This window comes from Schistocerca gregaria, unplaced genomic scaffold (assembly GCF_023897955.1).
Source record: "Schistocerca gregaria isolate iqSchGreg1 unplaced genomic scaffold, iqSchGreg1.2 ptg000317l, whole genome shotgun sequence".
Classification (NCBI taxonomy): domain Eukaryota; kingdom Metazoa; phylum Arthropoda; class Insecta; order Orthoptera; family Acrididae; genus Schistocerca; species Schistocerca gregaria.
This window is the reverse complement of record NW_026061795.1, coordinates 13,365,858-13,437,946: the sequence shown is the minus strand read 5'-3', so window position 1 is coordinate 13,437,946 and position 72,089 is coordinate 13,365,858.

Sequence of the window (72,089 nt, the reverse complement as noted above, 5' to 3'; positions counted from 1 at the left end):
ACCGTTTCAGAGGGAAGAGCGGCCAATGTAACGATATGGCTTTAAGTCGATTCGATAATAAATAAAGAAAACGGGCGGATTTCTCAGGTTTTTACTACATATGAACACTTTTCACATTCTCCCGTTGAACGCAGCTGCTAGTCCTCCTCTGGTGCAAAATCTTAAGGTCCTAGCTCATGTCCAAGGCACTAAAGAAGGGTAAAAAGTCAATAATCGATAAATAAATCATGGATTGTACTGCTTCTAACTGGCTATTACATCAAGTTAGAAGCTTCTTCTGTGTTCTACTATGGTGCGGTTAGTTTCTCCGCATACCGCAGCACGCGACATAGCTTTTCAGACGATAAATGTAACTGTTTCAGAGAGAAGAGCGGCCAATGTAACGATATGACTTTAAGTCGATTCGATAATAAATGACGTAAACGGACGGATTTCTCAGTTTTTTACTACATATGAACACTTTTCACATTCTCCCGTTCAACGCAGCTGCTAGTCCTCCTCTGGTGCAAAATCGTAAGGTCCTAGCTCATGTCCAAGGCACTAAAGAAGGGTAAAAAGTCAATAATCGATGAATAAATCTTGGATTGTACTGCTTCTAACTGGCTATTACATCAAGTTAGAAGCTTCTTCTGTGTTCTACTATGAAGCGGTTAGTTTCTCCGCATACCGCAGCACGCGACATAGCTTTGCAGACGATAAATGTAACCGTCTCAAAGAGAAGAGCGGACAATGAAACGATATGGCTTTAAGTCGATTCGATAATAAATGAAGAAAACGGACGGATTTGTCAGTTTTTTAGTACATATGAACACTTTTCACATTCTCCCGTTCAACGCAGCTGCTAGTCCTCCTCTGGTGCAAAATCTTAAGGTCCTAGCTCACGCCCAAGGCACTAAACAAGGGTAAAAAGTCAATAATCGATAAATAAATCTTGGATTGTACTGCTTCTAACTGGCTATTACATCAAGTTAGAAGCTTCTTCTGTGTTCTACCATGGTGCGGTTAGTTTCTCCGCATACCGCAGCACGCGACATAGCTTGCAGACAATAAATGTAACCGTCTCAGAGAGAAGAGCGGCCAATGTAACGATATGGCTTTAAGTCGATTCGATAATAAATGAAGAAAACGGACGGATTTCACAGTTTTTTACTACATATGAACACTTTTCACATTCTCCCGTTCAACGCAGCTGCTAGTCCTCCTCTGGTACAACATCTTAAGGTCCTATCTCATGTCCAAAGCACTAAAGAAGGGTAAAAAGTCAATAATCGATAAATAAATCTTGGATTCTACTGCTTCTAACTGGCTATTACATCAAGTTATAAGCTTCTTCTGTGTTCTACTATGGTGCGGTTAGTTTCTCCGCATGCCGCAGCACGCGACATAGCTTTGCAGACAATAAATGTAACAGTCTCAGAGAGAAAAGCGGCCAATGTAACGATATGGCTTTAAGTCGATTCGATAATAAATGAAGAGAACGGACGGATTTCTCAGGTTTTTACTACATATGAACACTTTTCACATTCTGCCGTTCAACGCAGCTGCTAGTCCTCCTCTGGCGCAAAATCTTAAGGTCCTTGCTCATGTCCAAGGCACTAAAGAAGGGTAAAAAGTCAATAATCGATAAATAATTCATGGATTGTACTGCTTCTAACTGGCTATTACATCAAGTTAGAAGCTTCTTCTGTGTTCTACTATGGTGCGGTTAGTTTCTCCGCATACCGCAGCACACGACATAGCTTTGCAGACGATAAATGTAACCGTTTCAGAGAGAAGAGCGGCCAATGTAACGATATGGCTTTAAGTCGATTCGATAATAAATGAAGAAAACGGACGGATTTCTCAGGTTTTTACTACATATGAACACTTTTCACATTCTCCCGTTCAACGCAGCTGCTAGTCCTCCTCTGGTGCAAAATCTTAAGGTCCTTGCTCATGTCCAAGGCACTGAAGAAGGGTAAAAAGTCAATAATCGATAACTAAATCTTGGATTGTACTGCTTCTAACTGGCTATTACATCAAGTTAGAAGCTTCTTCTGTGTTCTACTATGGTGCGGTTAGTTTCTCCGCATACCGCAGCACGCGACATAGCTTTTCAGACGATAAATGTAACTGTTTCAGAGAGAAGAGCGGCCAATTTAACGATATGGCTTTAAGTCGATTCGATAATAAATGAAGTAAACGGACGTTTTTCTCAGTTTTTTACTACATATGAACACTTTTCACATTCTCCCGTTCAACGCAGCTGCTAGTCCTCCTCTGGTGCAAAATCTGAAGGTCCTACCTCATGTCCAAGGCACTAAAGAGGGGTAAAAAGTCAATAATCGATAAATAAATCTTGGATTGTACTGCTTCTAACTGGCTATTACATCAAGTTGGAAGCTTCTTCTGTGTTCTACTATGGTGCGGTTAGTTTCTCCGCATACCGCAGCACGCGACATAGCTTTGCAGACGATAAATGTAACCGTCTCAGAGAGAAGAGCCATATCGTTACATTGGCCGCTCTTCTCGGCCAATGTAACGATATGGCTTTAAGTCGATTCGATAATAAATGAAGAAAACGGACGGATTTCTCAGGTTTTTACTACATATGAACACTTTTCACATTCTCCCGTTCAACGCAGCTGCTAGTCCTCCTGTGGTGCAAAATCTTAAGGTCCTAGCTCATGTCCAAGGCACTAAAGAAGGGTATAAAGTCAATAATCGATAAATAAATCTTGGATTGTACTGCTTCTAACTGGCTATAACATCAACTTAGAAGCATCTTCTGTGTTCTACTATTTTGCTTTTAGTGTCTCTGCATACCGCAGCACGCGACATAGCTTTGCAGACGATAAATGTAACCGTTTCAGAGAGAAGAGCGGCCAATGTAACGATATGGCTTTAAGTCGATTCGATAATAAATGAAGAAAACGGACGGATTTCTCAGGTTTTTACTACATATGAACACTTTTCACATTCTCCCGTTCAACGCAGCTGCTAGTCCTCCTCTGGTGCAAAATCTTAAGGTCCTAGCTCATGTCCAAGGCACTAAAGAAGGGTAAAAGGTCAATAATCGATAACTAAATCTTGGATTGTACTGCTTCTAACTGGCTATTACATCAAGTTAGAAGCTTCTTCTGTGTTCTACTATGGTGCGGTTAGTTTCTCCGCATACCGCAGCACGCGACATAGCTTTGCAGACGATAAATGTAACCGTCTCAGAGAGAAGAGCGGCCAATGTAACGATATGGCTTTAAGTCGATTCGATAATAAATGAAGAAAACGGACGGATTTCTCAGTTTTTTACTACATATGAACACTTTTCACATTCTCCCGTTCAACGCAGCTGCTAGTCCTCCTCTGGTGCAAAATCTTAAGGTCCTAGCTCATGCCCAAGGCACTAAAGAAGGGTAAAAAGTCAATAATCGATAACTAAATCTTGGATTGTACTGCTTCTAACTGGCTATTACATCAAGTTAGAAGCTTCTTCTGTGTTCTACTATGGTGCGGTTAGTTTCTCCGCATACCGCAGCACGCGACATAGCTTTGCAGACGATAAATGTAACCGTTTCAGAGAGAAGAGCGGCCAATGTAACGATCTGGCTTTAAGTCGATTCGATAATAAATGAAGAAAACGGACGGATTTCTCAGTTTTTTACTACATATGAACACTTTTCACATTCTCCCGTTCAACGCAGCTGCTAGTCCTCCTCTGGTGCAAAATCTTAAGGTCCTAGCTCATGCCCAAGGAACTAAAGAAGGGTTAAAAGTCATTAATCGATAATTAAATCTTGGATTGTACTGCTTCTAACTGGCTATTACATCAAGTTAGAAGCTTCTTCTGTGTTCTACTATGGTGCGGTTAGTTTCTCCGCATACCGCAGCACGCGACATAGCTTTTCAGACGATAAATGTAACTGTTTCAGAGAGAAGAGCGGCCAATGTAACGATATGGCTTTAAGTCGATTCGATAACAAATGAAGAAAACGGACGGATTTCTCAGTTTTTTACTACATATGAACACTTTTGACATTCTCCCGTTCAACGCAGCTGCTAGTCCTCCTCTGGTGCAAAATCTTAAGGTCCTAGCTCATGTCCAAGGCACTAAACAAGGGTAAAAAGTCAATAATCGATAAATAAATCTTGGATTGTACTGCTTCTAACTGGCTATTACATCAAGTTAGAAGCTTCTTCTGTGTTCTACTATGGTGCGGTTAGTTTCTCCGCATACCGCAGCACGCGACATAGCTTTGCAGACGATAAATGTAACCGTTTCAGAGAGAAGAGCGGCCAATGTAACGATATGGCTTTAAGTCGATTCGATAATAAATGAAGAAAACGGACGGATTTCTCAGTTTCTTACTACATATGAACACTTTTCACATTCTCCCGTTCAACGCAGCTGCTAGTCCTCCTCTGGTGCAAAATCGTATTGTCCTAGCTCATGTCCAAGGCACTAAAGAAGGGTAAAAAGTCAATAATCGATAACTAAATCTTGGATTCTACTGCTTCTAACTGGCTATTACATCAAGTTAGAAGCTTCTTCTGTGTTCTACTATGGTGCGGTTAGTTTCTCCGCATACCGCAGCACGCGACATAGCTTTGCAGACGATAAATATAACCGTTTCAGAGAGAAGAGCGGCCAATGTAACGATATGGCTTTAAGTCGATTCGATAATAAATGAAGAAAACGGACGGATTTCTCAGTTTTTTACTACATATGAACACTTTTCACATTCTCCTGTTCAACGCAGCTGCTAGTCCTCCTCAGGTGCAAAATCTTAAGGTCCTAGCTCATGTCCAAGGCACTAAAGAAGTGTAAAAAGTCAATAATCGATAAATAAATCTTGGATTGTACTGCTTCTAACTGGCTATAACATCAACTTAGAAGCATCTTCTGTGTTCTACTATTTTGCTTTTAGTGTGTCTGCATACCGTAGCACGCGACGTAGCTTTGCAGACGATAAATGTAACCGTTTCAGAGAGAAGAGCGGCCAATGTAACGATATGGCTTTAAGTTGATTCGATAATAAATGAAGAAAACGGACGGATTTCTCAGTTTTTTACTACATATGAACACTTTTCACATTCTCCCGTTCAACGGAGCTGCTAGTCCTCCTCTGGTGCAAAATCGTAAGGTCCTAGCTCATGTCCAAGGCACTAAAGAAGGGTAAAAAGTCAATAATCGATAAATAAATCTTGGATTGTACTGCTTCTAACTGGCTATTACATCAAGTTAGAAGCTTCTTCTGTGTTCTACTATGGTGCGGTTAGTTTCTCCACATACCGCAGCACGCGACATAGCTTTGCAGACGATAAATGTAACCGTTTCAGAGAGAAGAGCTGCAAAGTAACGATATGGCTTTAAGTCGATTCGATAATAAATGAGGAAAACGGACGGATTTCTCAGGTTTTTACTACATATGAACACTTTTCACATTCTCCCGTTCAACGCAGCTGCTAGTCCTCCTCTGGTGCAAAATCTTAAGGTCCTAGCTCATGCCCAAGGCACTAAAGAAGGGTAAAAAGTCAATAATCGATAACTAAATCTTGGATTGTACTGCTTCTAACTGGCTATTTCATCAAGTTAGAAGCTTCTTCTGTGTTCTACTATGGTGCGGTTAGTTTCTCCGCATACCGCAGCACGCGAGATAGCTTTGCAGACAATAAATGTAACCGTATCAGAGAGAAGAGCGGCCAATGTAACGATATGGCTTTAAGTCGATTCGATAATAAATGAAGAAAACGGACGGATTTCTCAGTTTTTTACTACATATGAACACTTTTCACATTCTCCCGTTCAACGCAGCTGCTAGTCCTCCTCTGGTGCAAAATCTTAACGTCCTAGCTCATGCCCAAGGAACTAAAGAAGGGTTAAAAGTCAATAATCGATAACTAAATCTTGGATTGTACTGCTTCTAACTGGCTATTACATCAAGTTAGAAGCTTCTTCTGTGTTCTACTATGGTGCGGTTAGTTTCTCCGCATACCGCAGCACGCGACATAGCTTTGCGACAATAAATGTAACCGTCTCAGAGAGAAGAGCGGCCAATGTAACGATCTGGCTTTAAGTCGATTCGATAATAAATGAAGAAAACTGACGGATTTCTCAGTTTTTTACTACATATGAACACTTCTCACATTCTCCCGTTCAACGCAGCTGCTAGTCCTCCTCTGGTGCAAAATCGTAAGGTCCTAGCTCATGCCCAAGGAATTAATAAAGGGTTAAAAGTCAATAATCGATAACTAAATCTTGGATTGTACTGCTTCTAACTGGCTATTACATCAAGTTAGAAGCTTCTTCTGTGTTCTACTATGGTGCGGTTAGTTTCTCCGCATACCGCAGCACGCGACATAGCTTTGCAGACGATAAATGTAACCGTCTCAGAGAGAAGAGCGGCCAATGTAACGATCTGGCTTTAAGTCGATTCGATAATAAATGAAGAAAACGGACGGATTTCTCAGGTTTTTACTACATATGAACACTTTTCTCATTCTCCCGTTCAACGCAGGGGCTAGTCCTCCTCTGGTGCAAAATCTTAAGGTCCTAGCTCATGTGAAAGGCACTAAAGAAGGGTAAAAAGTCAATAATCGATAACTAAATCTTGGATGGTACTGCTTCTAACTGGCTATTTCATCAAGTTAGAAGCTTCTTCTGTGTTCTACTATGGTGCGGTTAGTTTCTCCGCATACCGCAGCAGGTGACATAGCTTTGCAGACGATAAATGTAACCGTTTCAGAGAGAAGAGCGGCCAATGTAACGATATGCCTTTATGTCGACTCGATAATAAATGAAGAAAACGGACGGATTTCTCAGTTTTTACTACATATGAACACTTTTCACATTCTCCAGTTCAACGCAGCTGCTAGTCCTCCTCTGGTGCAAAATCTTAAGGTCCTAGCTCATGCCCAAGGCACTAATGAAGGGTAAAAAGTCAATAATCGATAACTAAATCTTGGATTGTACTGCTTCTAACTGGCTATTACATCAAGTTAGAAGCTTCTTCTGTGTTCTACTATGGTGCGGTTAGTTTCTCCGCATACCGCAGCACGCGACATAGCTTTGCAGACGATAAATGTAACCGTTTCAGAGAGAAGAGCGGCCAATGTAACGATATGGCTTTAAGTCGATTCGATAATAAATGAAGAAAACGGACGGATTTCTCAGTTTTTTACTACATATGAACACTTTTCACATTCTCCCGTTCAACGGAGCTGCTAGTCCTCCTCTGGTGCAAAATCGTAAGGTCCTAGCTCATGTGAAAGGCACGAAAGAAGGGTAAAAAGTCAATAATCGATAACTAAATCTTGGATTGTACTGCTTCTAACTGGCTATTTCATCAAGTTAGAAGCTTCTTCTGTGTTCTACTATGGTGCGGTTAGTTTCTTCGCATACCGCAGCACGCGAGATAGCTTTGCAGACAATAAATGTAACCGTCTATGAGAGAAGAGCGGCCAATGTAACGATATGGCTTTAAGTCGATTCGATAATAAATGAAGAAAACGGACGGATTTCTCAGTTTTTTACTACATATGAACACTTTTCACATTCTCCCGTTCAACGCAGCTGCTAGTCCTCCTCTGGTGCAAAATCTTAACGTCCTAGCTCATGCCCAAGGAACTAAAGAAGGGTTAAAAGTCAATAATCGATAACTAAATCTTGGATTGTACTGCTTCTAACTGGCTATTACATCAAGTTAGAAGCTTCTTCTGTGTTCTACTATGGTGCGGTTAGTTTCTCCGCATACCGCAGCACGCGACATAGCTTTGCAGACAATAAATGTAACCGTCTCAGAGAGAAGAGCGGCCAATGTAACGATCTGGCTTTAAGTCGATTCGATAATAAATGAAAAAAACTGACGGATTTCTCAGTTTTTTACTACATATGAACACTTCTCACATTCTCCCGTTCAACGCAGCTGCTAGTCCTCCTCTGGTGCAAAATCGTAAGGTCCTAGCTCATGCCCAAGGAATTAATGAAGGGTTAAAAGTCAATAATCGATAACTAAATCTTGGATTGTACTGCTTCTAACTGGCTATTACATCAAGTTAGAAGCTTCTTCTGTGTTCTACTATGGTGCGGTTAGTTTCTCCGCATACCGCAGCACGCGACATAGCTTTGCAGACGATAAATGTAACCGTTTCAGAGAGAAGAGCGGCCAATGTAACGATATGCCTTTAAGTCGATTCGATAATAAATGAAGAAAACGGACGGATTTCTCAGGTTTTTACTACATATGAACACTTTTCACATTCTCCCGTTCAACGCAGCTGCTAGTCCTCCTCTGGTGCAAAATCGTAAGGTCCTAGCTCATGCCCAAGGAATTAATGAAGGGTTAAAAGTCAATAATCGATAACTAAATCTTGTATTGTACTGCTTCTAACTGGCTATTACATCAAGTTAGAAGCTTCTTCTGTGTTCTACTATGGTGCGGTTAGTTTCTCCGCATACCGCAGCACGCGACATAGCTTTGCAGACGATAAATGTAACCGTTTCAGAGAGAAGAGCGGCCAATGTAACGATATGGCTTTAAGTCGATTCGATAATAAATGAAGAAAACGGACGGATTTCTCAGGTTTTTACTACATATGAACACTTTTCTCATTCTCAAGTTCAACGCAGGGGCTAGTCCTCCTCTGGTGCAAAATCTTAAGGTCCTAGCTCATGTGAAAGGCACTAAAGAAGGGTAAAAAGTCAATAATCGATAACTAAATCTTGGATGGTACTGCTTCTAACTGGCTATTTCATCAAGTTAGAAGCTTCTTCTGTGTTCTACTATGGTGCGGTTAGTTTCTCCGTATACCGCAGCAGGCGACATAGCTTTGCAGACGATAAATGTAACCGTTTCAGAGAGAAGAGCGGCCAATGTAACGATATGCCTTTATGTCGACTCGATAATAAATGAAGAAAACGGACGGATTTCTCAGTTTTTACTACATATGAACACTTTTCACATTCTCCAGTTCAACGCAGCTGCTAGTCCTCCTCTGGTGCAAAATCTTAAGGTCCTAGCTCATGCCCAAGGCACTAATGAAGGGTAAAAAGTCAATAATCGATAACTAAATCTTGGATTGTACTGCTTCTAACTGGCTATTACATCAAGTTAGAAGCTTCTTCTGTGTTCTACTATGGTGCGGTTAGTTTCTCCGCATACCGCAGCACGCGACATAGCTTTGCAGACGATAAATGTAACCGTTTCAGAGAGAAGAGCGGCCAATGTAACGATATGGCTTTAAATCAATTCGATAATAAATGAAGAAAACGGACGGATGTCCCAGGTTTTTACTACATATGAACACTTTTCACATTCTCCCGTTCAACGCAGCTGCTAGTCCTCCTCTGGTGCAAAATCTTAAGGGCCTAGCTCATGTCCAAGGCACTAAAGAAGGGCAAAAAGTAAATAATCGATAACTTAATCTTGGATTGTACTGCTTCTATCTGGCTATTACATCAAGTTAGAAGCTTCTTCTGTGTTCTACTATGGTGCGGTTAGTTTCACCGCATACCGCAGCACGCGACATAGCTTTGCAGACGATAAATGTAACCGTCTCAGAGAGAAGAGCGGCCAATGTAACGATCTGGCTTTAAGTCGATTCGATAATAAATGAAGAAAACGGACGGATTTCTCAGGTTTTTACTACATATGAACACTTTTCACATTCTCCCGTGCAACGCAGCTGCTAGTCCTCCTCTCATGCAAAATCTTAAGGTCCTAGCCCATGCCCAAGGCACCAAAGAAGGGTAAAAAGTGAATAACCGAGAACTAAAAGTTGATTTTGTACTGCTTCTTTCTGGCTATAACATCAACTTAGAAGCATCTTCTGTGTTCTACTATTTTGCTTTTAGTGTCTCTGCATACCACAGCACGCGACATAGCATTGCAGACGATAAATGTAACCGTTTCAGAGAGAAGAGCGGCCAATGTAACGATATGGCTTTAAGTCGATTCGATAATAAATGAAGAAAACGGACGGATTTCTCAGTTTTTTACTACATATGTTCACTTTTCACATTCTCTCGTTCAACGCAGCCGCTAGTCCTCCTCTGGTCCAAATTCTTAAGGTCCTAGCTCATGCCCAAGGCACTAAAGAAGGGTAAAAAGTCAATAATCGATAACTAAATCTTGGATTGTACTGCTTCTAACTGGCTATTACAACAAGTTAGAAGCTTCTTCTGTGTTCTACTATGGTGCGGTTAGTTTCTCCGCATACCGCAGCACGAAAGATAGCTTTGCAGACGATAAATGTAACCGTTACAGAGAGAAGAGCGGCCAATGTAACGATCTGGCTTTAAGTCGATTCGATAATAAATGAAGAAAACGGACGGATTTCTCAGGTTTTTACTACATATGAACACTTTTCACATTCTCCCGTTCAACGCAGGGGCTAGTCCTCCTCTGGTGCAAAATCTTAAGGTCCTAGCTCATGTGAAAGGCACTAAAGAAGGGTAAAAAGTCAATAATCGATAACTAAATCTTGGATTGTACTGCTTCTAACTGGCTATTACATCAAGTTAGAAGCTTCTTCTGTGTTCTACTATGGTGCGGTTTGTTTCTCTGCATACCGCAGCACGCGACATAGCTCTGCAGACGATAAATGTAACCGTCTCAGAGAGAATAGCGGCCAATGAAACGATATGGCTTTAAGTCGATTCGATAATAAATGAAGAAAACGGACGGATTTCTCAGGTTGTTACTACATATGAACACTTTTCACTTTCTCCCGTTCAACGCAGCTGCTAGTCCTCCTCTGGTGCAAAATCTTAAGGTCCTAGCTCATGCCCAAGGCACTAAACAAGGGTTAAAAGTCAATAATCGATAACTAAATCTTGGATTGTACTGCTTCTAACTGGCTATTTCATCAAGTTAGAAGCTTCTTCTGTGTTCTACTATGGTGCGGTTAGTTTCTCCGCATACCGCAGCACGCGAGATAGCTTTGCAGACGATAAATGTAACGGTCTCAGAGAGAAGAGCGGCCAATGTAACGATCTGGCTTTAAGTCGATTCGATAATAAATGAAGAAAACGGACGGATTTCTCAGGTTTTTACTACATATGAACACTTTTCACATTCTCCCGTGCAACGCAGCTGCTAGTCCTCCTCTCATGCAAAATCTTGGGGTCCTAGCTCATGCCCAAGGCACCAAAGAAGGGTAAAAAGTGAATAACCGAGAACTAAAAGTTGATTTGTACTGCTTCTTACTGGCTATAACATCAACTTAGAAGCATCTTCTGTGTTCTACTATTTTGCTTTTAGTGTCTCTGCATACCACAGCACGCGACATAGCTTTGCAGACGATAAATGTAACCGTTTCAGAGAGAAGAGCGGCCAATGTAACGATATGGCTTTAAGTCGATTCGATAATAAATGAAGAAAACGGACGGATTTCTCAGTTTTTTACTACATATGAACACTTTTCACATTCTCCCGTTCAACGCAGCTGATAGTCCTCCTCTGGTGCAAAATCTTAAGTTTCTATCTCATGCCCAAGCCACTAAAGAAAGGTAAAAAGTCAATAATCGATAACTAAATCTTGGATTGTACTGCTTCTAACTGGCTATTACATCAAGTTAGAAGCTTCTTCTGTGTTCTACTATGGTGCGGTTAGTTTCTCCGCATACCGCAGCACGCGACATAGTTTTGCAGACGATAAATGTAACCGTCTCAGAGAGAAGAGCGGCCAATGTAACGATATGGCTTTAAGTCGATTCGATAATAAATGAAGAAAACGGACGGATTTCTCAGGTTTTTACTACATATGAACACTTTTCACATTCTCCCGTTCAACGCAGCTGCTAGTCCTCCTCTGGTGCAAAATCTTAAGGTCCTAGCTCATGTCCAAGGCACTAAAGAAGGGTAAAAGGTCAAATAAATAAATCTTGGATTGTACTGCTTCTAACTGGCTATTACATCAAGTTAGAAGCTTCTTCTGTGTTCTACTAAGGTGCCGTTAGTTTTTCCGCATACCGCAGCACGCGACATAGCTTTGCAGACGATAAATGTAACCGTCTCAGAGAGAAGAGCGGACAATGAAACGATATGGCTTTAAGTCGATTCGACAATAAATGAAGAAAACGGACGGATTTCTCAGTTTTTTACTACATATGAACACTTTTCACATTCTCCCGTTCAACGCAGCTGCTAGTCCTCCTCTGGTGCAAAATCGTAAGGTCCTAGCTCATGCCCAAGGAATTAAAGAAATGTTAAAAGTCAATAATCGATAACTAAATCTTGGATTGTACTGCTTCTAACTGGCTATTACATCAAGTTAGAAGCTTCTTCTGTGTTCTACTATGGTGCGGTTAGTTTCTCCGCATACCGCAGCACCCGACATAGCTTTGCAGACGATAAATGTAACCGTTTCAGAGAGAAGAGCGGCCAATATAACGATATGCCTTTAAGTCGATTCGATAATAAATGAAGAAAACGGACGGATGTCCCAGGTTTTTACTACATATGAACACTTTTCACATTCTCCCGTTCAACGCAGCTGCTAGTCCTCCTCTGGTGCAAAATCTTAAGGGCCTAGGTCATGTCCAAGGCACTAAAGAAGGGCAAAAAGTAAATAATCGATAACTTAATCTTGGATTGTACTGCTTCTATCTGGCTATTACATCAAGATAGAAGCTTCTTCTGTGTTCTACTATGGTGCGGTTAGTTTCACCGCATACCGTAGCACGCGACATAGCTTTGCAGACGATAAATGTAACCGTCTCAGAGAGAAGAGCGGCCAATGTAACGATCTGGCTTTAAGTCGATTCGATAATAAATGAAGAAAACGGACGGATTTCTCAGGTTTTTACTACATATGAACACTTTTCACATTCTCCCGTGCAACGCAGCTGCTAGTCCTCCTCTCATGCAAAATCTTAAGGTCCTAGCTCATGCCCAAGGCACCAAAGAAGGGTAAAAAGTGAATAACCGAGAACTAAAAGTTGATTTTGTACTGCTTCTTTCTGGCTATAACATCAACTTAGAAGCATCTTCTGTGTTCTACTATTTTGCTTTTAGTGTCTCTGCATACCACAGCACGCGACATAGCATTGCAGACGATAAATGTAACCGTTTCAGAGAGAAGAGCGGCCAATGTAACGATATGGCTTTAAGTCGATTCGATAATAAATGAAGAAAACGGACGGATTTCTCAGTTTTTTACTACATATGATCACTTTTCACATTCTCCCGTGCCACGCAGCCGCTAGTCCTCCTCTGGTCCAAATTCTTAAGGTCCTAGCTCATGCCCAAGGCACTAAAGAAGGGTAAAAAGTCAATAATCGATAACTAAATCTTGGATTGTACTGCTTCTAACTGGCTATTACATCAAGTTAGAAGCTTCTTCTGTGTTCTACTATGGTGCGGTTAGTTTCTACGCATACCGCAGCACGCGACATAGCTTTGCAGACGATAAATGTAAACGTTTCAGAGAGAAAAGCGGCTAAATTAACGATATGGCTTTAAGTCGATTCGATAATAAATGAAGAAAACGGACGGATTTCTCAGGTTGTTACTACATATGAACACTTTTCACATTCTCCCGTTCAACGCAGCTGCTAGTCCTCCTCTGGTAAAAAATCTTAAGGTCCTAGCTCATGTCCAAGGCACTAAAGAAGGGTAAAAGGTCAATAATCGATAACTAAATCTTGGATTGTACTGCTTCTAACTGGCTATTACATCAAGTTAGAAGCTTCTTCTGTGTTCTACTATGGTGCGGTTAGTTTCTCCGCATACCGCAGCACGCGACATAGCTTTGCAGACGATAAATGTAACCGTCTCAGAGAGAAGAGCGGACAATGAAACGATATGGCTTTAAGTCGATTCGATAATAAATGAAGAAAACGGACGGATTTCTCAGTTTTTTACTACATATGAACACTTTTCACATTCTCCCGTTCAACGCAGCTGCTAGTCCTCCTCTGGTGCAAAATCTTAAGGTCCTAGCTCATGCCCAAGGCACTAAAGAAGGGTAAAAAGTCAATAATCGATAACTAAATCTTGGATTGTACTGCTTCTAACTGGCTATTACAACAAGTTAGAAGCTTCTTCTGTGTTCTACTATGGTGCGGTTAGTTTCTCCGCATACCGCAGCACGCAAGATAGCTTTGCAGACGATAAATGTAACCGTTTCAGAGAGAAGAGCGGCCAATGTAACGATCTGGCTTTAAGTCGATTCGATAATAAATGAAGAAAACGGACGGATTTCTCAGGTTTTTACTACATATGAACACTTTTCACATTCTCCCGTTCAACGCAGGGGCTAGTCCTCCTCTGGTGCAAAATCTTAAGGTCCTAGCTCTTGTGAAAGGCACTAAAGAAGGGTAAAAAGTCAATAATCGATAACTAAATCTTGGATTGTACTGCTTCTAACTGGCTATTACATCAAGTTAGAAGCTTCTTCTGTGTTCTACTATGGTGCGGTTTGTCTCTCTGCATACCGCAGCACGCGACATAGTTTTGCAGACGATAAATGTAACCGTCTCAGAGAGAATAGCGGCCAATGAAACGATATGGCTTTAAGTCGATTCGATAATAAATGAAGAAAACGGACGGATTTCTCAGGTTGTTACTACATATGAACACTTTTCACATTCTCCCGTTCAACGCAGCTGCTAGTCCTCCTGTGGTGCAAAATCTTAAGGTCCTAGCTCATGCCCAAGGCACTAAAAAAGGGTAAAAAGTCAATAATCGATAACTAAATCTTGGATTGTACTGCTTCTAACTGGCTATTTCATCAAGTTAGAAGCTTCTTCTGTGTTCTACTATGGTGCGGTTAGTTTCTCCGCATACCGCAGCACGCGAGATAGCTTTGCAGACGATAAATGTAACCGTCTCAGAGAGAAGAGCGGCCAATGTAACGATCTGGCTTTAAGTCGATTCGATAATAAATAAAGAAAACGGACGGATTTCTCAGGTTTTTACTACATATGAACACTTTTCACATTCTCCCGTGCAACGCAGCTGCTAGTCCTCCTCTCATGCAAAATCGTAGGGTCCTAGCTCATGCCCAAGGCACCAAAGAGGGGTAAAAAGTGAATAACCGAGAACTAAAAGTTGATTTGTACTTCTTCTTACTGGCTATAACATCAACTTAGAAGCATCTTCTGTGTTCTACTATTTTGCTTTTAGTGTCTCTGCATACCACAGCACGCGACATAGCTTTGCAGACGATAAATGTAACCGTTTCAGAGAGAAGAGCGGCCAATGTAACGATATGGCTTTAAGTCGATTCGATAATAAATGAAGAAAACGGATGGATTTCTCAGTTTTTTACTACATATGAACACTTTTCACATTCTCCCGTTCAACGCAGCTGCTAGTCCTCCTCTGGTCCAAAATCTTAAGTTCCTAGCTCATGCCCAAGGCACTAAAGAAAGGTAAAAAGTCAATAATCGATAACTAAATCTTGGATTGTACTGCTTCTAACTGGCTATTTCATCAAGTTAGAAGCTTCTTCTGTGTTCTACTATGGTGCGGTTAGTTTCTCCGCATACCGCAGCACCCGACATAGTTTTGCAGACGATAAATGTAACCGTCTCAGAGAGAAGAGCGGCCAATGTAACGATATGGCTTTAAGTCGATTCGATAATAAATGAAGAAAACGGACGGATTTCTCAGGTTTTTACTACATATGAACACTTTTCACATTCTCCCGTTCAACGCAGCTGCTAGTCCTCCTCTGGTGCAAAATCTTAAGGTCCTAGCTCATGTCCAAGGCACTAAAGAAGGGTAAAAGGTCAATAATCGATAAATAAATCTTGGATTGTACTGCTTCTAACTGGCTATTACATCAAGTTAGAAGCTTCTTCTGTGTTCTACTATGGTGCCGTTAGTTTCTCCGCATACCGCAGCACGCGACATAGCTTTGCAGACGATAAATGTAACCGTCTCAGAGAGAAGAGCGGCCAATGTAACGATATGGCTTTAAATCGATTCGATAATAAATGAAGAAAACGGACGGATTTCTCACTTTTTTACTACATATGAACACTTTTCACATTCTCCCGTTCAACGCAGCTGCTAGTCCTCCTCTGGTGCAAAATCTTAAGGGCCTAGCTCATGTCCAAGGCACTAAAGAAGGGCAAAAAGTAAATAATCGATAACTTAATCTTGGTTTGTACTGCTTCTATCTGGCTATTACATCAAGTTAGAAGCTTCTTCTGTGTTCTACTATGGTGCGGTTAGTTTCACCGCATACCGCAGCACGCGAGATAGCTTTGCAGACGATAAATGTAACCGTCTCAGAGAGAAGAGCGGCCAATGTAACGATCTGGCTTTAAGTCGATTCGATAATAAATGAAGAAAACGGACGGATTTCTCAGGTTTTTACTACATATGAACACTTTTCACATTCTCCCGTGCAACGCAGCTGCTAGTCCTCCCCTCATGCAAAATCTTAAGGTCCTAGCTCATGCCCAAGGCACCAAAGAAGGGTAAAAAGTGAATAACCGAGAACTAAAAGTTGATTTTGTACTGCTTCTTTCTGGCTATAACATCAACTTAGAAGCATCTTCTGTGTTCTACTATTTTGCTTTTAGTGTCTCTGCATACCACAGCACGCGACATAGCTTTGCAGACGATAAATGTAACCGTTTCAGAGAGAAGAGCGGCCAATGTAACGATATGGCTTTAAGTCGATTCGATAATAAATGAAGAAAACGGACGGATTTCTCAGTTTTTTACTACATATGATCACTTTTCACATTCTCCCGTTCAACGCAGCCGCTAGTCCTCCTCTGGTCCAAATTCTTAAGGTCCTAGCTCATGCCCAAGGCACTAAAGAAGGGTAAAAAGTCAATAATCGATAACTAAATCTTGGATTGTACTGCTTCTAACTGGCTATTACATCAAGTTAGAAGCTTCTTCTGTGTTCTACTATGGTGCGGTTAGTTTCTCCGCATACCGCAGCACGCGACATAGCTTTGCAGACGATAAATGTAAACGTTTCAGAGAGAAAAGCGGCTAAATTAACGATATGGCTTTAAGTCGATTCGATAATAAATGAAGAAAACGGACGGATTTCTCAGGTTTTTACTACATATGAACACTTTTCACATTCTCCCGTTCAACGCAGGGGCTAGTCCTCCTCTGGTGCAAAATCTTAAGGTCCTAGCTCATGTCCAAGGCTCTAAAGAAGGGTAAAAAGTCAATAATCGATAACTAAATCTTTTATTGTACTGCTTCTAACTGGCTATTACATCAAGTTAGAAGCTTCTTCTGTGTTCTACTATGGTGCGGTTAGTTTCTCCGCATACCGCAGAACGGGACATAGCTTTGCAGACGATAAATGTAACCGTCTCAGAGAGAAAAGCGGCCAATGAAACGATCTGGCTTTAAGTCGATTCGATAATAAATGAAGAAAACGGACGGATTTCTCAGTTTTTTACTACATATGAACACTTTTCACATTCTCCCGTTCAACGCAGCTGCTAGTCCTCCTCTGGTGCAAAATCTTAAGGTCCTAGCTCATGCCCAAGGCACTAAACAAGGGTAAAAAGTCAATAATCGATAACTAAATCTTGGATTGTACTGCTTCTAACTGGCTATTACATCAAGTTAGAAGCTTCTTCTGTGTTCTGCCATGGTGCGGTTAGTTTCTCCGCATACCGCAGCACGCGACATAGCTTTGCAGACAATAAATGTAACCGTCTCAGAGAGAAGAGCGGCCAATGTAACGATCTGGCTTTAAGTCGATTCGATAATAAAAGAAGAAAACGGACGGATTTCTCAGTTTTTTACTACATATAAACACTTTTCACATTCTCCCGTTCAACGCAGCTGCTAGTCCTCCCCTGGTGCAAAATCTTAAGGTCCTAGCTCATGCCCAAGGCACTAAAGAAGGGTAAAAAGTCAATAATCGATAACTAAATCTTGGATTGTACTGCTTCTAACTGGCTATTACATCAAGTTAGAAGCTTCTTCTGTGTTCTACTATGGTGCGCTTAGTTTCTCCGAATACCGCAGCACGCGAGATAGCTTTGCAGACGATAAATGCAACCGTCTCAGAGAGAAAAGCGGCCAATGTAACGATCTATCTTTAAGTCGATTCGATAATAAATGAAGAAAACGGACGGATTTCTCAGGTTTTTACTACATATGAACACTTTCCACATTCTCCCGTTCAACGCAGCTGCTAGTCCTCCTCTGGTGCAAAATCTTAAGGTCCTAGCTCATGTCCAAGGCACTAAAGAAGGATAAAAAGTCAATAATCGATAACTAAATCTTGGATTGTACTGCTTCTAACTGGCTATTACATCAAGTTAGAAGCTTCTTCTGTGTTCTACTATGGTGCGGTTAGTTTCTCCGCATACCGCAGCACGCGACATAGCTTTGCAGACGATAAATGTAACCGTCTCAGAGAGAAGAGCGGCCAATGAAACGATATGGCTTTAAGTCGATTCGATAATAAATGAAGAAAACGGACGGATTTCTCAGTTTTTTACTACATATGAACACTTTTCACATTCTCCCGTTCAACGCAGCTTCTAGTCCTCCTTTAGTGCAAAATCTTAAGGTCCTAGCTCATGCCCAAGGCACTAAACAAGGGTAAAAAGTCAATAATCGATAACTAAATCTTGGATTGTACTGCTTCTAACTGGCTATTACATCAAGTTAGAAGCTTCTTCTGTGTTCTACCATGGTGCGGTTAGTTTCTCCGCATACCGCAGCACGCGACATAGCTTTGCAGACGATAAATGTAACCGTTTCAGAGAGAAGAGCGGCCAATGTAACGATATGGCTTTAAGTCGATTCGATAATAAATGAAGAAAACGGACGGATTTCTCAGGTTTTTACTACATATGAACACTTTTCACATTCTCCCGTTCAACGCAGCTGCTAGTCCTCCTCTGGTGCAAAATCTTAAGGTCCTAGCTCATGTCCAAGGCACTAAACAAGGGTAAAAAGTCAATAATCGATAACTAAATCTTGGATTGTACTGCTTCTAACTGGCTATTACATCAAGTTAGAAGCTTCTTCTGTGTTCTACCATGGTGCGGTTAGTTTCTCCGCATACCGCAGCACGCGACATAGCTTTGCAGACGATAAATGTAACCGTTTCAGAGAGAAGAGCGGCCAATGAAACGATATGGCTTTAAGTCGATTCGATAATAAATGAAGAAAACGGACGGATTTCTCAGTTTTTTACTACATATGAACACTTTTCACATTCTCCCGTTCAACGCAGCTGCTAGTCCTCCTCTGGTGCAAAATCTTAAGGTCCTAGCTCATGTCCAAGGCACTAAAGAAGGGTAAAAAGTCAACAATCGATAACTAAATCTTGGATTGTACTGCTTCTAACTGGCTATTACATCAAGTTAGAAGCTTCTTCTGTGTTCTACTATGGTGCGGTTAGTTTCTCCGCATACCGCAGAACGGGACATAGCTTTGCAGACGATAAATGTAACCGTCTCAGAGAGAAAAGCGGCCAATGAAACGATCTGGCTTTAAGTCGATTCGATAATAAATGAAGAAAACGGACGGATTTCTCAGTTTTTTACTACATATGAACACTTTTCACATTCTCCCGTTCAACGCAGCTGCTAGTCCTCCTCTGGTGCAAAATCTTAAGGTCCTAGCTTATGCCCAAGGCACTAAACAAGGGTAAAAAGTCAATAATCGATAACTAAATCTTGGATTGTACTGCTTCTAACTGGCTATTACATCAAGTTAGAAGCTTCTTCTGTGTTCTACCATGGTGCGGTTAGTTTCTCCGCATACCGCAGCACGCGACATAGCTTTGTAGACAATAAATGTAACCGTCTCAGAGAGAAGAGCGGCCAATGTAACGATCTGGCTTTAAGTCGATTCGATAATAAAAGAAGAAAACGGACGGATTTCTCAGTTTTTTACTACATATAAACACTTTTCACATTCTCCCGTTCAACGCAGCTGCTAGTCCTCCCCTGGTGCAAAATCTTAAGGTCCTAGCTCATGCCCAAGGCACTAAAGAAGGGTAAAAAGTCAATAATCGATAACTAAATCTTGGATTGTACTGCTTCTAACTGGCTATTACATCAAGTTAGAAGCTTCTTCTGTGTTCTACTATGGTGCGCTTAGTTTCTCCGAATACCGCAGCACGCGAGATAGCTTTGCAGACGATAAATGCAACCGTCTCAGAGAGAAAAGCGGCCAATGTAACGATCTGGCTTTAAGTCGATTCGATAATAAATGAAGAAAACGGACGGATTTCTCAGGTTTTTACTACATATGAACACTTTTCACATTCTCCCGTTCAACGCAGCTGCTAGTCCTCCTCTGGTGCAAAATCTTAAGGTCCTAGCTCATGTCCAATTCACTAAAGAAGGATAAAAAGTCAATAATCGATAACTAAATCTTGGATTGTACTGCTTCTAACTGGCTATTACATCAAGTTAGAAGCTTCTTCTGTGTTCTACTATGGTGCGGTTAGTTTCTCCGCATACCGCAGCACGCGACATAGCTTTGCAGACGATAAATGTAACCGTCTCAGAGAGAAGAGCGGCCAATGAAACGATATGGCTTTAAGTCGATTCGATAATAAATGAAGAAAACGGACGGATTTCTCAGTTTTTTACTACATATGAACACTTTTCACATTCTCCCGTTCAACGCAGCTTCTAGTCCTCCTCTAGTGCAAAATCTTAAGGTCCTAGCTCATGCCCAAGGCACTAAACAAGGGTAAAAAGTCAATAATCGATAACTAAATCTTGGATTGTACTGCTTCTAACTGGCTATTACATCAAGTTAGAAGCTTCTTCTGTGTTCTACCATGGTGCGGTTAGTTTCTCCGCATACCGCAGCACGCGACATAGCTTTGCAGACGATAAATGTAACCGTTTCAGAGAGAAGAGCGCCCAATGTAACGATATGGCTTTAAGTCGATTCGATAATAAATGAAGAAAACGGACGGATTTCTCAGGTTTTTACTACATATGAACACTTTTCACATTCTCCCGTTCAACGCAGCTGCTAGTCCTCCTCTGGTGCAAAATCTTAAGGTCCTAGCTCATGTCCAAGGCACTAAACAAGGGTAAAAAGTTAATAATCGATAACTAAATCTTGGATTGTACTGCTTCTAACTGGCTATTACATCAAGTTAGAAGCTTCTTCTGTGTTCTACCATGGTGCGGTTAGTTTCTCCGCATACCGCAGCACGCGACATAGCTTTGCAGACGATAAATGTAACCGTTTCAGAGAGAAGAGCGGCCAATGAAACGATATGGCTTTAAGTCGATTCGATAATAAATGAAGAAAACGGACGGATTTCTCAGTTTTTTACTACATATGAACACTTTTCACATTCTCCCGTTCAACGCAGCTGCTAGTCCTCCTCTGGTGCAAAATCTTAAGGTCCTAGCTCATGTCCAAGGCACTAAAGAAGGGTAAAAAGTCAACAATCGATAACTAAATCTTGGATTGTACTGCTTCTATCTGGCTATTACATCAAGTTAGAAGCTTCTTCTGTGTTCTACTATGGTGCGGTTAGTTTCTCCGCATACCGCAGCACGCGACATAGCTTTGCAGACGATAAATGTAACCGTCTCAGAGAGAAGAGCGGCCAATGAAACGATATGGCTTTAAGTCGATTCGATAATAAATGAAGAAAACGGACGGATTTCTCAGTTTTTTACTACATCTGAACACTTTTCACATTCTCCCGTTCAACGCAGCTTCTAGTCCTCCTCTGGTGCAAAATCTTAAGGTCCTAGCTCATGCCCAAGGCACTAAACAAGGGTAAAAAGTCAATAATCGATAACTAAATCTTGGATTGTACTGCTTCTAACTGGCTATTACATCAAGTTAGAAGCTTCTTCTGTGTTCAACCATGGTGCGGTTAGTTTCTCCGCATACCGCAGCACGCGACATAGCTTTGCAGACGATAAATGTAACCGTTTCAGAGAGAAGAGCGGCCAATGTAACGATATGGCTTTAAGTCGATTCGATAATAAATGAAGAAAACGGACGGATTTCTCAGGTTTTTACTACATATGAACACTTTTCACATTCTCCCGTTCAACGCAGCTGCTAGTCCTCCTCTGGTGCAAAATCTTAAGGTCCTAGCTCATGTCCAAGGCACTAAACAAGGGTAAAAAGTCAATAATCGATAACTAAATCTTGGATTGTACTGCTTCTAACTGGCTATTACATCAAGTTAGAAGCTTCTTCTGTGTTCTACCATGGTGCGGTTAGTTTCTCCGCATACCGCAGCACGCGACATAGCTTTGCAGACGATAAATGTAACCGTTTCAGAGAGAAGAGCGGCCAATGAAACGATATGGCTTTAAGTCGATTCGATAATAAATGAAGAAAACGGACGGATTTCTCAGTTTTTTACTACATATGAACACTTTTCACATTCTCCCTTTCAACGCAGCTGCTAGTCCTCCTCTGGTGCAAAATCTTAAGGTCCTAGCTCATGTCCAAGGCACTAAAGAAGGGTAAAAAGTCAATAATCGATAAATAAATCATGGATTGTACTGCTTCTAACTGGCTATAACATCAACTTAGAAGCATCTTCTGTGTTCTACTATTTTGCTTTTAGTGTCTCTGCATACCGCAGCACGCGACATAGCTTTGCAGACGATAAATGTAACCGTTTCAGAGAGAAGAGCGGCCAATGTAACGATATGGCTTTAAGTCGATTCGATAATAAAAGAAGAAAACGGACGGATTTCTCAGTTTTTTACTACATATGAACACTTTTCACATTCTCCCGTTCAACGCAGCTACTAGTCCTCCTCTGGTGCAAAATCTTAAGGTCCTAGCTCATGCCCAAGGCACTAAAGAAGGGTAAAAAGTCAATAATCGATAACTAAATCTTGGATTGTACTGCTTCTAACTGGCTATTACATCAAGTTAGAAGCTTCTTCTGTGTTCTACTATGGTGCGCTTAGTTTCTCCGCATACCGCAGCACGCGAGATAGCTTTGCAGACGATAAATGTAACCGTCTCAGAGAGAAAAGCGGCCAATGTAACGATCTGGCTTTAAGTCGATTCGATAATAAATGAAGAAAACGGACGGATTTCTCAGGTTTTTACTACATATGAACACTTTTCACATTCTCCCGTTCAACGCATTGGCTAGTCCTCCTCTGGTGCAAAATCTTAAGGTCCTAGCTCATGTCCAAGGCACTAAAGAAGGGTAAAAAGTCAATAATCGATAACTAAATCTTGGATTGTACTGCTTCTAACTGGCTATTATATCAAGTTAGAAGCTTCTTCTGTGTTCTACCATGGTGCGGTTAGTTTCTCCGCATACCGCAGCACGCGACATAGCTTTGCAGACGATAAATGTAACCGTTTCAGAGAGAAGAGCGGCCAATGTAACGATATGGCTTTAAGTCGATTCGATAATAAATGAAGAAAACGGACGGATTTCTCAGGTTTTTACTACATATGAACACTTTTCACATTCTCCCGTTCAACGCAGCTGCTAGTCCTCCTCTGGTGCAAAATCTTAAGGTCCTAGCTCATGTCCAAGGCACTAAACAAGGGTTAAAAGTCAATAATCGATAACTAAATCTTGGATTGTACTGCTTCTAACTGGCTATTACATCAAGTTAGAAGCTTCTTCTGTGTTCTACCATGGTGCGGTTAGTTTCTCCGCATACCGCAGCACGCGACATAGCTTTGCAGACGATAAATGTAACCGTTTCAGAGAGAAGAGCGGCCAATGTAACGATATGGCCTTAAGTCGATTCGATAATAAATGAAGAAAACGGACGGATTTCTCAGGTTTTTACTACATATGAACACTTTTCACATTCTCCCGTTCAACGCAGGGGCTAGTCCTCCTCTGGTGCAAAATCTTAAGGTCCTAGCTCATGTCCAAGGCACTAAAGAAGGGTAAAAAGTCAATAATCGATAACTAAATCTTGGATTGTACTGCTTCTAACTGGCTATTACATCAAGTTAGAAGCTTCTTCTGTGTTCTACCATGGTGCGGTTAGTTTCTCCGCATACCGCAGCACGCGACATAGCTTTGCAGACGATAAATGTAACCGTTTCAGAGAGAAGAGCGGCCAATGAAACGATATGGCTTTAAGTCGATTCGATAATAAATGAAGAAAACGGACGGATTTCTCAGTTTTTTACTACATATGAACACTTTTCACATTCTCCCGTTCAACGCAGCTGCTAGTCCTCCTCTGGTGCAAAATCTTAAGGTCCTAGCTCATGTCCAAGGCACTAAAGAAGGGTAAAAAGTCAATAATCGATAAATAAATCATGGATTGTACTGCTTCTAACTGGCTATAACATCAACTTAGAAGCATCTTCTGTGTTCTACTATTTTGCTTTTAGTGTCTCTGCATACCGCAGCACGCGACATAGCTTTGCAGACGATAAATGTAACCGTTTCAGAGAGAAGAGCGGCCAATGTAACGATATGGCTTTAAGTCGATTCGATAATAAATGAAGAAAACGGACGGATTTCTCAGGTTTTTACTACATATGAACACTTTTCACATTCTCCCGTTCAAAGCAGCTGCTAGTCCTCCTCTGGTGCAAAATCTTAAGGTCCTAGCTCGTGCCCAAGGCACTAAAGAAGGGTAAAAAGTCAATAATCGATAACTAAATCTTGGATTGTACTGCTTCTAACTGGCTGTTTCATCATGTTAGAAGCTTCTTCTGTGTTCTACTATGGTGCGGTTAGTTTCTCCGCATACCGCAGCACGCGAGATAGCTTTGCAGACGATAAATGTAACCGTCTCAGAGAGAAGAGCGGCCAATGTAACGATCTGGCTTTAAGTCGATTCGATATTAAATGAAGAAAACGGACGGATTTCTCAGGTTTTTACTACATATGAACACTTTTCACATTCTCCCGTGCAACGCAGCTGCTAGTCCTCCTCTCATGCAAAATCTTAGGGTCCTAGCTCATGCCCAAGGCACCAAAGAAGGGTAAAAAGTGAATAACCGAGAACTAAAAGTTGAATTGTACTGCTTCTTACTGGCTATAACATCAACTTAGAAGCATCTTCTGTGTTCTACTATTTTGCTTTTAGTGTCTCTGCATACCACAGCACGCGACATAGCTTTGCAGACGATAAATGTAACCGTTTCAGAGAGAAGAGCGGCCAATGTAACGATATGGCTTTAAGTCGATTCGATAATAAATGAAGAAAACGGGCGGATTTCTCAGTTTTTTACTACATATGAACACTTTTCACATTCTCCCGTTCAACGCAGCTGCTAGTCCTCCTCTGGTCCAAAATCGTAAGGTCCTTGCTCATGCCCAAGGCACTAAAGAAGGGTAAAAAGTCAATAATCGATAACTAAATCCTGGATTGTACTGCTTCTAACTGGCTATTACATCAAGTTAGAAGCTTCTTCTGTGTTCTACTATGGTGCGTTTAGTGTCTCCGCATACCGCAGCACGCGACATAGCTTTGCAGACGATAAATGTAACCGTTTCAGAAAGAAGAGCGGCCAATGTAACGATATGGCTTTAAGTCGATTCGATAATAAATGAAGAAAACGGACGGATTTCTCAGGTTTTTACTACATATGAACGCTTTTCACATTCTCCCGTTCAACGCAGCTGCTAGTCCTCCTCTGGTGCAAAATCTTAAGGTCCTAGCTCATGCCCAAGGAACTAAACAAGGGTAAAATGTCAATAATCGATAACTAAATCTTGGATTGTACTGCTTCTAACTGGCTATTACATCAAGTTAGAAGCTTCTTCTGTGTTCTACTATGGTGCGGTTAGTTTCTCCGCATACCGCAGCACGCGACATAGCTTTGCAGACAATAAATGTAACCGTCTCAGAGAGAAGAGCGGCCAATGTAACGATCTGGCTTTAAGTCGATTCGATAATAAAAGAAGAAAACGGACGGATTTCTCAGTTTTTTACTACATATGAACACTTTTCACATTCTCCCGTTCAACGCAGCTACTAGTCCTCCTCTGGTGCAAAATCTTAAGGTCCTAGCTCATGCCCAAGGCACTAAAGAAGGGTAAAAAGTCAATAATCGATAACTAAATCTTGGATTGTACTGCTTCTAACTGGCTATTACATCAAGTTAGAAGCTTCTTCTGTGTTCTACTATGGTGCGCTTAGTTTCTCCGCATACCGCAGCACGCGAGATAGCTTTGAAGACGATAAATGTAACCGTCTCAGAGAGAAAAGCGGCCAATGTAACGATATGGCTTTAAGTCGATTCGATAATAAATGAAGAAAACGGACGGATTTCTCAGGTTTTTACTACATATGAACACTTTTCACATTCTCCCGTTCAACGCATTGGCTAGTCCTCCTCTGGTGCAAAATCTTAAGGACCTAGCTCATGTCCAAGGCACTAAAGAAGGGTAAAAAGTCAATAATCGATAACTAAATCTTGGATTGTACTGCTTCTAACTGGCTATTATATCAAGTTAGAAGCTTCTTCTGTGTTCTACCATGGTGCGGTTAGTTTCTCCGCATACCGCAGCACGCGACATAGCTTTGCAGACGATAAATGTAACCGTTTCAGAGAGAAGAGCGGCCAATGTAACGATATGGCTTTAAGTCGATTCGATAATAAATGAAGAAAACGGACGGATTTCTCAGGTTTTTACTACATATGAACACTTTTCACATTCTCCCGTTCAACGCAGCTGCTAGTCCTCCTCTGGTGCAAAATCTTAAGGTCCTAGCTCATGCCCAAGGCACTAAAGAAGGGTAAAAAGTCAATAATCGATAACTAAATCTTGGATTGTACTGCTTCTAACTGGCTATTACATCAAGTTAGAAGCTTCTTCTGTGTTCTACTATGGTTCGCTTAGTTTCTCCGCATACCGCAGCACGCGAGATAGCTTTGCAGACGATAAATGTAACCGTCTCAGAGAGAAAAGCGGCCAATGTAACGATCTGGCTTTAAGTCGATTCGATAATAAATGAAGAAAACGGACGGATTTCTCAGGTTTTTACTACATATGAACACTTTTCACATTCTCCCGTTCAACGCATTGGCTAGTCCTCCTCTGGTGCAAAATCTTAAGGTCCTAGCTCATGTCCAAGGCACTAAAGGGTAAAAAGTCAATAATCGATAACTAAATCTTGGATTGTACTGATTCTAACTGGCTATTACATCAAGTTAGAAGCTTCTTCTGTGTTCTACCATGGTGCGGTTAGTTTCTCCGCATACCGCAGCACGCGACATAGCTTTGCAGACGATAAATGTAACCGTTTCAGAGAGAAGAGCGCCCAATGTAACGATATGGCTTTAAGTCGATTCGATAGTAAATGAAGAAAACGGACGGATTTCTCAGGTTTTTACTACATATGAACACTTTTCACATTCTCCCGTTCAACGCATTGGCTAGTCCTCCTCTGGTGCAAAATCTTAAGGTCCTAGCTCATGTCCAAGGCACTAAAGAAGGGTAAAAAGTCAATAATCGATAACTAAATCTTGGATTGTACTGCTTCTAACTGGCTATTATATCAAGTTAGAAGCTTCTTCTGTGTTCTACCATGGTGCGGTTAGTTTCTCCGCATACCGCAGCACACGACATAGCTTTGCAGACGATAAATGTAACCGTTTCAGAGAGAAGAGCGGCCAATGTAACGATATGGCTTTAAGTCGATTCGATAATAAATGAAGAAAACGGACGGATTTCTCAGGTTTTTACTACATATGAACACTTTTCACATTCTCCCGTTCAACGCATTGGCTAGTCCTCCTCTGGTGCAAAATCTTAAGGTTCTAGCTCATGTCCAAGGCACTAAAGGGTAAAAAGTCAATAATCGATAACTAAATCTTGGATTGTACTGATTCTAACTGGCTATTACATCAAGTTAGAAGCTTCTTCTGTGTTCTACCATGGTGCGGTTAGTTTCTCCGCATACCGCAGCACGCGACATAGCTTTGCAGACGTTAAATGTAACCGTTTCAGAGAGAAGAGCGGCCAATGTAACGATATGGCTTTAAATCGATTCGATAATAAATGAAGAAAACGGACGGATTTCTCAGTTTTTTACTACATATGAACACTTTTCACGTTCTCCCGTTCAACGCAGCTGCTAGTCCTCCTCTGGTGCAAAATCTTAAGGTCCTAGCTCATGTCCAAGGCACTAAAGAAGGGTAAAAAGTCAATAATCGATAAATAAATCTTGGATTGTACTGCTTCTAACTGGCTATATCATCAACTTAGAAGCATCTTCTGTGTTCTACTATTTTGCTTTTAGTGTCTCTGCATACCGCAGCACGCGACATAGCTTTGCAGACGATAAATGTAACCGTTTCAGAGAGAAGAGCGGCCAATGTAACGATATGGCTTTAAGTCGATTCGATAATAAATGAAGAAAACGGACGGATTTCTCAGGTTTTTACTACATATGAACACTTTTCACATTCTCCCGTTCAACGCAGCTGCTAGTCCTCCTCTGGTGCAAAATCTTAAGGTCCTAGCTCGTGCCCAAGGCACTAAAGAAGGGTAAAAAGTCAATAATCGATAACTAAATCTTGGATTGTACTGCTTCTAACTGGCTATTTCATCATGTTAGAAGCTTCTTCTGTGTTCTACTATGGTGCGGTTAGTTTCTCCGCATACCGCAGCACGCGACATAGCTTTGCAGACGATAAATGTAACCGTCTCAGAGAGAAGAGCGGCCAATGTAACGATCTGGCTTTAAGTCGATTCGATAATAAATGAAGAAAACGGACGGATTTCTCAGGTTTTTACTACATATGAACACTTTTCACATTCTCCCGTGCAACGCAGCTGCTAGTCCTCCTCTCATGCAAAATCTTAGGGTCCTAGCTCATGCCCAAGGCACCAAAGAAGGGTAAAAAGTGAATAACCGAGAACTAAAAGTTGAATTGTACTGCTTCTTACTGGCTATAACATCAACTTAGAAGCATCTTCTCTGTTCTACTATTTTGCTTTTAGTGTCTCTGCATACCACAGCACGCGACATAGCTTTGCAGACGATAAATGTAACCGTTTCAGAGAGAAGAGCGGCCAATGTAACGATATGGCTTTAAGTCGATTCGATAATAAATGAAGAAAACAGACGGATTTCTCAGGTTTTTACTACATATGAACACTTTTCACATTCTCCCGTTCAACGCAGCTGCTAGTCCTCCTCTGGTCCAAAATCGTAAGGTCCTTGCTCATGCCCAAGGCACTAAAGAAGTGTAAAAAGTCAATAATCGATAACTAAATCCTGGATTGTACTGCTTCTAACTGGCTATTACATCAAGTGAGAAGTTTCTTCTGTGTTCTACTATGGTGCGGTTAGTTTCTCCGCATACCGCAGCACGCGACATAGCTTTGCAGACGATAAATGTAACCGTTTCAGAGAGAAGAGCGGCCAATGTAACGATATGGCTTTAAGTCGATTCGATAATAAATGAAGAAAACGGGCGGATTTCTCAGTTTTTTACTACATATGAACACTTTTCACATTCTCCCGTTCAACGCAGCTGCTAGTCCTCCTCTGGTCCAAAATCGTAAGGTCCTTGCTCATGCCCAAGGCACTAAAGAAGGGTAAAAAGTCAATAATCGATAACTAAATCCTGGATTGTACTGCTCCTAACTGGCTATTACATCAAGTTAGAAGCTTCTTCTGTGTTCTACTATGGTGCGGTTAGTTTCTCCGCATACCGCAGCACGCGACATAGCTTTGCAGACGATAAATGTAACCGTTTCAGAGAGAAGAGCGGCCAATGTAACGATATGGCTTTAAGTCGATTCGATAATAAATGAAGAAAACGGACGGATTTCTCAGGTTATTACTACATATGAACACTTTTCACATTCTCCCGTTCAACGCAGCTGCTAGTCCTCCTCTGGTGCAAAATCTTAAGGTCCTAGCTCATGCCCAAGGAACTAAACAAGGGTAAAAAGTCAATAATCGATAACTAAATCTTGGATTGTACTGCTTCTAACTGGCTATTACATCAAGTTAGAAGCTTCTTCTGTGTTCTTCTGTGGTGCGGTTAGTTTCTCCGCTTACCGCAGCACGCGACATAGCTTTGCAGACAATAAATGTAACCGTCTCAGAGAGAAGAGCGGCCAATGTAACGATATGGCTTTAAGTCGATTCGATAATAAATGAAGAAAACGGACGGATTTCTCAGTTTTTTACTACATATGAACACTTTTCACATTCTCCCGTTCAACGCAGCTGCTAGTCCTCCTCTGGTGCAAAATCTTAAGGTCCTAGCTCATGCCCAAGGAACTAAAGAAAGGTTAAAAGTCAATAATCGATAACTAAATCTTGGATTCTACTGCTTCTAACTGGCTATTACATCAAGTTAGAAGCTTCTTCTGTGTTCTACTATGGTGCGGGTAGTTTCTCCATATACCGCAGCACGCGACATAGCTTTGCAGACGATAAATGTAACCGTTTCAGAGAGAAGAGCGGCCAATGTAACGATATGGCTTTAAGTCGATTCGATAATAAATGAAGAAAACGGACGGATTTCTCAGGTTTTTACTACATATGAACACTTTTCACATTCTCCCGTTCAACGCAGCTGCTAGTCCTCCTCTGGTGCAAAATCTTAAGGTCCTAGCTCATGCCCAAGGCACTAAAGAAGGGTAAAAAGTCAATAATCGATGAATAAATCTTGGATTGTACTGCTTCTAACTGGCTATTACATCAAGTTAGAAGCTTCTTCTGTGTTCTACTATGGTGCGGTTAGTTTCTCCGCATACCGCAGCACGCGAGATAGCTTTGCAGACGATAAATGTAACCGTCTCAGAGAGAAAAGCGGCCGATGTAACGATCTGGCTTTAAGTCGATTCGATAATAAATGAAGAAAACGGACGGATTTCTCAGGTTTTTACTACATATGAACACTTTTCACATTCTCCCGTTCAACGCAGGGGCTAGTCCTCCTCTGCTGCAAAATCTTAAGGTCCTAGCTCATGTCCAAGGCACTAAAGTAGGGTAAAAAGTCAATAATCGATAACTAAATCTTGGACTGTACTGTTTCTAACTGGCTATTACATCAAGTTAGAAGCTTCTTCTGTGTTCTACTATGGTGCGGTTAGTTTCTCCGCATACCGCAGCACGCGACATAGCTTTGCAGACGATAAATGTAACCGTCTCAGAGAGAAGAGCGGCCAATGAAACGATATGGCTTTAAGTCGATTCGATAATAAATGAAGAAAACGGACGGATTTCTCAGTTTTTTACTACATATGAACACTTTTCACATTCTCCCGTTCAACGCAGCTGCTAGTCCTCCTCTGGTGCAAAATCTTAAGGTCCTAGCTCATGCCCAAGGCACTAAACAAGGGTAAAAAGTCAATAATCAATAACTAAATCTTGGATTGTACTGCTTCTAACTGGCTATTACATCAAGTTAGAAGCTTCTTCTGTGTTCTACTATGGTGCGGTTAGTTCCTCCGCATACCGCTGCACGCGAGATAGCTTTGCAGACGATAAATGTAACCGTTTCAGAGAGAAGAGCGGCCAATGTAACGATATGGCTTTAAGTCGATTCGATAATAAATGAAGAAAACGGACGGATTTCTCAGGTTTTTACTACATATGAACACTTTTCACATTCTCCCGTTCAACGCAGCTGCTAGTCCTCCTCTGGTGCAAAATCTTAAGGTCCTAGCTCATGCCCAAGGCACTAAAGAAGGGTAAAAAGTCAATAATCGATAACTAAATCTTGGATTGTACTGCTTCTAACTGGCTATTACATCAAGTTAGAAGCTTCTTCTGTGATCTACTATGGTGCGGTTAGTTTCTCCGCATACCGCAGCACGCGACATAGCTTTGCAGACAATAAATGTAACCGTCTCAGAGAGAAGAGCGGCCAATGTAACGATATGGCTTTAAGTCGATTCGATAATAAATGAAGAAAACGGACGGATTTCTCAGTTTTTTACTACATATGAACACTTTTCACATTCTCCCGTTCAACGCAGCTGCTAGACCTCCTCTGGTGCAAAATCTTAAGGTCCTAGCGCAAGCCCAAGGAACTAAAGAAGGGTTAAAAGTCAATAATCGATAACTAAATCTTGGATTGTACTGCTTCTAACTGGCTATTACATCAAGTTAGAAGCTTCTTCTGTGTTCTACTATGGTGCGGTTAGTTTCTCCGCATACCGCAGCACGCGACATAGCTTTGCAGACGATAAATGTAACCGTCTCAGAGAGAAGAGCGGCCAATGTAACGATCTGGCTTTAAGTCGATTCGATAATAAATGAAGAAAACGGATGGATTTCTCAGGATTTTACTACATATGAACACTTTTCACATTCTCCCGTTCAACGCAGGGGCTAGTCCTCCTCTGGTGCAAAATCTTAAGGTCCTAGCTCATGTCCAAGGCACTAAAGAAGGGTAAAAAGTCAATAATCGATAACTAAATCTTTTATTGTACTGCTTCTAACTGGCTATTACATCAAGTTAGAAGCTTCTTCTGTGTTCTACTATGGTGCGGTTAGTTTCTCCGCATACCGCAGCACGCGACATAGCTTTGCAGACATTAAATGTAACCGTCTCAGAGAAAAGAGCGGCCAAGAAACGGTCTGGCTTTAAGTCGATTCGATAATAAATGAAGAAAACGGACGGATTTCTCAGTTTTTTACTACATATGAACTCTTTTCACATTCTCCCGTTCAACGCAGCTGCTAGTCCTCCTCTGGTGCTAAATCTTAAGGTCCTAGCTCATGCCCAAGGCACTAAACAAGGGTAAAAAGTCAATAATCGATAACTAAATCTTGGATTGTACTGCTTCTAACTGGCTATTACATCAAGTTAGAAGCTTCTTCTGTGTTCTACCATGGTGCGGTTAGTTTCTCCGCTTACCGCAGCACGCGACATAGCTTTGCAGACAATAAATGTAACCGTCTCAGAGAGAAGAGCGGCCAATGTAACGATCTGGCTTTAAGTCGATTCGATAATAAATGAAGAAAACGGACGGATTTCTCAGTTTTTTACTACATATGAACACTTTTCACATTCTCCCGTTCAACGCAGCTGCTAGTCCTCCTCTGGTGCAAAATCTTAAGGTCCTAGCTTATGCCCAAGGCACTAAAGAAGGGTAAAAAGTCAATAATCGATAACTAAATCTTGGATTGTACTGCTTCTAACTGGCTATTACATCAAGTTAGAAGCTTCTTCTGTGTTCTACTATGGTGCGGTTAGTTTCTCCGCATACCGCAGCACGCGAGATAGCTTTGCAGACGATAAATGTAACCGTCTCAGAGAGAAAAGCGGCCGATGTAACGATCTGGCTTTAAGTCGATTCGATAATAAATGAAGAAAACGGACGGATTTCTCAGGTTTTTACTACATATGAACACTTTTCACATTCTCCCGTTCAACGCAGGGGCTAGTCCTCCTCTGGTGCAAAATCTTAAGGTCCTAGCTCATGTCCAAGGCACTAAAGTAGGGTAAAAAGTCAATAATCGATAACTAAATCTTGGATTGCACTGCTTCTAACTGGCTATTTCATCAAGTTAGAAGCTTCTTCTGTGTTCTACTATGGTGCGGTTAGTTTCTCCGCATACCGCAGCACGCGAGATAGCTTTGCAGACGATAAATGTAACCGTCTCAGAGAGAAGAGCGGCCAATGTAACGATCTGGCTTTAAGTCGATTCGATAATAAATGAAGAAAACGGACGGATTTCTCAGGTTTTTACTACATATGAACACTTTTCACATTCTCCCGTGCAACGCAGCTGCTAGTCCTCCTCTCATGCAAAATCTTAGGGTCCTAGCTCATGCCCAAGGCACCAAAGAAGCGTAAAAAGTGAATAACCGAGAACTAAAAGTTGAATTGTACTGCTTCTTACTGGCTATAACATCAACTTACAAGCATCTTCTGTGTTCTACTATTTAGCTTTTAGTGTCTCTGCATACCACAGCACGCGACATAGCTTTGCAGACGATAAATGTAACCGTTTCAGAGAGAAGATCGGCCAAAGTAACGATATGGCTTTAAGTCGATTCGATAATAAATGAAGAAAACGGACGGATTTCTCAGTTTTTTACTACATATGAACACTTTTCACATTCTCCCGTTCAACGCAGCTGCTAGTCCTCCTCTGGTGCAAAATCTTAAGGTCCTAGCTCATGCCCAAGGCACTAAAGAAGGGTAAAAAGTCAATAATCGATAACTAAATCTTGGATTGTACTGCTTCTAACTGGCTATTACATCAAGTTAGAAGCTTCTTCTGTGTTCTACTATGGTGCGGTTAGTTTCTCCGCATACCGCAGCACGCGAGATAGCTTTGCAGACGATAAATGTAACCGTCTCAGAGAGAAAAGCGGCCGATGTAACGATCTGGCTTTAAGTCGATTCGATAATAAATGAAGAAAACGGACGGATTTCTCAGGTTTTTACTACATATGAACACTTTTCACATTCTCCCGTTCAACGCAGGGGCTAGTCCTCCTCTGGTGCAAAATCTTAAGGTCCTAGCTCATGTCCAAGGCACTAAAGAAGGGTAAAAAGTCATTAATCGATAACTAAATCTTGGATTGTACTGCTTCTAACTGGCTTTTACATCAAGTTAGAAGCTTCTTCTGTGTTCTACTATGGTGCGGTTAGTTTCTCCGCATACCGCAGCACGCGACATAGCTTTGCAGACGATAAATGTAACCGTCTCAGAGAGAAGAGCGGCCAATGAAACGATATGGCTTTAAGTCGATTCGATAATCAATGAAGAAAACGGACGGATTTCTCAGTTTTTTACTACATATGAACACTTTTCACATTCTCCCGGTCAACGCAGCTGCTAGTCCTCCTCTGGTGCAAAATCTTAAGGTCCTAGCTCATGCCCAAGGCACTAAAGAATGGTGAAAAGTCAATAATCGATAACCAAATCTTGGATTGTACTGCTTCTAACTGGCTATTACATCAAGTTAGAATCTTCTTCTGTGTTCTACTATGGTGCGGTTAGTTTCTCCGCATACCGCAGCACGCGACATAGTTTTGCACACGATAAATGTAACCGTCTCAGAGAGAAGAGCGGCCAATGTAACGATAATAAATGAAGAAAACGGACGGATTTCTCAGTTTTTTACTACATATGAACACATTTCACATTCTCCCGTTCAACGCAGCTGCTAGACCTCCTCTGGTGCAAAATCTTAAGGTCCTAGCTCATGCCCAAGGCACTAAACAACGGTAAAAAGTCAATAATCGATAACTAAATCTTGGATTGTACTGCTTCTAACTGGCTATTACATCAAGTTAGAAGCTTCTTCTGTGTTCTACTATGGTGCGGTTAGTTTCTCCGCATACCGCAGCACGCGACATAGCTTTGCAGACGATAAATGTAACCGTTTCAGAGAGAAGAACGGCCAAAGTAACGATATGGCTTTAAGTCGTTTCGATAATAAATGAAGAAAACGGACGGATTTCTCAGTTTTTTACTACATATGAACACTTTTCACATTCTCCTGTTCAACGCAGGTGCTAGTCATCCTCTGGTGCAAAATCTTAAGGTCCTAGCTCATGTCCAAGGCACTAAAGAAGGGTAAAGAGTCAATAATCGATAACTAAATCTTGGATTGTACTGCTTCTAACTGGCTATTACATCAAGTTAGAAGCTTCTTCTGTGTTTTACTATGCTGCGGTTAGTTTCTCCGCATACCGCAGCACGCGACATAGCTTTGCAGACGATAAATGTAACCGTTTCAGAGAGAAAAGCGGCCAATGTAACGATATGGCTTTAAGTCGATTCGATAATAAATGAAGAAAACGGACGGATTTCTCAGGTTTTTACTACATATGAACACTTTTCACATTCTCCCGTTCAACGCAGGGGCTAGTCCTCCTCTGGTGCAAAATCTTAAGGTCCTAGCTCATGTCCAAGGCACTAAAGAAGGGTAAAAAGTCATTAAACGATAACTAAATCTTGGATTGTACTGCTTCTAACTGGCTATTACATCAAGTTAGAAGCTTCTTCTGTGTTCTACTATGGTGCGGTTAGTTTCTCCGCATACCGCAGCACGCGACATAGCTTTGCAGACGATAAATGTAACCGTCTCAGAGAGAAGAGCGGCCAATGAAACGATATGGCTTTAAGTCGATTCGATAATAAATGAAGAAAACGGACGGATTTCTCAGTTTTTTACTACATATGAACACTTTTCACATTCTCCCGTTCAACGCAGCTGCTAGTCCTCCTCTGGTGCAAAATCTTAAGGTCCTAGCTCATGCCCAAGGCACTAAAGAAGGGTAAACAGTCAATAATCGATAACCAAATCTTGGATTGTACTGCTTCTAACTGGATATTACATCAAGTTAGAAGCTTCTTCTGTGTTCTACTATGGTGCGGTTAGTTTCTCCGCATACCGCAGCACGCGACATAGTTTTGCAGACGATAAATGTAACCGTCTCAGAGAGAAGAGCGGCCAATGTAACGATAATAAATGAAGAAAACGGACGGATTTCTCAGTTTTTTACTACATATGAACACTTTTCACATTCTCCCGTTCAGCGCAGCTGCTAGACCTCCTCTGGTGCAAAATCTTAAGGTCCTAGCTCACACCCATGGCACTAAAGAAGGGTAAAAAGTCAATAATCGATAACTAAATCTTGGATTGTACTGCTTCTAACTGGCTATTACATCAAGTTAGAAGCTTCTTCTGTGTTCTACTATGGTGCGGTTAGTTTCTCCGCATACCGCAGCAGCTTTGCAGACGATAAATGTAACCGTCTCAGAGAGAAGAGCGGCCAATGAAACGATATGGCTTTAAGTCGATTCGATAATAAATGAAGAAAACGGACGGATTTCTCAGTTTTTTACTACATATGAACACTTTTCACATTCTCCCGTTCAACGCAGCTGCTAGTCCTCCTCTGGTGCAAAATCTTAAGGTCCTAGCTCATGCCCAAGGCACTAAACAAGGGTAAAAAGTCAATAATCGATAACTAAATCTTGGATTGTACTGCTTCTAACTGGCTATTACATCAAGTTAGAAGCTTCTTCTGTGTTCTACTATGGTGCGGTTAGTTTCTCCGCATACCGCAGCACGCGAGATAGCTTTGCAGACGATAAATGTAACCGTTTCAGAGAGAACAGCGGCCAATGTAACGATATGGCTTTAAGTCGATTCGTTAATAAATGAAGAAAACGGACGGATTTCTCAGGTTTTTACTACATATGAACACTTTTTACATTCTCCCGTTCAACGCAGCGGCTAGTCCTCCTCTGGTGCAAAATCTTAAGGTCCTAGCTCATGTCCAAGGCACTAAAGAAGGGTAAAAAGTCAATAATCGATAACTAAATATTGGATTGTACTTCTTCTAACTGGCTATTACATCAAGTTAGAAGCTTCTTCTGTGTTCTACTACATTGCGGTTAGTTTCTCCGCATACCGCAGCACGCGACATAGCTTTGCAGACGATAAATGTAACCGTCTCAGAGAGAAGAGCGGCCAATGAAACGATATGGCTTTAAGTCGATTCGATAATAAATGAAGAAATCGGACGGATTTCTCAGTTTTTTACTACATATGAACACTTTTCACATTCTCCCGTTCAACGCGGCTGCTAGTCCTCCTCTGGTGCAAAATCTTAAGGTCCAAGCTCGTGCCCAAAGCACTAAAGAAGGGTAAGAAGTCAATAATCGATAACTAAATCTTGGATGGTGCTGCTTCTAACTGGCTATTTCATCGAGTTAGAAGCTTCTTCTGTGTTCTACTATGGTGCGGTTAGTTTCTCCGCATACCGCAGCACGCGACATAGTTTTGCAGACGATAAATGTAACCGTCTCAGAGAGAAGAGCGGCCAATGTAACGATAATAAATGAAGAAAACGGACGGATTTCTCAGTTTTTTACTACATATGAACACTTTTCACATTCTCCCGTTCAACGCAGCTGCTAGACCTCCTCTGGTGCCAAATCTTAAGGTCCTAGCTCATGCCCAAGGCACTAAACAACGGTAAAAAGTCAATAATCGATAACTAAATCTTGGATTGTACTGCTTCTAACTGGCTATTACATCAAGTTAGAAGCTTCTTCTGTGTTCTACTATGGTGCGGTTAGTTTCTCCGCATACCGCAGCACGCGACATAGCTTTGCAGACGATAAATGTAACCGTTTCAGAGAGAAGAACGGCCAAAGTAACGATATGGCTTTAAGTCGATTCGATAATAAATGAAGAAAACGGACGGATTTCTCAGTTTTTTACTACATATGAACACTTTTCACATTCTCCCGTTCAACGCAGGTGCTAGTCATCCTCTGGTGCAAAATGTTAAGGTCCTAGCTCATGTCCAAGGCACTAAAGAAGGGTAAAAAGTCAATAATCGATAACTAAATCTTGGATTGTACTGCTTCTAACTGGCTATTACATCAAGTTAGAAGCTTCTTCTGTGTTTTACTATGCTGCGGTTAGTTTCTCCGCATACCGCAGCACGCGACATAGCTTTGCAGACGATAAATGTAACCGTTTCAGAGAGAAAAGCGGCCAATGTAACGATATGGCTTTAAGTCGATTCGATAATAAATGAAGAAATCGGACGGATTTCTCAGGTTTTTACTACATATGAACACTTTTCACATTCTCCCGTTCAACGCAGGGGCTAGTCCTCCTCAGGTGCAAAATCTTAAGGTCCTAGCTCATGTCCAAGGCACTAAAGAAGGGTCAAAAGTCATTAATCGATAACTAAATCTTGGATTGTACTGCTTCTAACTGGCTATTACATCAAGTTAGAAGCTTCTTCTGTGTTCTACTATGGTGCGGTTAGTTTCTCCGCATACCGCAGCACGCGACATAGCTTTGCAGACGATAAATGTAACCGTCTCAGAGAGAAGAGCGGCCAATGAAGCGATATGGCTTTAAGTCGATTCGATAATAAATGAAGAAAACGGACGGATTTCTCAGTTTTTTACTACATATGAACACTTTTCACATTCTCCCGTTCAACGCAGCTGCTAGTCCTCCTCTGGTGCAAAATCTTAAGGTCCTAGCTCATGTCCAAGGCACTAAAGAAGGGTAAAAAGTCAATAATCGATAACCAAATCTTGGATTGTACTGCTTCTAACTGGCTATTACATCAAGTTAGAAGCTTCTTCTGTGTTCTACTATGGTGCGGTTAGTTTCTCCGCATACCGCAGCACGCGACATAGTTTTGCAGACGATAAATGTAACAGTCTCAGAGAGAAGAGCGGCCAATGTAACGATAATAAATGAAGAAAACGGACGGATTTCTCAGTTTTTTACTACATATGAACACTTTTCACATTCTCCCGTTCAACGCAGCTGCTAGACCTCCTCTGGTGCAAAATCTTAAGGTCCTAGCTCATGCCCAAGGCACTAAAGAAGGGTAAAAAGTCAATAATCGATAACTAAATCTTGGATTGTACTGCTTCTAACTGGCTATTACATCAAGTTAGAAGCTTCTTCTGTGTTCTACTATGGTGCGGTTAGTTTCTCCGCATACCGCAGCAGCTTTGCAGACGATAAATGTAACCGTTTCAGAGAGAAGAGCGGCCAATGAAACGATATGGCTTTAAGTCGATTCGATAATAAATGAAGAAAACGGACGGATTTCTCAGTTTTTTACTACATATGAACACTTTTCACATTCTCCCGTTCAACGCAGCTGCTAGTCCTCCTCTGGTGCAAAATCTTAAGGTCCTAGCTCATGCCCAAGGCACTAAACAAGGGTAAAAAGTCAATAATCGATAACTAAATCTTGGATTGTACTGCTTCTAACTGGCTATTACATCAAGTTAGAAGCTTCTTCTGTGTTCTACTATGGTGCGGTTAGTTTCTCCGCATACCGCAGCACGCGACATAGCTTTGCAGACGATAAATGTAACAGTCTCAGAGAGAACAGCGGCCAATGTAACGATATGGCTTTAAGTCGATTCGTTAATAAATGAAGAAAACGGACGGATTTCTCAGGTTTTTACTACATATGAACACTTTTTACATTCTCCCGTTCAACGCAGCGGCTAGTCCTCCTCTGGTGCAAAATCTTAAGGTCCTAGCTCATGTCCAAGGCACTAAAGAAGGGTAAAAAGTCAATAATCGATAACTAAATATTGGATTGTACTTCTTCTAACTGGCTATTACATCAAGTTAGAAGCTTCTTCTGTGTTCTACTATGGTGCGGTTAGTTTCTCCGCATACCGCAGCACGCGACATAGCTTTGCAGACGATAAATGTAACCGTCTCAGAGAGAAGAGCGGCCAATGAAACGATATGGCTTTAAGTCGATTCGATAATAAATGAAGAAAACGGACGGATTTCTCAGTTTTTTACTACATATGAACACTTTTCACATTCTCCCGTTCAACGCAGCTGCTAGTCCTCCTCTGGTGCAAAATCTTAAGGTCCTAGCTCATGCCCAAGGCACTAAACAAGAGTAAAAAGTCAATAATCGATAACTAAATCTTGGATTGTACTGCTTCTATCTGGCTATTACATCAAGTTAGAAGCTTCTTCTGTGTTCTACCATGGTGCGGTTAGTTTCTCCGCATACCGCAGCACGCGACATAGCTTTGCAGACGATAAATGTAACCGTTTCAGAGAGAAGAGCGGCCAATGTAACGACATGGCTTTAAGTCGATTCGATAATAAATGAAGAAAACGGACGGATTTCTCAGGTTTTTACTACATATGAACACTTTTCACATTCTCCCGTTCAACGCGGCTGCTAGTCCTCCTCTGGTGCAAAATCTTAAGGTCCTAGCTCGTGCCCAAAGCACTAAAGAAGGGTAAAAAGTCAATAATCGATAACTAAATCTTGGATGGTACTGCTTCTAACTGGCTATTTCATCAAGTTAGAAGCTTCTTCTGTGTTCTACTATGGTGCGGTTAGTTTCTCCGCATACCGCAGCACGCGACATAGTTTTGCAGACGATAAATGTAACCGTCTCAGAGAGAAGATAAGCCAATGTAACGATAATAAATGAAGAAAACTGATGGATTTCTCAGTTTTTTACTACATATGAACACTTTTCACATTCTCCCGTTCAACGCAGCTGCTAGACCTCCTCTGGTGCAAAATCTTAAGGTCCTAGCTCATGCCCAAGGCACTAACGAAGGGTAAAAAGTCAATAATCGATAACTAAATCTTGGATTGTACTGCTTCTAACTGGCTATTACATCAAGTTAGAAGCTTCTTCTGTGTTTTACTAAGCTGCGGTTAGTTTCTCCGCATACCGCAGCACGCGACATAGCTTTGCAGACGATAAATGTAACCGTTTCAGAGAGAAAAGCGGCCAATGTAACGATATGGCTTTAAGTCGATTCGATAATAAATGAAGAAAACGGACGGATTTCTCAGGTTTTTACTACATATGAACACTTTTCACATTCTCCCGTTCAACGCAGGGGCTAGTCCTCCTCTGGTGCAAAATCTTAAGGTCCTAGCTCATGTCCAAGGCACTAAAGAAGGGTAAAAAGTCAATAATCGATAAATAAATCTTGGATTGTACTGCTTCTAACTGGCTATTACATCAAGTTAGAAGCTTCTTCTGTGTTCTACTATGGTGCGGTTAGTTTCTCCGCATACCGCAGCACGCGACATAGCTTTGCAGACGATAAATGTAACCGTCTCAGAGAGAAGAGCGGCCAATGAAACGATATGGCTTTAAGTCGATTCGATAATAAATGAAGAAAACGGACGGATTTCTCAGTTTTTTACTACATATGAACACTTTTCACATTCTCCCGTTCAACGCAGCTGCTAGTCCTCCTCTGGTGCAAAATCTTAAGGTCCTAGCTCATGCCCAAGGCACTAAACAAGGGTAAAAAGTCAATAATCGATAACTAAATCTTGGATTGTACTGCTTCTAACTGGCTATTACATCAAGTTAGAAGCTTCTTCTGTGTTCTACTATGGTGCGGTTAGTTTCTCCGCATACCGCAGCACGCGACATAGCTTTGCAGACGATAAATGTAACCGTTTCAGAGAGAACAGCGGCCAATGTAACGATATGGCTTTAAGTCGATTCGTTAATAAATGAAGAAAACGGACGGATTTCTCAGGTTTTTACTACATATGAACACTTTTTACATTCTCCCGTTCAACGCAGCGGCTAGTCCTCCTCTGGTGCAAAATCTTAAGGTCCTAGCTCATGTCCAAGGCACTAAAGAAGGGTAAAAAGTCAATAATCGATAACTAAATATTGGATTGTACTTCTTCTAACTGGCTATTACATCAAGTTAGAAGCTTCTTCTGTGTTCTACTATGGTGCGGTTAGTTTCTCCGCATACCGCAGCACGCGACATAGCTTTGCAGACGATAAATGTAACCGTCTCAGAGAGAAGAGCGGCCAATGAAACGATATGGCTTTAAGTCGATTCGATAATAAATGAAGAAAACGGACGGATTTCTCAGTTTTTTACTACATATGAACACTTTTCACATTCTCCCGTTCAACGCAGCTGCTAGTCCTCCTCTGGTGCAAAATCTTAAGGTCCTAGCTCATGCCCAAGGCACTAAACAAGAGTAAAAAGTCAATAATCGATAACTAAATCTTGGATTGTACTGCTTCTATCTGGCTATTACATCAAGTTAGAAGCTTCTTCTGTGTTCTACCATGGTGCGGTTAGTTTCTCCGCATACCGCAGCACGCGACATAGCTTTGCAGACGATAAATGTAACCGTTTCAGAGAGAAGAGCGGCCAATGTAACGACATGGCTTTAAGTCGATTCGATAATAAATGAAGAAAACGGACGGATTTCTCAGGTTTTTACTACATATGAACACTTTTCACATTCTCCCGTTCAACGCGGCTGCTAGTCCTCCTCTGGTGCAAAATCTTAAGGTCCTAGCTCGTGCCCAAAGCACTAAAGAAGGGTAAAAAGTCAATAATCGATAACTAAATCTTGGATGGTACTGCTTCTAACTGGCTATTTCATCAAGTTAGAAGCTTCTTCTGTGTTCTACTATGGTGCGGTTAGTTTCTCCGCATACCGCAGCACGCGACATAGTTTTGCAGACGATAAATGTAACCGTCTCAGAGAGAAGATAAGCCAATGTAACGATAATAAATGAAGAAAACTGATGGATTTCTCAGTTTTTTACTACATATGAACACTTTTCACATTCTCCCGTTCAACGCAGCTGCTAGACCTCCTCTGGTGCAAAATCTTAAGGTCCTAGCTCATGCCCAAGGCACTAACGAAGGGTAAAAAGTCAATAATCGATAACTAAATCTTGGATTGTACTGCTTCTAACTGGCTATTACATCAAGTTAGAAGCTTCTTCTGTGTTTTACTAAGCTGCGGTTAGTTTCTCCGCATACCGCAGCACGCGACATAGCTTTGCAGACGATAAATGTAACCGTTTCAGAGAGAAAAGCGGCCAATGTAACGATATGGCTTTAAGTCGATTCGATAATAAATGAAGAAAACGGACGGATTTCTCAGGTTTTTACTACATATGAACACTTTTCACATTCTCCCGTTCAACGCAGGGGCTAGTCCTCCTCTGGTGCAAAATCTTAAGGTCCTAGCTCATGTCCAAGGCACTAAAGAAGGGTAAAAAGTCAATAATCGATAAATAAATCTTGGATTGTACTGCTTCTAACTGGCTATTACATCAAGTTAGAAGCTTCTTCTGTGTTCTACTATGGTGCGGTTAGTTTCTCCGCATACCGCAGCACGCGACATAGCTTTGCAGACGATAAATGTAACCGTCTCAGAGAGAAGAGCGGCCAATGAAACGATATGGCTTTAAGTCGATTCGATAATAAATGAAGAAAACGGACGGATTTCTCAGTTTTTTACTACATATGAACACTTTTCACATTCTCCCGTTCAACGCAGCTGCTAGTCCTCCTCTGGTGCAAAATCTTAAGGTCCTAGCTCATGCCCAAGGCACTAAAGAAGGGTAAAAAGTCAATAATCGATAACCAAATCTTGGATTGTACTGCTTCTAACTGGCTATTACATCAAGTTAGAATCTTCTTCTGTGTTCTACTATGGTGCGGTTAGTTTCTCCGCATACCGCAGCACGCGACATAGTTTTGCAGACGATAAATGTAACCTTCTCAGAGAGAAGAGCGGCCAATGTAACGATAATAAATGAAGAAAACGGACGGATTTCTCAGTTTTTTACTACATATGAACACTTTTCACATTCTCCCGTTCAACGCTGCTGCTAGACCTCCTCTGGTGCAAAATCTTAAGGTCCTAGCTCATGCCCAAGGCACTAAACAAGGGTAAAAAGTCAATAATCGATAACTAAATCTTGGATTGTACTGCTTCTAACTGGCTATTACATCAAGTTAGAAGCTTCTTCTGTGTTCTACTATGGTGCGGTTAGTTTCTCCGCATACCGCAGCACGCGACATAGCTTTGCAGACGATAAATGTAACCGTTTCAGAGAGAAGAGCGGCCAATGTAACGATATGGTTTTAAGTCGACTCGTTAATAAATGAAGAAAACGGACGGATTTCTCAGGTTTTTACTACATATGAACACTTTTTACATTCTCCCGTTCAACGCAGGGGCTAGTCCTCCTCTGGTGCAAAATCTTAAGGTCCTAGCTCATGTCCAAGGCACTAAAGAAGGGTAAAAAGTCAATAATCGATATCTAAATCTTGGATTGTACTGCTTCTAACTGGCTATTACATCAAGTTAGAAGCTTCTTCTGTGTTTTACTATGCTGCGGTTAGTTTCTCCGCATACCGCAGCACGCGACATAGCTTTGCAGACGATAAATGTAACCGTTTCAGAGTGAAAAGCGGCCAAGGTAACGATATGGCTTTAAGTCGATTCGATAATAAATGAAGAAAACGGACGGATTTCTCAGGTTTTTACTACATATGAACACTTTTCACATTCTCCCGTTCAACGCAGGGGCTAGTCCTCCTCTGGTGCAAAATCTTATGGTCCTAGCTCATGTCCAAGGCACTAAAGAAGGGTAAAAAGTCAATAATCGATAACTAATTCTTGGATTGTACTGCTTCTAACTGGCTATTACATCAAGTTAGAAGCTTCTTCTGTGTTCTACTATGGTGCGGTTAGTTTCTCCGCATACCGCAGCACGCGACATAGCTTTGCAGACGATAAATGTAACCGTCTCAGAGAGAAGAGCGGCCAATGAAACGATATGGCTTTAAGTCGATTCGATAATAAATGAAGAAAACGGACGGATTTCTCAGTTTTTTACTACATATGAACACTTTTCACATTCTCCCGTTCAACGCAGCTGCTAGTCCTCCTCTGGTGCAAAATCTTAAGGTCCTAGCTCATGCCCAAGGCACTAAAGAAGGGTAAAAAGTCAACAATCGATAACCAAATCTTGGATTGTACTGCTTCTAACTGGCTATTACATCAAGTTAGAAGCTTCTTCTGTGTTCTACTATGGTGCGGTTAGTTTCTCCGCATACCGCAGCACGCGACATAGTTTCGCAGACGATAAATGTAACCGTCTCAGAGAGAAGAGCGGCCAATGTAACGATAATAAATGAAGAAAACGGACGGATTTCTCAGTTTTTTACTACATATGAACACTTTTCACATTCTCCCGTTCAACGCAGCTGCTAGACCTCCTCTGGTGCAAAATCTTAAGGTCCTAGCTCATGCCCAAGGCACTAAAGAAGGGTAAAAAGTCAATAATCGATAACTAAATCTTGGATTGTACTGCTTCTAACTGGCTATTATATCAAGTTAGAAGCTTCTTCTGTGTTCTACTATGGTGCGGTTAGTTTCTCCGCATACCGCAGCACGCGACATAGCTTTGCAGACGATAAATGTAACCGTCTCAGAGAGAAGAGCGGCCAATGAAACCATATGGCTTTAAGTCGATTCGATAATAAATGAAGAAAACGGACGGATTTCTCAGTTTTTTACTACATATGAACACTTTTCACATTCTCCCGTTCAACGCAGCTGCTAGTCCTCCTCTGGTGCAAAATCTTAAGGTCCTAGCTCATGCCCAAGGCACTAAACAAGGGTAAAAAGTCAATAATCGATAACTAAATCTTGGATTGTACTGCTTCTAACTGGCTATTACATCAAGTTAGAAGCTTCTTCTGTGTTTTACTATGCTGCGGTTAGTTTCTCCGCATACCGCAGCACGCGACATAGCTTTGCAGACGATAAATGTAACCGTTTCAGAGAGAAGAGCGGCCAATGTAACGATATGGCTTTAAGTCGATTCGTTAATAAATGAAGAAAACGGACGGATTTCTCAGGTTTTTACTACATATGAACACTTTTCACATTCTCCCGTTCAACGCAGGGGCTAGTCCTCCTCTGGTGCAAAATCTTAAGGTCCTAGCTCATGTCCAAGGCACTAAAGAAGGGTAAAAAGTCAATAATCGATAACTAAATCTTGGATTGTACTTCTTCTAACTGGCTATTACATCAAGTTAGAAGCTTCTTCTGTGTTCTACTATGGTGCGGTTAGTTTCTCCGCATACCGCAGCACGCGACATAGCTTTCCAGACGATAAATGTAACCGTCTCAGAGAGAAGAGCGGCCAATGTAACGATATGGCTTTAAGTCGATTCGATAATAAATGAAGAAAACGGACGGATTTCTCAGTTTTTTACTACATATGAACACTTTTCACATTCTCCCGTTCAACGCAGCTGCTAGTCCTCCTCTGGTGCAAAATCTTAAGGTCCTAGCTCATGTCCAAGGCACTAAAGAAGGTAAAAAGTCAATAATCGATAACTAAATCTTGGATTGTACTGCTTCTAACTGGCTATTACATCAAGTTAGAAGCTTCTTCTGTGTTCTACCATGGTGCGGTTAGTTTCTCCGCATACCGCAGCACGCGACATAGCTTTGCAGACGATAAATGTAACCGTTTCAGAGAGAAGAGAGGCCAATGTAAGGTTATGGCTTTAAGTCCATTCGATAATAAATGAAGAAAGCTGACGGATTTCTCAGGTTTTTACTACATATGAACACTTTTCACATTCTCCCGTTCAACGCAGCTGCTAGTCCTCCTCTGGTGCAAAATCTTAAGGTCCTAGCTCATGCCCAAGGCACTAAACAAGGGTAAAAAGTCAATAATCGATAACTAAATCTTGGATTGTACTGCTTCTAACTGGCTATTACATCAAGTTAGAAGCTTCTTCTGTGTTCTACTATGGTGCGGTTAGTTTCTCCGCATACCGCAGCACGCGACATAGCTTTGCAGACAATAAATGTAACCGTCTCAGAGAGAAGAGCGGCCAATGTAACGATATGGCTTTGAGTCGATTCGATAATAAATGAAGAAAACGGACGGATTTCTCACTTTTTTACTACATATGAACACTTTTCACATTCTCCCGTTCAACGCAGCTGCTAGACCTCCTCTGGTGCAAAATCTTAAGGTCCTAGCTCATGCCCAAGGCACTAAACAAGGGTAAAAAGTCAATAATCGATAACTAAATCTCGGATTGTACTGCTTCTAACTGGCTATTACATCAAGTTAGAAGCTTCTTCTGTGTTCTACTATGGTGCGGTTAGTTTCTCCGCATACCGCAGCACGCGACATAGCTTTGCAGACGATAAATGTAACCGTTTCAGAGAGAAGAGCGGCCAATGAAACCATATGGCTTTAAGTCGATTCGATAATAAATGAAGAAAACGGACGGATTTCTCAGTTTTTTACTACATATGAACACTTTTCACATTCTCCCGTTCAACGCAGCTGCTAGTCCTCCTCTGGTGCAAAATCTTAAGGTCCTAGCTCATGCCCAAGGCACTAAACAAGGGTAAAAAGTCAATAATCGATAACTAAATCTTGGGTTGTACTGCTTCTAACTGGCTATTACATCAAGTTAGAAGCTTCTTCTGTGTTTTACTATGCTGCGGTTAGTTTCTCCGCATACCGCAGCACGCGACATAGCTTTGCAGACGATAAATATAACCGTCTCAGAGAGAAGAGCGGCCAATGTAACGATATGGCTTTAAGTCGATTCGATAATAAATGAAGAAAACGGACGGATTTCTCAGTTTTTTACTACATATGAACACTTTTCACATTCTCCCGTTCAACGCAGCTGCTAGTCCTCCTCTGGTGCAAAATCTTAAGGTCCTAGCTCATGTCCAAGGCACTAAAGAAGGTAAAAAGTCAATAATCGATAACTAAATCTTGGATTGTACTGCTTCTAACTGGCTATTACATCAAGTTAGAAGCTTCTTCTGTGTTCTACCATGGTGCGGTTAGTTTCTCCGCATACCGCAGCACGCGACATAGCTTTGCAGACGATAAATGTAACCGTGTCAGAGAGAAGAGAGGCCAATGTAAGGTTATGGCTTTAAGTCCATTCGATAATAAATGAAGAAAGCGGACGGATTTCTCAGGTTTTTACTACATATGAACACTTTTCACATTCTCCCGTTCAACGCAGCTGCTAGTCCTCCTCTGGTGCAAAATCTTAAGGTCCTAGCTCATGCCCAAGGCACTAAACAAGGGTAAAAAGTCAATAATCGATAACTAAATCTTGGATTGTACTGCTTCTAACTGGCTATTACATCAAGTTAGAAGCTTCTTCTGTGTTCTACTATGGTGCGGTTAGTTTCTCCGCATACCGCAGCACGCGACATAGCTTTGCAGACAATAAATGTAACCGTCTCAGAGAGAAGAGCGGCCAATGTAACGATATGGCTTTAAATCGATTCGATAATAAATGAAGAAAACGGACGGATTTCTCACTTTTTTACTACATATGAACACTTTTCACATTCTCCCGTTCAACGCAGCTGCTAGACCTCCTCTGGTGCAAAATCTTAAGGTCCTAGCTCATGCCCAAGGCACTAAACAAGGGTAAAAAGTCAATAATCGATAACTAAATCTTGGATTGTACTGCTTCTAACTGGCTATTACATCAAGTTAGAAGCTTCTTCTGTGTTCTACTATGGTGCGGTTAGTTTCTCCGCATACCGCAGCACGCGACATAGCTTTGCAGACGATAAATGTAACCGTTTCAGAGAGAAGAGCGGCCAATGTAACGATATGGCTTTAAGTCGATTCGATAATAAATGAAGAAAACGGACGGATTTCTCAGGTTTTTACTACATATGAACACTTTTTACATTCTCCCGTTCAACGCAGGGGCTAGTCCTCCTCTGGTGCAAAATCTTAAGGTCCTAGCTCATGTCCAAGGCACTAAAGAAGGGTAAAAAGTCAATAATCGATAACTAGATCTTGGATTGTACTGCTTCTAACTGGCTATTACATCAAGTTAGAAGCTTCTTCTGTGTTTTACTATGCTGCGGTTAGTTTCTCCGCATACCGCAGCACGCGACATAGCTTTGCAGACGATAAATGTAACCGTTTCAGAGAGAAAAGCGGCCAAGGTAACGATATGGCTTTAAGTCGATTCGATAATAAATGAAGAAAACGGACGGATTTCTCAGGTTTTTACTACATATGAACACTTTTCACATTCTCCCGTTCAACGCAGCTGCTAGACCTCCTCTGGTGCAAAATCTTAAGGTCCTAGCTCATGTCCAAGGCACTAAAGAAGGGTAAAAAGTCAATAATCGATAACTAATTCTTGGATTGTACTGCTTCTAACTGGCTATTACATCAAGTTAGAAGCTTCTTCTGTGTTCTACTATGGTGCGGTTAGTTTCTCCGCATACCGCAGCACGCGACATAGCTTTGCCGACGATAAATGTAACCGTCTCAGAGAGAAGAGCGGCCAATGAAACGATATGGCTTTAAGTCGATTCGATAATAAATGAAGAAAACGGACGGATTTCTCAGTTTTTTACTACATATGAACACTTTTCACATTCTCCCGTTCAACGCAGCTGCTAGTCCTCCTCTGGTGCAAAATCTTAAGGTCCTAGCTCATGCCCAAGGCACTAAAGAAGGGTAAAAAGTCAACAATCGATAACCAAATCTTGGATTGTACTGGTCCTAACTGGCTATTACATCAAGTTAGAAGCTTCTTCTGTGTTCTACTATGGTGCGGTTAGTTTCTCCGCATACCGCAGCACGCGACATAGTTTTGCAGACGATAAATGTAACCGTCTCAGAGAGAAGAGCGGCCAATGTAACGATAATAAATGAAGAAAACGGACGGATTTCTCAGTTTTTTACTACATATGAACACTTTTCACATTCTCCCGTTCAACGCAGCTGCTAGTCCTCCTCTGGTGCAAAATCTTAAGGTCCTAGCTCATGCCCAAGGCACTAAAGAAGGGTAAAAAGTCAATAATCGATAACTAAATCTTGGATTGTACTGCTTCTAACTGGCTATTACATCAAGTTAGAAGCTTCTTCTGTGTTCTACCATGGTGCGGTTAGTTTCTCCGCATACCGCAGCACGCGACATAGCTTTGCAGACGATAAATGTAACCGTTTCAGAGAGAAGAGAGGCCAATGTAAGGTTATGGCTTTAAGTCCATTCGATAATAAATGAAGAAAGCGGACGGATTTCTCAGGTTTTTACTACATATGAACACTTTTCACATTCTCCCGTTCAACGCAGCTGCTAGTCCTCCTCTGGTGCAAAATCTTAAGGTCCTAGCTCATGCCCAAGACACTAAACAAGGGTAAAAAGTCAATAATCGATAACTAAATCTTGGATTGTACTGCTTCTAACTGGCTATTACATCAAGTTAGAAGCTTCTTCTGTGTTCTACTATGGTGCGGTTAGTTTCTCCGCATACCGCAGCACGCGACATAGCTTTGCAGACAATAAATGTAACCGTCTCAGAGAGATGAGCGGCCAATGTAACGATATGGCTTTAAGTCGATTCGATAATAAATGAAGAAAACGGACGGATTTCTCACTTTTTTACTACATATGAACACTTTTCACATTCTCCCGTTCAACGCAGCTGCTAGACCTCCTCTGGTGCAAAATCTTAAGGTCCTAGCTCATGCCCAAGGCACTAAACAAGGGTAAAAAGTCAATAATCGATAACTAAATCTTGGATTGTACTGCTTCTAACTGGCTATTACATCAAGATAGAAGCTTCTTCTGTGTTCTACTATGGTGCGGTTAGTTTCTCCGCATACCGCAGCACGCGACATAGCTTTGCAGACGATAAATGTAACCGTTTCAGAGAGAACAGCGGCCAATGTAACGATATGGCTTTAAGTCGATTCATTAATAAATGAAGAAAACGGACGGATTTCTCAGGTTTTTACTACATATGAACACTTTTTACATTCTCCCGTTCAACGCAGGGGCTAGTCCTCCTCTGGTGCAAAATCTTAAGGTCCTAGCTCATGTCCAAGGCACTAAAGAAGGGTAAAAAGTCAATAATCGATAACTAGATCTTGGATTGTACTGCTTCTAACTGGCTATTACATCAAGTTAGAAGCTTCTTCTGTGTTCTACTATGGTGCGGTTAGTTTCTCCGCATACCGCAGCACGCGACATAGCTTTGCAGACAATAAATGTAACCGTCTCAGAGAGAAGAGCGGCCAATGTAACGATATGGCTTTAAGTCGATTCGATAATAAATGAAGAAAACGGACGGATTTCTCACTTTTTTACTACATATGAACACTTTTCACATTCTCCCGTTCAACGCAGCTGCTAGACCTCCTCTGGTGCAAAATCTTAAGGTCCTAGCTCATGCCCAAGGCACTAAACAAGGGTAAAAAGTCAATAATCGATAACTAAATCTTGGATTGTACTGCTTCTATCTGGCTATTACATCAAGTTAGAAGCTTCTTCTGTGTTCTACTATGGTGCGGTTAGTTTCTCCGCATACCGCAGCACGCGACATAGCTTTGCAGACGATAAATGTAACCGTTTCAGAGAGAAGAGCGGCCAATGAAACCATATGGCTTTAAGTCGATTCGATAATAAATGAAGAAAACGGACGGATTTCTCAGTTTTTTACTACATATGAACACTTTTCACATTCTCCCGTTCAACGCAGCTGCTAGTCCTCCTCTGGTGCAAAATCTTAAGGTCCTAGCTCATGCCCAAGGCACTAAACAAGGGTAAAAAGTCAATAATCGATAACTAAATCTTGGATTGTACTGCTTCTAACTGGCTATTACATCAAGTTAGAAGCTTCTTCTGTGTTTTACTATGCTGCGGTTAGTTTCTCCGCATACCGCAGCACGCGACATAGCTTTGCAGACGATAAATATAACCGTCTCAGAGAGAAGAGCGGCCAATGTAACGATATGGCTTTAAGTCGATTCGATAATAAATGAAGAAAACGGACGGATTTCTCAGTTTTTTACTACATATGAACACTTTTCACATTCTCCCGTTCAACGCAGCTGCTAGTCCTCCTCTGGTGCAAAATCTTAAGGTCCTAGCTCATGTCCAAGGCACTAAAGAAGGTAAAAAGTCAATAATCGATAACTAAATCTTGGATTGTACTGCTTCTAACTGGCTATTACATCAAGTTAGAAGCTTCTTCTGTGTTCTACCATGGTGCGGTTAGTTTCTCCGCATACCGCAGCACGCGACATAGCTTTGCAGACGATAAATGTAACCGTTTCAGAGAGAAGAGAGGCCAATGTAAGGTTATGGCTTTAAGTCCATTCGATAATAAATGAAGAAAGCGGACGGATTTCTCAGGTTTTTACTACATATGAACACTTTTCACATTCTCCCGTTCAACGCAGCTGCTAGTCCTCCTCTGGTGCAAAATCTTAAGGTCCTAGCTCATGCCCAAGGCACTAAACAAGGGTAAAAAGTCAATAATCGATAACTAAATCTTGGATTGTACTGCTTCTAACTGGCTATTACATCAAGTTAGAAGCTTCTTCTGTGTTCTACTATGGTGCGGTTAGTTTCTCCGCATACCGCAGCACGCGACATAGCTTTGCAGACAATAAATGTAACCGTCTCAGAGAGAAGAGCGGCCAATGTAACGATATGGCTTTAAGTCGATTCGATAATAAATGAAGAAAACGGACGGATTTCTCACTTTTTTACTACATATGAACACTTTTCACATTCTCCCGTTCAACGCAGCTGCTAGACCTCCTCTGGTGCAAAATCTTAAGGTCCTAGCTCATGCCCAAGGCACTAAACAAGGGTAAAAAGTCAATAATCGATAACTAAATCTTGGATTGTACTGCTTCTAACTGGCTATTACATCAAGTTAGAAGCTTCTTCTGTGTTCTACTATGGTGCGGTTAGTTTCTCCGCATACCGCAGCACGCGACATAGCTTTGCAGACGATAAATGTAACCGTTTCAGAGAGAAGAGCGGCCAATGTAACGATATGGCTTTAAGTCGATTCGATAATAAATGAAGAAAACGGACGGATTTCTCAGGTTTTTACTACATATGAACACTTTTTACATTCTCCCGTTCAACGCAGGGGCTAGTCCTCCTCTGGTGCAAAATCTTAAGGTCCTAGCTCATGTCCAAGGCACTAAAGAAGGGTAAAAAGTCAATAATCGATAACTAGATCTTGGATTGTACTGCTTCTAACTGGCTATTACATCAAGTTAGAAGCTTCTTCTGTGTTTTACTATGCTGCGGTTAGTTTCTCCGCATACCGCAGCACGCGACATAGCTTTGCAGACGATAAATGTAACCGTTTCAGAGAGAAAAGCGGCCAAGGTAACGATATGGCTTTAAGTCGATTCGATAATAAATGAAGAAAACGGACGGATTTCTCAGGTTTTTACTACATATGAACACTTTTCACATTCTCCCGTTCAACGCAGCTGCTAGACCTCCTCTGGTGCAAAATCTTAAGGTCCTAGCTCATGTCCAAGGCACTAAAGAAGGGTAAAAAGTCAATAATCGATAACTAATTCTTGGATTGTACTGCTTCTAACTGGCTATTACATCAAGTTAGAAGCTTCTTCTGTGTTCTACTATGGTGCGGTTAGTTTCTCCGCATACCGCAGCACGCGACATAGCTTTGCCGACGATAAATGTAACCGTCTCAGAGAGAAGAGCGGCCAATGAAACGATATGGCTTTAAGTCGATTCGATAATAAATGAAGAAAACGGACGGATTTCTCAGTTTTTTACTACATATGAACACTTTTCACATTCTCCCGTTCAACGCAGCTGCTAGTCCTCCTCTGGTGCAAAATCTTAAGGTCCTAGCTCATGCCCAAGGCACTAAAGAAGGGTAAAAAGTCAACAATCGATAACCAAATCTTGGATTGTACTGCTTCTAACTGGCTATTACATCAAGTTAGAAGCTTCTTCTGTGTTCTACTATGGTGCGGTTAGTTTCTCCGCATACCGCAGCACGCGACATAGTTTTGCAGACGATAAATGTAACCGTCTCAGAGAGAAGAGCGGCCAATGTAACGATAATAAATGAAGAAAACGGACGGATTTCTCAGTTTTTTACTACATATGAACACTTTTCACATTCTCCCGTTCAACGCAGCTGCTAGACCTCCTCTGGTGCAAAATCTTAAGGTCCTAGCTCATGCCGAAGGCACTAAAGAAGGGTAAAAAGTCAATAATCGATAACTAAATCTTGGATTGTACTGCTTCTAACTGGCTATTATATCAAGTTAGAAGCTTCTTCTGTGTTCTACTATGGTGCGGTTAGTTTCTCCGCATACCGCAGCACGCGACATAGCTTTGCAGACGATAAATGTAACCGTCTCAGAGAGAAGAGCGGCCAATGAAACCATATGGCTTTAAGTCGATTCGATAATAAATGAAGAAAACGGACGGATTTCTCAGTTTTTTACTACATATGAACACTTTTCACATTCTCCCGTTCAACGCAGCTGCTAGTCCTCCTCTGGTGCAAAATCTTAAGGTCCTAGCTCATGCCCAAGGCACTAAACAAGGGTAAAAAGTCAATAATCGATAACTAAATCTTGGATTGTACTGCTTCTAACTGGCTATTACATCAAGTTAGAAGCTTCTTCTGTGTTCTACCATGGTGCGGTTAGTTTCTCCGCATACCGCAGCACGCGACATAGCTTTGCAGACGATAAATGTAACCGTTTCAGAGAGAAGAGAGGCCAATGTAAGGTTATGGCTTTAAGTCCATTCGATAATAAATGAAGAAAGCGGACGGATTTCTCAGGTTTTTACTACATATGAACACTTTTCACATTCTCCCGTTCAACGCAGCTGCTAGTCCTCCTCTGGTGCAAAATCTTAAGGTCCTAGCTCATGCCCAAGACACTAAACAAGGGTAAAAAGTCAATAATCGATAAATAAATCTTGGATTGTACTGCTTCTAACTGGCTATTACATCAAGTTAGAAGCTTCTTCTGTGTTCTACTATGGTGCGGTTAGTTTCTCCGCATACCGCAGCACGCGACATAGCTTTGCAGACAATAAATGTAACCGTCTCAGAGAGATGAGCGGCCAATGTAACGATATGGCTTTAAGTCGATTCGATAATAAATGAAGAAAACGGACGGATTTCTCACTTTTTTACTACATATGAACACTTTTCACATTCTCCCGTTCAACGCAGCTGCTAGACCTCCTCTGGTGCAAAATCTTAAGGTCCTAGCTCATGCCCAAGGCACTAAACAAGGGTAAAAAGTCAATAATCGATAACTAAATCTTGGATTGTACTGCTTCTAACTGGCTATTACATCAAGATAGAAGCTTCTTCTGTGTTCTACTATGGTGCGGTTAGTTTCTCCGCATACCGCAGCACGCGACATAGCTTTGCAGACGATAAATGTAACCGTTTCAGAGAGAACAGCGGCCAATGTAACGATATGGCTTTAAGTCGATTCGTTAATAAATGAAGAAAACGGACGGATTTCTCAGGTTTTTACTACATATGAACACTTTTTACATTCTCCCGTTCAACGCAGGGGCTAGTCCTCCTCTGGTGCAAAATCTTAAGGTCCTAGCTCATGTCCAAGGCACTAAAGAAGGGCAAAAAGTAAATAATCGATAACTAGATCTTGGATTGTACTGCTTCTAACTGGCTATTACATCAAGTTAGAAGCTTCTTCTGTGTTTTACTATGCTGCGGTTAGTTTCTCCGCATACCGCAGCACGCGACATAGCTTTGCAGACGATAAATGTAACCGTTTCAGAGAGAAAAGCGGCCAAGGTAACGATATGGCTTTAAGTCGATTCGATAATAAATGAAGAAAACGGACGGATTTCTCAGGTTTTTACTACATATGAACACTTTTCACATTCTCCCGTTCAACGCAGGGGCTAGTCCTCCTCTGGTGCAAAATCTTAAGGTCCTAGCTCATGTCCAAGGCACTAAAGAAGGGTAAAAAGTCAATAATCGATAACTAATTCTTGGATTGTACTGCTTCTAACTGGCTATTACATCAAGTTAGAAGCTTCTTCTGTGTTCTACTATGGTGCGGTTAGTTTCTCCGCATACCGCAGCACGCGACATAGCTTTGCAGACGATAAATGTAACCGTCTCAGAGAGAAGAGCGGCCAATGAAACGATATGGCTTTAAGTCGATTCGATAATAAATGAAGAAAACGGACGGATTTCTAAGTTTTTTACTACATATGAACACTTTTCACATTCTCCCGTTCAACGCAGCTGCTAGTCCTCCTCTGGTGCAAAATCTTAAGGTCCTAGCTCATGCCCAAGGCACTAAAGAAGGGTAAAAAGTCAACAATCGATAACCAAATCTTGGATTGTACTGTTTCTAACTGGCTATTACATCAAGTTAGAAGCTTCTTCTGTGTTCTACTATGGTGCGGTTAGTTTCTCCGCATACCGCAGCACGCGACATAGTTTTGCAGACGATAAATGTAACCGTCTCAGAGAGAAGAGCGGCCAATGTAACGATAATAAATGAAGAAAACGGACGGATTTCTCAGTTTTTTACTACATATGAACACTTTTCACATTCTCCCGTTCAACGCAGCTGCTAGACCTCCTCTGGTGCAAAATCTTAAGGTCCTAGCTCATGCCCAAGGCACTAAAGAAGGGTAAAAAGTCAATAATCGATAACTAAATCTTGGATTGTACTGCTTCTAACTGGCTATTATATCAAGTTAGAAGCTTCTTCTGTGTTCTACTATGGTGCGGTTAGTTTCTCCGCATACCGCAGCACGCGACATAGCTTTGCAGACGATAAATGTAACCGTCTCAGAGAGAAGAGCGGCCAATGAAACCATATGGCTTTAAGTCGATTCGATAATAAATGAAGAAAACGGACGGATTTCTGAGTTTTTTACTACATATGAACACTTTTCACATTCTCCCGTTCAACGCAGCTGCTAGTCCTCCTCTGGTGCAAAATCTTAAGGTCCTAGCTCATGCCCAAGGCACTAAACAAGGGTAAAAAGTCAATAATCGATAACTAAATCTTCGATTGTACTGCTTCTAACTGGCTATTACATCAAGTTAGAAGCCTCTTCTGTGTTCTACTATGGTGCGGTTAGTTTCTCCGCATACCGCAGCACGCGACATAGCTTTGCAGACGACAAATGTAACCGTTTCAGAGAGAAGAGCGGCCAATGTAACGATATGGCTTTAAGTCGATTCGTTAATAAATGAAGAAAACGGACGGATTTCTCAGGTTTTTACTACATATGAACACTTTTCACATTCTCCCGTTCAACGCAGGGGCTAGTCCTCCTCTGGTGCAAAATCTTAAGGTCCTAGCTCATGTCCAAGGCACTAAAGAAGGTAAAAAGTCAATAATCGATAACTAAATCTTGGATTGTACTGCTTCTAACTGGCTATTACATCAAGTTAGAAGCTTCTTCTGTGTTCTACCATGGTGCGGTTAGTTTCTCCGCATACCGCAGCACGCGACATAGCTTTGCAGACGATAAATGTAACCGTTTCAGAGAGAAGAGAGGCCAATGTAAGGTTATGGCTTTAAGTCCATTCGATAATAAATGAAGAAAGCGTACGGATTTCTCAGGTTTTTACTACATATGAACACTTTTCACATTCTCCCGTTCAACGCAGCTGCTAGTCCTCCTCTGGTGCAAAATCTTAAGGTCCTAGCTCATGCCCAAGGCACTAAACAAGGGTAAAAAGTCAATAATCGATAACTAAATCTTGGATTGTACTGCTTCTAACTGGCTATTACATCAGGTTAGAAGCTTCTTCTGTGTTCTACTATGGTGCGGTTAGTTTCTCCGCATACCGCAGCACGCGACATAGCTTTGCAGACGATAAATGTAACCGTCTCAGAGAGAAGAGCGGCCAATGAAACCATATGGCTTTAAGTCGATTCGATAATAAATGAAGAAAACGGACGGATTTCTGAGTTTTTTACTACATATGAACACTTTTCACATTCTCCCGTTCAACGCAGCTGCTAGTCCTCCTCTGGTGCAAAATCTTAAGGTCCTAGCTCATGCCCAAGGCACTAAACAAGGGTAAAAAGTCAATAATCGATAACTAAATCTTCGATTGTACTGCTTCTAACTGGCTATTACATCAAGTTAGAAGCTTCTTCTGTGTTCTACTATGGTGCGGTTAGTTTCTCCGCATACCGCAGCACGCGACATAGCTTTGCAGACGACAAATGTAACCGTTTCAGAGAGAAGAGCGGCCAATGTAACGATATGGCTTTAAGTCGATTCGTTAATAAATGAAGAAAACGGACGGATTTCTCAGGTTTTTACTACATATGAACACTTTTCACATTCTCCCGTTCAACGCAGGGGCTAGTCCTCCTCTGGTGCAAAATCTTAAGGTCCTAGCTCATGTCCAAGGCACTAAAGAAGGGTAAAAAGTCAATAATCGATAACTAAATCTTGGATTGTACTTCTTCTAACTGGCTATTACATCAAGTTAGAAGCTTCTTCTGTGTTCTACTATGGTGCGGTTAGTTTCTCCGCATACCGCAGCACGCGACATAGCTTTGCAGACGATAAATGTAACCGTCTCAGAGAGAAGAGCGGCCAATGTAACGATATGGCTTTAAGTCGATTCGATAATAAATGAAGAAAACGGACGGATTTCTCAGGTTTTTACTACATATGAACACTTTTCACATTCTCCCGTTCAACGCAGCTGCTAGTCCTCCTCTGGTGCAAAATCTTAAGGTCCTAGCTCATGTCCAAGGCACTAAAGAAGGTAAAAGGTCAATAATCGATAACTAAATCTTGGATTGTACTGCTTCTAACTGGCTATTACATCAAGTTAGAAGCTGCTTCTGTGTTCTACCATGGTGCGGTTAGTTTCTCCGCATACCGCAGCACGCGACATAGCTTTGCAGACGATAAATGTAACCGTCTCAGAGAGAAGAGCGGCCAATGTAACGATATGGCTTTAAGTCGATTCGATAATAAATGAAGAAAACGGACGGATTTCTCAGTTTTTTACTACATATGAACACTTTTCACATTCTCCCGTTCAACGCAGCTGCTAGTCCTCCTCTGGTGCAAAATCTTAAGGTCCTAGCTCATGCCCAAGGCACTAAAGAAGGGTAAAAAGTCAACAATCGATAACCAAATCTTGGATTGTACTGCTTCTAACTGGCTATTACATCAAGTTAGAAGCTTCTTCTGTGTTCTACTATGGTGCGGTTAGTTTCTCCGCATACCGCAGCACGCGACATAGTTTTGCAGACGATAAATGTAACCGTCTCAGAGAGAAGAGCGGCCAATGTAACGATAATAAATGAAGAAAACGGACGGATTTCTCAGTTTTTTACTACATATGAACACTTTTCACATTCTCCCGTTCAACGCAGCTGCTAGACCTCCTCTGGTGCAAAATCTTAAGGTCCTAGCTCATGCCCAAGGCACTAAAGAAGGGTAAAAAGTCAATAATCGATAACTAAATCTTGGATTGTACTGCTTCTAACTGGCTATTATATCAAGTTAGAAGCTTCTTCTGTGTTCTACTATGGTGCGGTTAGTTTCTCCGCATACCGCAGCACGCGACATAGCTTTGCAGACGATAAATGTAACCGTCTCAGACAGAAGAGCGGCCAATGAAACCATATGGCTTTAAGTCGATTCGATAATAAATGAAGAAAACGGACGGATTTCTGAGTTTTTTACTACATATGAACACTTTTCACATTCTCCCGTTCAACGCAGCTGCTAGTCCTCCTCTGGTGCAAAATCTTAAGGTCCTAGCTCATGCCCAAGGCACTAAACAAGGGTAAAAAGTCAATAATCGATAACTAAATCTTGGATTGTACTGCTTCTAACTGGCTATTACATCAAGTTAGAAGCTTCTTCTGTGTTCTACTATGGTGCGGTTAGTTTCTCCGCATACCGCAGCACGCGACATAGCTTTGCAGACGACAAATGTAACCGTTTCCGAGAGAAGAGCGGCCAATGTAACGATATGGCTTTAAGTCGATTCGTTAATAAATGAAGAAAACGGACGGATTTCTCAGGTTTTTACTACATATGAACACTTTTCACATTCTCCCGTTCAACGCAGGGGCTAGTCCTCCTCTGGTGCAAAATCTTAAGGTCCTAGCTCATGTCCAAGGCACTAAAGAAGGGTAAAAAGTCAATAATCGATAACTAAATCTTGGATTGTACTTCTTCTAACTGGCTATTACATCAAGTTAGAAGCTTCTTCTGTGTTCTACTATGGTGCGGTTAGTTTCTCCGCATACCGCAGCACGCGACATAGCTTTGCAGACGATAAATGTAACCGTCTCAGAGAGAAGAGCGGCCAATGTAACGATATGGCTTTAAGTCGATTCGATAATAAATGAAGAAAACGGACGGATTTCTCAGTTTTTTACTACATATGAACACTTTTCACATTCTCCCGTTCAACGCAGCTGCTAGTCCTCCTCTGGTGCAAAATCTTAAGGTCCTAGCTCATGTCCAAGGCACTAAAGAAGGTAAAAAGTCAATAATCGATAACTAAATCTTGGATTGTACTGCTTCTAACTGGCTATTACATCAAGTTAGAAGCTTCTTCTGTGTTCTACCATGGTGCGGTTAGTTTCTCCGCATACCGCAGCACGCGACATAGCTTTGCAGACGATAAATGTAACCGTTTCAGAGAGAAGAGAGGCCAATGTAAGGTTATGGCTTTAAGTCCATTCGATAATAAATGAAGAAAGCGGACGGATTTCTCAGGTTTTTACTACATATGAACACTTTTCACATTCTCCCGTTCAACGCAGCTGCTAGTCCTCCTCTGGTGCAAAATCTTAAGGTCCTAGCTCATGCCCAAGGCACTAAACAAGGGTAAAAAGTCAATAATCGATAACTAAATCTTGGATTGTACTGCTTCTAACTGGCTATTACATCAAGTTAGAAGCTTCTTCTGTGTTCTACTATGGTGCGGTTAGTTTCTCCGCATACCGCAGCACGCGACATAGCTTTGCAGACGATAAATGTAACCGTCTCAGAGAGAAGAGCGGCCAATGAAACCATATGGCTTTAAGTCGATTCGATAATAAATGAAGACAACGGACGGATTTCTCAGTTTTTTTACTACATATGAACACTTTTCACATTCTCCCGTTCAACGCAGCTGCTAGTCCTCCTCTGGTGCAAAATATTAAGGTCCTAGCTCATTCCCAAGGCACTAAAGAAGGGTAAAAAGTCAATAATCGATAACTAAATCTTGGATTTTACTGCTTCTAACTGGCTATAACATCAAGTTAGAAGCTTCTTCTGTGTTCTACCATGGTGCGGTTAGTTTCTCCGCAAACCGCATCACGCGACATAGCTTTGCAGACAATAAATGTAACCGTCTCAGAGAGAAGAGCGGCCCATGTAACGATATGGCTTTAAGTCGATTCGATAATAAATGAAGAAAACGGACGGATTTCTCAGTTTTTTACTACATATGAACACTTTTCACATTCTCCCGTTCAACGCAGCTGCTAGTCCTCCTCTGGTGCAAAATCTTAAGGTCCTAGCTCATGCCCAAGGCACTAAAGAAGGGTAAAAAGTCAATAATCGATAACTAAATCTTGGATTGTACTGGTTCTAACTGGCTATTACATCAAGTTAGAAGCTTCTTCTGTGTTCTACTATGGTGCGGTTAGTTTCTCCGCATACCGCAGCACGAGACATTTGCTTTGCAGACGATAAATGTAACCGTTTCAGAGAGAAGAGAGGCCAATGTAAGGTTATGGCTTTAAGTCGATTCGATAATAAATGAAGAAAGCGGACGGATTTCTCAGGTTTTTACTACATGTGAACACTTTTCACATTCTCCCGTTCAACGCAGCTGCTAGTCCTTCTCTGGTGCAAAATCTTAAGGTCCTAGCTCATGCCCAAGGCACTAAACAAGGGTAAAAAGTCAATAATCGATAACTAAATCTTGGATTGTACTGCTTCTAACTGGCTATTACATCAAGTTAGAAGCTTCTTCTGTGTTCTACTATGGTGCGGTTAGTTTCTCCGCATACCGCAGCACGCGACATAGCTTTGCAGACAATAAATGTAACCGTCTCAGAGAGAAGAGCGGCCAATGTAACGATATGGCTTTAAGTCGATTCGATAATAAATGAAGAAAACGGACGGATTTCTCAGGTTTTTACTACATATGAACACTTTTCACATTCTCCCGTTCAACGCAGGGTCTAGTCCTCCTCTGGTGCAAAATCTTAAGGTCCTAGCTCATGCCCAAGGCACTAAAGAAGGGTAAAAAGTCAATAATCGATAACTAAATCTTGGATTGTACTGCTTCTAACTGGCTATTACATCAAGTTAGAAGCTTCTTCTGTGTTCTACTATGGTGCGGTTAGTTTCTCCGCATACCGCAGCACGCGACATAGCTTTGCAGACGATAAATGTAACCGTCTCAGAGAGAAGAGCGGCCAATGTAACGATATGGCTTTAAGTCGATTCGATAATAAATGAAGAAAACGGACGGATTTCTCAGGTTTTTACTACATATGAACACTTTTCACATTCTCCCGTTCAACGCAGGGTCTAGTCCTCCTCTGGTGCAAAATCTTAAGGTCCTAGCTCATGCCCAAGGCACTAAAGAAGGGTAAAAAGTCAATAATCGATAACTAAATCTTGGATTGTACTGCTTCTAACTGGCTATTACATCAAGTTAGAAGCTTCTTCTGTGTTCTACTATGGTGCGGTTAGTTTCTCCGCAAACCGCAGCACGCGACATAGCTTTGCAGACGATAAATGTAACCGTCTCAGAGAGAAGAGCGGCCAATGTAACGATATGGCTTTAAGTCGATTCGATAATAAATGAAGAAAACGGACGTATTTCTAAGTTTTTTACTACATATGAACACTTTTCACATTCTCCCGTTCAACGCAGCTGCTAGTCCTCCTCCTGTGCAAAATCTTAAGGTCCTAGCTCATGCCCAAGGCACTAGAGAAGGGTAAAAAGTCAATAATCGATAAATAAATCTTGGATTGTACTGCTTCTAACTGGCTATTACATCAAGTTAGAAGCTTCTTCTGTGTTCTACTATGGTGCGGTTAGTTTCTCCGCATACCGCTGCACGCGAGATAGCTTTGCAGACGATAAATGTAACCGTCTCAGAGAGAAGAGCGCCCAATGTAACGATCTGGCTTTAATTCGATTCGATAATAAATGAAGAAAACGGACGGATTTCTCAGGTTTTTACTACATATGAACACTTTTCACATTCTCCCGTTCAACGCAGGGGCTAGTCCTCCTCTGGTGCAAAATCTTAAGGTCCTAGCTCATGTCCAAGGCACTAAAGAAGGGAAAAAGTCAATAATCGATAACTAAATCTTGGATTGTACTGCTTCTAACTGGCTATTACATCAAGTTAGAAGCTTCTTCTGTGTTCTACTATGGTGCGGTTAGTTTCTCCGCATACCGCAGCACGCGACATAGCTTTGCAGACGATAAATGTAACCGTCTCAGAGAGAAGAGCGGCCAATGAAACGATATGGCATTAAGTCGATTCGATAATAAATGAAGAAAACGGACGGATTTCTCAGTTTTTTACTAAATATGAACACTTTTCACATTCTCCCGTTCAACGCAACTGCTAGTCCTCCTCTGGTGCAAAATCTTAAGGTCCTAGCTCATGTCCAAGGCACTAAAGAAGGGTAAAAGTCAATAATCGATAACTAAATCTTGGATTGTACTGCTTCTAACTGGCTATTACATCAAGTTAGAAGCTTCTTCTGTGTTCTACTATGGTGCGGTTAGTTTCTCCGCATACCGCAGCACGTGACATAGCTTTGCAGACGATAAATGTAACCGTCTCAGAGAGAAGAGCGGCCAATGAAACCATATGGCTTTAAGTCGATTCGATAAAAAATGAAGAAAACGGACGGATTTCTCAGTTTTTTACTACATATGAACACTTTTCACATTCTCCCGTTCAACGCAGCTGCTAGTCCTCCTCTGGTGCAAAATCTTAAGGTCCTAGCTCATTCCCAAGGCACTAAAGAAGGTAAAAAGTCAATAATCGATAACTAAATCTTGGATTGTACTGCTTCTAACTGGCTATTACGTGAAGTTAGAAGCTTCTTCTGTGTTCTACTATGGTGCGGTTAGTTTCTCCGCATACCGCAGCACGCGACATAGCTTTGCAGACGATAAATGTAACCGTTTCAGAGAGAAAAGTGGCCAATGTAACGATATGGCTTTAAGTCGATTCGATAATAAATGAAGAAAACGGAGGGATTTCTCAGGTTTTTACTACATATGAACACTTTTCACATTCTCCCGTTCAACGCAGGTTCTAGTCCTCCTCTGGTGCAAAATCTTAAGGTCCTAGCTCATGTCCAAGGCACTAAAGAAGGGTAAAAAGTCAATAATCGATAACTAAATCTTGGATTGTACTGCTTCTAACTGGCTATTACATCAAGTTAGAAGCTTCTTCTGTGTTCTACTATGGTGCGGTTAGTTTCTCCGCATACCGCAGCACGTGACATAGCTTTGCAGACGATAAATGTAACCGTCTCAGAGAGAAGAGCGGCCAATGAAACCATATGGCTTTAAGTCGATTCGATAATAAATGAAGAAAACGGACGGATTTCTCAGTTTTTTACTACACATGAACACTTTTCACATTCTCCCGTTCAACGCAACTGCTAGTCCTCCTCTGGTGCAAAATCTTAAGGTCCTAGCTCATTCCCAAGGCACTAAAGAAGGGTAAAAAGTCAATAATCGATAACTAAATCTTGGATTGTACTGCTTCTAACTGGCTATTACATCAAGTTAGAAGCTTCTTCTGTGTTCTACCATGGTGCGGTTAGTTTCTCCGCATACCGCAGCACGCGACATAGCTTTGCAGACAATAAATGTAACCGTCTCAGAGAGAAGAGCGCCCAATGTAACGATCTGGCTTTAAGTCGATTCGATAATAAATGAAGAAAACGGACGGATTTCTCAGTTTTTTACTACATATGAACACTTTTCACATTCTCCCGTTCAACGCAGCTGCTAGTCCTCCTCTGGTGCAAAATCTTAAGGTCCTAGCTCATGCCCAAGGCACTAAAGAAGGGTAAAAAGTCAATAATCGAAAACTAAATCTTGGATTGTACTGCTTCTAACTGGCTATTACATCAAGTTAGAAGCTTCTTCTGTGTTCTACTACGGTGCGGTTAGTTTCTCCGCATACCGCAGCACGCGACATAGCTTTGCAGACGATAAATGTAACCGTTTCAGAGAGAAGAGAGGGCAATGTAAGGTTATGGCTTTAAGTCCATTCGATAATAAATGAAGAAAGCGGACGGATTTCTCAGGTTTTTACTACATATGAACACTTTTCACATTCTCCCGTTCAACGCAGCTGCTAGTTCTCCTCTGGTGCAAAATCTTAAGGTCCTAGCTCATGTCCAAGGCACTAAAGAAGGGTAAAAAGTCAATAATCGATAACTAAATCTTGGATTGTACTGCTTCTAACTGGCTATTACATCAAGTTAGAAGCTTCTTCTGTGTTCTACTATGGTGCGGTTAGTTTCTCCGCATACCGCAGCACGTGATATAGCTTTGCAGTCGATAAATGTAACCGTCTCAGAGAGAAGAGCGGCCAATGAAACCATATGGCTTTAAGTCGATTCGATAATAAATGAAGAAAACGGACGGATTTCTCAGTTTTTTACTACATATGAACATTTTTCACATTCTCCCGTTCAACGCAGCTGCTAGTCCTCCTCTGGTGCAAAATCTTAAGGTCCTAGCTCATTCCCAAGGCACTAAAGAAGGTAAAAAGTCAATAATCGATAACTAAATCTTGGATTGTACTGCTTCTAACTGGCTATTACATCAAGTTAGAAGCTTCTTCTGTGTTCTACCATGGTGCGGTTAGTTTCTCCGCATACCGCAGCACGCGACATAGCTGTGCAGACAATAAATGTAACCGTCTCAGAGAGAAGAGCGCCCAATGTAACGATATGGCTTTAAGTCGATTCGATAATAAATGAAGAAAACGGACGGATTTCTCAGGTTTTTACTACATATGAACACTTTTCACATTCTCCCGTTCAACGCAGGGTCTAGTCCTCCTCTGGTGCAAAATCTTAAGGTCCTAGCTCATGCCCAAGGCACTAAAGAAGGGTAAAAAGTCAATAATCGATAACTAAATCTTGGATTGTACTGCTTCTAACTGGCTATTACATCAAGTTAGAAGCTTCTTCTGTGTTCTACTATGGTGCGGTTAGTTTCTCCGCATACCGCAGCACGCGACATAGCTTTGTAGACGATAAATGTAACCGTCTCAGAGAGAAGAGCGGCCAATGTAACGATATGGCTTTAAGTCGATTCGATAATAAATGAAGAAAACGGACGGATTTCTAATTTTTTTACTACATATGAACACTTTTCACATTCTCCCGTTCAACGCAGCTGCTAGTCCTCCTCTGGTGCAAAATCTTAAGGTCCTAGCTCATGCCCAAGGCACTAAAGAAGGGTAAAAAGTCAATAATCGATAACTAAATCTTGGATTGTACTGCTTCTAATTCGCTTTTACATCAAGTTAGAAGCTTCTTCTGTGTTCTACTATGGTGCGGTTAGTTTCTCCGCATACCGCAGCACGCGAGATAGCTTTGCAGACGATAAATGTAACCGTCTCAGAGAGAAGAGCGGCCAATGTAACGATCTGGCTTTAAGTCGATTCGATAATAATTGAAGAAAACGGACGGATTTCTCAGGTTTTTACTACATATGAACACTTTTCACATTCTCCCGTTCAACGCAGGGGCTAGTCCTCCTCTGGTGCAAAATCTTAAGGTCCTAGCTCATGTCCAAGGCACTAAAGAAGGGTAAAAAGTCAATAATCGATAACTAAATCTTGGATTGTACTGCTTCTAACTGGCTATTACATCAAGTTAGAAGCTTCTTCTGTGTTCTACTATGGTGCGGTTAGTTTCTCCGCATACCGCAGCACGCGACATAGCTTTGCAGACGATAAATGTAACCGTCTCAGAGAGAAGAGCTGCCAATGAAACCATATGGCTTTAAGTCGATTCGATAATAAATGAAGAAAACGGACGGATTTCTCAGTTTTTTACTACATATGAACATTTTTCACATTCTCCCGTTCAACGCAGCTGCTAGTCCTCCTCTGGTGCAAAATCTTAAGGTCCTAGCTCATTCCCAAGGCACTAAAGAAGGGTAAAAAGTCAATAATCGATAACTAAATCTTGGATTTTACTGCTTCTAACTGGCTATTACATCAAGTTAGAAGCTTCTTCTGTGTTCTACCATGGTGCGGTTAGTTTCTCCGCATACCGCAGCACGCGACATAGCTTTGCAGACAATAAATGTAACCGTCTCAGAGAGAAGAGCGGCCAATGTAACGATATGGCTTTAAGTCGATTCGATAATAAATGAAGAAAACGGACGGATTTCTCAGTTTTTTACTACATATGAACACTTTTCGCATTCTCCCGTTCAACCCAGCTGCTAGTCCTCCTCTGGTGCCAAATCTTAAGGTCCTAGCTCATGCCCAAGGCACTAAAGAAGGGTAAAATGTCAATAATCGATAACTAAATCTTGGATTGTACTGCTTCTAACTGGCTATTACATCAAGTTAGAAGCTTCCTCTGTGTTCTACTATGGTGCGGTTAGTTTCTCCGCATACCGCAGCACGAGACATTTGCTTTGCAGACGATAAATGTAACCGTTTCAGAGAGAAGAGAGGCCACGTAAGGTTATGGCTTTAAGTCGATTCGATAATAAATGAAGAAAGCGGACGGATTTCTCAGGTTTTTACTACATGTGAACACTTTTCACATTCTCCCGTTCAACGCAGCTGCTAGTCCTCCTCTGGTGCAAAATCTTAAGGTCCTAGCTCATGCCCAAGGCACTTAACAAGGGTAAAAAGTCAATAATCGATAACTAAATCTTGGATTGTACTGCTTCTAACTGGCTATTACATCAAGTTAGAAGCTTCTTCTGTGTTCTACTATGGTGCGGTTAGTTTCTCCGCATACCGCAGCACGCGACATAGCTTTGCAGACAATAAATGTAACCGTCTCAGAGAGAAGAGCGGCCAATGTAACGATATGGCTTTAAGTCGATTCGATAATAAATGAAGAAAACGGACGGATTTCTCAGTTTTTTACTACATATGAACACTTTTCACATTCTCCCGTTCAACGCAGCTTCTAGTCCTCCTCTGGTGCAAAATCTTAAGGTCCTAGCTCATGCCCAAGGCACTAAACAAGGGTAAAAAGTCAATAATCGATAACTAAATCTTGGATTGTACTGCTTCTAACTGGCTATTACATCAAGTTAGAAGCTTCTTCTGTGTTCTACTATGGTGCGGTTAGTTTCTCCGCATACCGCAGCACGCGACATGGCTTTGCAGACGATAAATGTAACCGTCTCAGAGAGAAGAGCGGCCAATGTAACGATATGGCTTTAAGTCGATTCGATAATAAATGAAGAAAACGGACGGATTTCTCAGTTTTTTACTACATATGAACACTTTTCACATTCTCCCGTTCAACGCAACTGCTAGTCCTCCTCTGGTGCAAAATCTTAAGGTCCTAGCTCATGCCCAAGGCACTAAAGAAGGGTAAAAAGTCAATAATCGATAACTAAATCTTGGATTGTATTGCTTCTAACTCCCTATTACATCACGTTAGAAGCTTCTTCTGTGTTCTACTATGGTGCGGTTAGTTTCTCCGCATACCGCAGCACGCGAGATAGCTTTGCAGACGATAAATGTAACCGTCTCAGAGAGAAGAGCGGCCAATGTAACGATCTGGCTTTAAGTCGATTCGATAATAAATGAAGAAAACGGACGGATTTCTCAGGTTTTTACTACACATGAACACTTTTCACATTCTCCCGTTCAACGCAGGGGCTAGTCCTCCTCTGGTGCAAAATCTTAAGGTCCTAGCTCATGTCCAAGGCACTAAAGAAGGGTAAAAAGTCAATAATCGATAACTAAATCTTGGATTGTACTGCTTCTAACTGGCTATTACATCAAGTTAGAAGCTTCTTCTGTGTTCTACTATGGTGCGGTTAGTTTCTCCGCATACCGCAGCACGCGACATAGCTTTGCAGACGACAAATGTAACCGTTTCAGAGAGAAGAGCGGCCAATGAAACGATATGGCTTTAAGTCGATTCGATAATAAATGAAGAAAACGGACGGATTTCTCAGTTTTTTACTATATATGAACACTTTTCACATTCTCCCGTTCAACGCAGCTGCTAGTCCTCCTCTGGTGCAAAATCTTAAGGTCCTAGCTCATGCCCAAGGCACTAAACAAGGGTAAAAAGTCAATAATCGATAACTAAATCTTGGATTTTACTGCTTCTAACTGGCTATTACATCAAGTTAGAAGCTTCTTCTGTGTTCTACGATGGTGCGGTTAGTTTCTCCGCATACCGCAGCACGCGACATAGCTTTGCAGACAATAAATTTAACCCTCTCAGAGAGAAGAGCGGCCAATGTAACGATATGGCTTTAAGTCGATACGATAATAAATTAAGAAAACGGACGGATTTCTCAGTTTTTTACTACATATGAACACTTTTCACATTCTCCCGCTCAACGCAGCTGCTAGTCCTCCTCTGGTGCAAAATCTTAAGGTCCTAGCTCATGCCCAAGGAACTAAAGAAGTGTTAAAAGTCAATAATCGATAACTAAATCTTGGATTGTACTGCTTCTAACTGGCTATTACATCAAGTTAGAAGCTTCTTCTGTGTTCTACTATGGTGCGGTTAGTTTCTCCGCATACCGCAGCACGCGACATGGCTTTGCAGACGATAAATGTAACCGTCTCAGAGAGAAGAGCGGCCAATGTAACGATATGGCTTTAAGTCGATTCGATAATAAATGAAGAAAACGGACGGATTTCTCAGTTTTTTACTACATATGAACACTTTTCACATTCTCCCGTTCAACGCAACTGCTAGTCCTCCTCTGGTGCAAAATCTTAAGGTCCTAGCTCATGCCCAAGGCACTAAACAAGGGTAAAAAGTCAATAATCGATAACTAAATCTTGGATTGTACTGCTTCTAACTGGCTATTACATCAAGTTAGAAGCTTCTTCTGTGTTCTACTATGGTGCGGTTAGTTTCTCCGCATACCGCAGCACGCGAGATAGCTTTGCAGACGATAAATGTAACCGTCTCAGAGAGAAGAGCGCCCAATGTAACGATCTGGCTTTAAGTCGATTCGATAATAAATGAAGAAAACGGACGGATTTCTCAGGTTTTTACTACATATGAACACTTTTCACATTCTCCCGTTCAACGCAGGGGCTAGTCCTCCTCTGGTGCAAAATCTTAAGGTCCTAGCTCATGTCCAAGGCACGAAAGAAGGGTAAAAAGTCAATAATCGATAACTAAATCTTGGATTGTACTGCTTCTAACTGGCTATTACATCAAGTTAGAAGCTTCTTCTGTGTTCTACTATGGTGCGGTTAGTTTCTCCGCATACCGCAGCACGCGACATAGCTTTGCAGACGATAAATGTAACCGTCTCAGAGAGAAGAGCGGCCAATGAAACGATATGGCTTTAAGTCGATTCGATAATAAATGAAGAAAACGGACGGATTTCTCAGTTTTTTACTACATATGAACACTTTTCACATTCTCCCGTTCAACGCAGCTGCTAGTCCTCCTCTGGTCCAAAATCGTAAGGTCCTAGCTCATGCCCAAGGCACTAATGAAGGGTAAAAAGTCAATAATCGATAACTAAATCTTGGATTGTACTGCTTCTAACTGGCTATTACATCAAGTTAGAAGCTTCTTCTGTGTTCTACCATGGTGCGGTTAGTTTCTCCGCATACCGCAGCACGCGACATAGCTTTGCAGACAATAAATTTAACCCTCTCAGAGAGAAGAGCGCCCAATGTAACGATATGGCTTTAAGTCGATACGATAATAAATTAAGAAAACGGACGGATTTCTCAGTTTTTTACTACATATGAACACTTTTCACATTCCCCCGCTCAACGCAGCTGCTAGTCCTCCTCTGGTGCAAAATCTTAAGGTCCTAGCTCATGCCCAAGGCACTAAAGAAGGGTAAAAAGTCAATAATCGATAACTAAATCTTGGATTGTACTGCTTCTAACTGGCTATTACATCAAGTTAGAAGCTTCTTCTGTGTTCTACTATGGTGCGGTTAGTTTCTCCGCATACCGCAGCACGCGACATAGCTTTGCAGACGATAAATGTAACCGTCTCAGAGAGAAGAGCGGCCAATGTAACGATATGGCTTTAAGTCGATTCGATAATAAATGAAGAAAACGGACGGATTTCTCAGGTTTATACTACATATGAACACTTTTCACATTCCCCCGTTCGACGCAGGGGCTAGTCCTCCTCTGGTGCAAAATCGTAAGGTCCTAGCTCATGTCCAAGGCACTAAGGAAGGGTAAAAAGGCAATAATCGATAACTAAATCTTGGATTGTACTGCTTCTAACTGGCAATTACATCAAGTTAGAAGCTTCTTCTGTGTTCTACTACGGTGCGGTTAGTTTCTCCGCATACCGCAGCACGCGACATAGCTTTGCAGACGATAAATGTAACCGTCTCAGGGAGAAGAGCGGCCAATGTAACGATAATAAATGAAGAAAACGGACGGATTTCTCAGTTTTTTACTACATATGAACACTTTTCACATTCTCCCGTTCAACGCAACTGCTAGTCCTCCTCTGGTGCAAAATCTTAAGGTCCTAGCTCATGCCCAAGGCACTAAAAAAGGGTAAAAAGTCAATAATCGATAACTAAATCTTGGATTGTACTGCTTCTAACTCCCTATTACATCAAGTTAGAAGCTTCTTCTGTGTTCTACTATGGTGCGGTTAGTTTCTCCGCATACCGCAGCACGCGAGATAGCTTTGCAGACGATAAATGTAACCGTCTCAGAGAGAAGAGCGCCCAATGTAACGATCTGGCTTTAAGTCGATTTGATAATAAATGAAGAAAACGGACGGATTTCTCAGGTTTTTACTACACATGAACACTTTTCACATTCTCCCGTTCAACGCAGGGGCTAGTCCTCCTCTGGTGCAAAATCTTAAGGTCCTAGCTCATGTCCAAGGCACTAAAGAAGGGTAAAAAGTCAATAATCG